Genomic DNA, 72,089 nt, shown 5'->3' on the forward strand with positions numbered 1-72,089 from the left:
GGGTTTTGATCACTTTGCCAGTTTGCTTTTCCACTAAAGCCCTAAAGACCTTAAATACGTTAAAGGTCTCGGATTTGTGTTTGAGCAAATAGACAAACCCATATCGTGAGTAATCATCAGTGAAGATAACGAAGTATTCGTATCCTCCACGTGTCTGTTGGCTGAGCGGACCACATACATCAGAATGTATTAGTTCCAGCAACTCAGTGGCTCTTCGACCTTTATCAGAGAAAGGTCGCTTAGTCATTTTTCCTTCTATGCAGGATTCACAAGTAGGTAGTGAACCTATTGCAGAGGCTTGGAGTGGACCATCCCTCACAAGTCTTTTAATCCTTTCTAGACTGATATGACCAAGTCTTAAGTGCCATAGGTGTGTTGATTTTGTTAGATCGGAGGATTCAGAAAGTTTGATCCTCTTTGGCTCCCTAATTAGATCATTATCTATTTCGGTGTCTAAAAGAGAAGGTTGAGTGGGATAGATGTAGAAAAGAGCATTCTTCATACATGCATCAGTGACAAAAGAATTATCAGGAAACGAAATACGAATTCCATTCTTAATGAACTTTAAACAATAATCTTGCTCACGAAGACGAGCAACGGATATTAAGTTCTTCCCAAAGGTAGGAACAAAATATACATTATTCAAGTTTAAAGTGCGGTCTTCAAAAGACAGCGTCACGGATCCCACAGCCTTTGCAGACACCAGGCTCCCATCACCCCATTTGAAACAGAACTCGCCTTCCTCTAAGCTTTTGGTTTTCTTGAAACCATTCAAGGAACAACAAATATGGTTAGTAGCAGCGGAGTCAAGAATCCACGTTGATACATTATCAGCTACTAAGCATGCTTCGGTAACTAGTACAATACTATGTTCCTTTGCTTTGAGATTGGCAGGACAGTTCTTTTTATCGGCCTTGTGAGGTCTCTTCTTAGTTCCAGAGGCGGAGGCTTTTTGCTCAGTAGCATGTGCCTCTCCTTGATTCCTCTTTCTCTTAGTGAGACCTACAGCAGTGTGAAGTTCCTTCATAAGCTTGGTAACAGTGTACTCTAGCTTGTTTATGGAGTAGTTCATCTTGGAGGTATCAAGAGATGCGGGGAGAGTTTCTAAGATCATATCTATGACATTCTTCTCATCAGTCTCAGATCCTAGGATTTCCACTTTATTTAGAAAACTAATGATCAGTATCATAAAGTCTCTAACAGGAGTCCTACCCTTCATATGACAGTTCATAAACTGTCGGACTGCTTGTTGCCTTGTTTGACGCCTTTGCCCTCCAAACATCTCAAGGAGATTGTAGAGCATGTCAGCGGCAGTCTCGAAGTCACGATGTTGCTCTTTCAGCATATTGTTCATAGATGCCAAGATATAGCACCTCACAATCTCATCGGATCAAAGCCAGGCCGCTAAGGCGTCATTGTCCTCTTGAGTTGAATCATCATTCGTCAGAGGAGGACACGGGGTGGTGAGTACCCATTTGTGCTTGTTAACGGTAGGTATTATGTCGAGGTTACGTTTCGAGTCTATGTAGTTTTCGTTTTTGAGTTTGTTCGAGGAAAGAATGAAAGAGAGAGAGTTGGGAGACATATTGCCTATAAAAGTTGAAACAAGTTTATGATTAGTCTTTGGTTTAGGATTTAAGTTTTATTAAGACTTTTGTAAAATCCAAAGGTGTTATAAACCAAACGATAATTTACTCCCTCAAGAGAAGGCCGCAAAAAATCTCCATTTATAAGTAAATGACACATCATTAATGCTAAGCCAAGATGTCAATACATCTATTTTGACTAGCCACCTTTTAAATTGGTTTGATCACTCACATCCTTTCGCAGAGCCTCAAGGGAGGATACTAGGGATTGAGCCTAAGTGTGCAACCAACCACTTAGTCCAAAAGATCAGCTTTGAAAAACAATCCCCCAAGGGGAGGCCTTGCCATCATTGCATCATTCTCGGACGTAGCTCATTGAGCAATGATCGAAGCAATAACGCCTTGGAGTACTCACATTTAAGTGAGGGTCGCAAGAGCGGCTCTTAGTCCCACGTTATTGCATCTTTCATTAGTGTTGGGGATCGTGGGTTACAAACAACGAATATAACCCTCCCACTTAGTTTTTGGAGTTGGTTCATCGACTCTTATAAGTTCGGAAACAAATTTCCTAGTTAGAGAGCGACAGAGCGGACAACTAGAAGAGAATCTTAGATCGACATGTTCAGAGCAGTATTAGTGCATAAAGGCACAAGGTACATACTCGATCTTTTCCTATTTTCTATTTCGGGAAAGTGCGTGAGGGAAGTGTGAACTTCAACTCACTCGAACACTTGAAAGTTTGAGATTACACATCTTTTTATTTTTCGGCTTGTCTACAAGGAGACCTCCCACTCAAATTTTCAAGAGCATATAGATTTTGAACATATGTGATATAGATATAGTTTTGAAAATATTTTGAAAATTTATTTGATTTGGATGACAAAATATTTTCAAGTTTGAAAGTGAAAACGGTTTTTCAAAATTCAAACTAGTTTTGTAAAAATTCAATTTCAATTAAACTTTCAAAAAACAAAACATTTTAATCTTACACATCATGTTTATAATCATATGAAAAACATTTTTGCTCAAGAAAATTTTCTCATTAGAGTTCTATAACTCATGGTAGTGGGGTTTGAAAATCCGGATTTCTAAAAAACTGGAGTTTCAGACAGCCGCGCACCTCGGAGTAAAATCGCCATATCTGGCGGCTCCGATGTCCTTTTCAGCCGAAACCGGTGGCATTGGACAGAGGACAGACAGAGCTTTAATTTGATTCAAGAATCATTAAATTTCGATTTCTGAGCAGAGAGTTATGCCACTTTTAATGCGGGTTTACTCCAGCTCGAAGAAAAAGAAATAAATTAAAGCTTGGTCCTACTTAGGTGCGAAAAAGAATCAAGTGTAACGGAACGTTTTAAGATGTTGTTTAAAGCTTTTATTTGTGTTTTATTAGCAGGGTAATAACATAGAATAAAAGAAATAACAACAAGCATAAAACGATTCAAGTAAAAATAAGAAACTAGTAAGATATCAAAACTAGTCACAAAATTTTACTCGAAATTTCTCAAACCTTTAAAACACGTTTTTCAATATAAAAAATTAAAAAAATTTAGAACTGATTCTAATGTGTTTTAAAAACATCCCAAACTCATAGAAAATCAACATGCTTTTTAATTTAAAGACAAGAACATTAAATTAAAAAAAAATCTAAGATTACAATTCTAACTTGTCACAAAATTAGTAAACTTTCGAAAACGATTTTCAAGCTCATAATTTTAAAAACATGTACATGCTAATATTTGACCATAGCTCTGATACCATTTGTTGGAATCGATCTAGGGTTTAAGAAAATAATTAACGCTTCGGGAAGCGGCGGAATTCTAAAAATTTTCTTTTACAAGTAAAACGGTTTTTACTAACCTAGACAAGTGCAAGTACATGTAATTAAAAACCAATATGAGCTAGAAGTTTACTAACCTTTCTTGAAGCTTGAACTTTGAAGAAGCTTTTGGAAAGTTTGCAACGCTCGTCTCCCCTCGCAGCATGTCTCTCTTCCTTTCCTCGGCACCTCGAGCAACCACGAAAGTTTCTATCACTAAATCACTCGAAAAGAAGGAATCAGTGAGTGGGCACTTTTAAACACTACGACTTAAGAACGAGTCTCGAAGTCGCAGAGCTAAACACTAGGTCGAGTGAGGACCTAGGTGCCAAAACAAGAAAAATCGATAATAAACTAGAAAGAGAGAGAGAGAGGAGTTCGGCCAACAATGTCTAGAGAGAGAGTCTCTCAATCTCTAACTTGTGTTGAATGAATAGAATGAGAGGAATGAGGGTCCTATTTATAGGAGAAGGGTTGGCCTTGGAAAGAAGTAGTTTCCTCTTATTTTCCAAGCCTTTATGAGCAATCTTTTATTACCCATTCCTATCAACATAGGCGCCCACCTCATGCACATCCACAAGGGATTAGTTTCCTCTTTTATTCCATGCCTTTGACTTTCTCTTGGCTTGTTTGGCCGAATTTCCTTATGGCAAGCATAGGAAATTTGTTTCCTCTTTTTCTTTTGGCAAGTATCTTGATACATTTATGCACAAAATATTTTCTCTTTCCTTGGGTATTATGGGCGCCTATTCTCATCTAGAAGGAGCTTCTAGAAGCTTCTTCATTTGTTCATGACAACATGAGAAAAGCCCATTAAGAATTTTCAATAAAATTCTTATGAAATGAAATTAATTCACAAGGCCCAATGATCAAGTCATGGCCGAGTGACATTAAGTCATCAAATGAACTTGTCAAAAAATTTATTGACATTCATTTCATCCTATGTCTCAAAAGACAAAAATACCCTTTTGACTATTTTCGTTCTTGTTTTGACTTAGCTTCCAGTTTAACTATTCCTATCGATGTGATTCGTGACAGTGACCTCATGGACCCAAATGAACAAAGCTTGAGCTAAACACTTGGACTCAAAAGTTCACAAACCTTTTCCAAGTTTAGCTTAATGCCAACTGACTCCACTAAAGAGCTGACACTGAAAATCTCTCGGTTCAAATGAATTTATTTTCTACTCAAGAATTCACCTAATTATAATGAGCGGATCCACTGAATATTATCTATGCTACCCTTCATGAATGTCATCAGCTAGTCGGGATTTACTAAATTACCATTTTACCCTTCTAGCTGTTATTTCCTCAACTCCTTTGTCGCTTGTGAATAAGTTAGAAACAATGTATTGACGAGGAGCTAACAAGTCACATTGTTTCATCCAAAAGAGTCAGGACTCAATTTGGACACTGGCCAGTTCATTTATTCACACTCCAAGGAACAAAGCATGAGGTGACATACATTGCATTTCAGCAATCTTGTACATGAATTCCATATCTATGAGAACTTCACAAAGTTACTCATGACAGACTCACAACTTAGTACTTCACCAATAGGCCTTGTTCGGAATCACATAGTGAGTCCGAACTTTGACTTTCTCAAATGAAAATACTAAGGTGTGAAATGGCATGTCTCATTTAAGGATTAAGGTAAGCATGATGCAATTCATACACAGTGACTTCGAGACATAAGAGGTTAAATGGTTTGTTCTTATATTGTCTCTAGAAGTGCACTGGTCAATTCAGTACCTTCGGAAGATACCTAGAAGAACTATAGAGTCCCCAACTCTCAATGCCTCATAACCAGACATCATAGATTCTTTTAACAATCATACTGAGGTCAATAGTCCTTTGACCCTAAGATTGCGAATATATCGTTTTAAGCAAACTACGAAGAGTTTGTTCATGCAAATCTACATTTGTCTCTTCGTAAGTTGTTAAGTTTGTTTATGGACTAAAAGACTAAGGTTTTATCATAAAGCTTCAAACAAAGAAAGAATGAATGAACGTTTCAACTTTATTAATGAATAAGCAATTACAAGCAAGAGTCTTCGTAAGACTATATGACATCAAACGTACATAAATAGACACTACTACTCTTCTTGTGGGCACCATTGACAACAGGTTGACCTTGTGAAGCTTGGCTTGGACCCTATTGCCTTGTTTGAGTTGCTGATCTTTTTTTTTGTCGCTACATAGTTAAAAAAAAAAATGGGTCTTATAACTTGTAATTGGCATAACCATGTACACAGAGTTAGGAAAAAAGATTATTACCACATTTTCTTATTGTCTTCGGAAGCATGTCTTTATGTTATGTCCATGCTATCCACAATTTGAGCACTTGATGACGACGTACTTTCTAGTCAGTTTTGTACCCCCGGGGGGGCACAACCTCATCGTGCTTCACTCTTCTAAGTTTTTTGGGCCTTCCTGGCTCAGCTCTCTGTGGAGGTATTCCTAGTAGTGTCTTACCGGTCTTTGGCCACTGTTCAATCGGATTGGTTGGATTAATTTGGTGAAAGTAGGGCTTCCTTTTTGTAACATTCAGCCACGTATTTCTCAGGGTCCTCAGATTTACTCCAAATGCAGCTGATCATATGTGAACATGGAATCCCTGCATAATAATACACCTAAAATCAATATTGGTCTCACAGAGATGGAAAACAGTTTACATACAAATACATACCTGATTTGTCTCATCGTCTACATGAACAAGTTCCATTTCTAAGATCCACTGCATACATACTCCCGTACATGTTCTAGACTTGAAACAAATTTCCACCACACCACTGGGCAATATTCTCGCCACTCAGTACCTTGTTTTTCTCCACAATCTTGGAAATTCGGGGACCTATGTCACTATGCCATTTCTCGACTGCTAACCTTTGCTTTGTGAATCTCTGCAGCAAATACATCCTGATTCTCTCTAGCATAGAGAGTATTGGCCTCTGTCTTGCCATTAGTATAGTCGATGTCCCATTAAAACTTTTGCATAGGTTGTTCAACGATATGTCACACTTAAGAGTTGCTCTAAAGCACGTCCGGGCCCAGTGCCGAGGTTCCTTGGCAATTTACCACTCGTAAGCATTAACATCTTCTGTTTTAATCAGCTCCATCTCAGCCGAATGCTTTTCTATCGAGTATGCCATTGCTGCAGCCATGATCTTCTCTTTCAAGTATTGTCCTTTGAAAACCTTGCACAATTCATAACAAAACAGAATAATTCAATGAATTCAATAATGCTATGCACAATTCAGAAGAATTCTATGTACATACCTTTGTGAAATTACTTCTCAAATGTCTAGCACAGTGTCTATGCTCAGCAGGTGTTTCTCCTTCCTCCCACATTCCATTTAAAGCTTCTTTCAAACCCTTTTGTTTATCTGTTATAAAAGTCCAATGTAGACCATTGTTGATCTTCACATCCTCTCTCAGAAATTGCAAAACCAACTCTAACTGTCTTTCCCTTCTGATTCCACAATTGCAAAAGCAATCGGAAACATGCCATTGTTAGCATCGATCCCGATTGCTGTGAGCAATTGACCTGTGTGATGTCCCTTGATGTGACAGCCATCTAGCCCTATGACAGGTCTATACCCCTCAAGGAACCCATCTTTACAACCTTTGTAGCAAATGTAAAGTCTTTTGAAGATAGGTTGTCCATTTGAGAAGTATGTGTCGAACTCGATTGTGGATCCGGGATTAGATCTTTTAATTTCTGCTTCGTAGTCCCACAACGACGCGTATTGTTCTTTGTATGTACCTTCAATCACAGTATTTGCCTTCATCCGAGCCCGGTAAGCCTTTTGCTTTGAATAATTAAGGATTAAGTCTCGTTGAACTTTGTTCATAAAGCCTGGACATGACCAATTCTCATTGTCTTGAGAATTACTCAAATAATGATTTGACAACCACTTTGGAGTTGCCCACCTATAATACATTCATCAAGCAACAGATTAACAACAATACATATTAATAAAGTACATGTCTATGGGATTTTATTTTACTCTTATGCAAGAATAATTATATTTTTATAATAAGAGTATACTACTAAGAGTTTATATACAAGCCAATGTACCTGTTTATATACCAGTCAATGTATCAGTTTATAATTACATTATATACCAGCCAATTTAAATAACATCTAGAATATTACATACTAAATAACAGTTTATATACAAGCCAATGTACCTGTTTATATACCAGCCAATTTAAATAACATCTAAAATATTACATACTAAATAACAGTTTATATACAAGTTAATATACCTGTTTTTGTTAGACCTTGGGCATACATGTTCTGGTTGGTATGTCTTGATCACAAATGATCCAGCATCTCCAAGCACCGATGCATAGCAAACCCACTTGCACTTAGGGTCCTTACACTGAGCCCTCACTCTGGTCGGGTCATTTTTTTTAAACAAATCTCTTTACCGGCACGAATTGAGTACTCTCTCACAGCAACTTTAAACACTTTTACATTTGGGAAAATTAATCCCAATTTGAATGTTGGATTAGACATGTTAGTTTCTGCTCTAAACTCTGGAAAAGTAGGCAACACCTTCTTCTTGTATCTCCTTGACAGTTTGGAACCATCACCACTCGTTGCTAATCCTTCATCCTCACTTGATGTGATGTCTTTCATGTTCATGTTTATTTCATCCTAATAATCACTCTCAGGACAAATTTCTCCCTCATTGTCACTTAAGATTTTCTTACCTTTAAATCTTAAACCTCCATCTACAGCATCTCCATTTACTTCTACCTCATCTTCACTAGCTTCATAGCCACTTTCTTGTTCAATGCCCTCACCACGAGCATCTTCATTTACATCAGTCTCTTCATTATGTTCAACACCAGCATCTTCATTTTCATCAGTCTCTTCATTATCTTCAACACCAGTATCTTCATTTTCATTAGTCTCTTCATTATGTTCAACACCTACCTGAGCAACAAAACAGTCTTCAGTCCTTTCATTTTGTGTACTATTAGGCTCCTCAATCTCTTCATTCTGGGCAAGTTCAGCCACTACATTTTGTCTACCACCAAGCTGAGTAAGACAAGGCTCATCAATCTCTTCATTCTTACCAACTTCGGTCCCTTCATTTTGAGTACCACCAAGCTGAGCAAGAAAAAGGTCATCGATCTCTTCATTCTGTGCAACTCCAGGCTCTTCATTCTTATGCAGCTTTGGGTGTCCACACCATACCTCCACTACACGACTACTCTTAAGTATTTCCCCAATTATACTCAATAAAGTCCTATCATCAGAAACAGACTCAACCACATCACTACGAACAGATTTCAGATAGTATACAGCCCCAACTGAATACTTGAAGTCCTGTTTTAAAATATCATCTAACTCCACTATTGACATTTTATCAACGTCACAATGGTCTATATATGACACGGTCTCATTCAATACCTCCAGCCATGATTACTGAACTCCAGTTCACCACAGTGGTGAATCTTACATGTAAAATTACCAGATTCTTCCATTGTAAAAACTAAGAAAATAAACCCAAATAAACACATATTCTTCCACTGTAAGAAATAAGAAAAAAATTCAGAAAAACTTAAACATTGAAACATGAAACAAAACTATGGCCCTACCATTTAAAATTAAATATTGTTCAACAACCAACAAACAAACATTGTGGTCCCTACCCATTGAGATTCAACCAGAAAACAAATAGATGTGAAGAATAAAAATGTGGTCCCGAACAAAAGAGATACAAGCTTTATGAAACGAAGATTATTTAAATATTCCTATAAATACTAAAGTTTGTGCTCACCATAGTTTGGCACTGAATGTCTGTTTTTTCATTGTCGCTACTTTTTTCCGCCGACTTCTTTGAAGACAACGCACGTTTCTTCGCTGGAGATTTCGTCGCAGTACTTTTCTTCAGGTGCTTTCTTCTTCATCGTGAACATGAAAATGAATGGTTTTTTTGGGGATTTAAGGCTGTTGTTGAACGATTTAGGGATTCATGAACATGTATAACGGAAAGGATTAATTTACGTCCATGCCCTCTTAATAATGTCCACGTCAACAGATCTGTGCAAAAAATAACTGAAGGATTACTTCTGATAAAAAACATAAGTTCAAGGAAAACAGTTGCCACAAATCAGAATACCAGGGGTAAATTGTTACCGACGTCATAGTTCAGGGGCAATAGTTAAATTTATTCTAATAATAATAATTACTGACAATTATATCAGTATCTTTTCCAAATGCCGCATAAAGTCTGATTTGATTCCTACAAAAAAAAAAAAAAAAAAAAAAAAAAAAAAAAAAAAAAAAAAGCACTCCTTCAAAGACTGCATGAAGTTGCATAAGCACGTAAAAGTGACGTTCAATTAATATGTTTGACCAAGGCGCTCCTAATTTTTCTCGTCATAAAATCACCCACGACCTCCGTTTCCAAGTCTCACCCAATGGCCCATACCATACGTTAAATCATTAATACATAGAGATTGATGTTTACCTATATTGACTTGGTTGACTCCGATATTATATAATCAGCTTGGAACATGATACAATACAATCCATCATCCATTCCACAATACACACAGAAAAACATAATGAGTGCTTTTCTCAAACTAACAGCCATCCTACTAATCCTCTCATTAGCACTGACTCTTTCAGAAGCTCAGCAACGAAGAAGCTCAAACATCACACGGGGCTCTTCCCTTACCCCTACTCGTGTCTCTTCGTGGCTGTCAAGCTCCGGTATGTACGCCTTCGGATTCTACCGCGAAGGAAACGGCTTCTCTGTCGGAATATTCCTCGCCGGAATCCCCGAAAACACCGTCGTCTGGACGTTCAACCGTGACAATCCTCCGGTCCCGGCGAACGCCACTTTCGAATTCACGTCCGACGGAGCACTTTCCCTAGAGTCAACCCGGGGTCAAGAACTCATCGGAGATCAGACCGAGGCCGCTTCATCGGCCTCGATGCTCGACTCGGGAAACTTCGTGATGTACAACTCCGAGGGAGATGTGGTATGGCAGAGCTTCGACCACCCGACCGACACCCTCTTGCTGGGCCAGAGCCTCCACAATGACCACGCGCTCGTCTCCCGTGCCTCGCTGGCCGATCACTCATCCGGATTCTTCAAGCTAAGTATGCAGACCGACGGGAATCTCGTCCAGGTTCCGGTGTACATGCCAGCCACCGTAGAGTCTACTTACTGGTCAACGGGCACAGATGGAACCGGGTCGAATGTGACCCTGGTATTCGATGACAAAGCAATGCTCTACCTGGTGAACAGTAGCGGAGTCAACTTCCTCAACATAACAGCTGTACCATATTCCGCAACTGTCTTGCTCACGAGGATAGACACGGACGGGATATTCCGTGTGTACTCATACAGGAACGAGAGCAGCTGGTCGGTCGAGTGGTGGTCTTCCGTGGATAAGTGCAGCGTCTTAGGGCTTTGCGGATTTAATGCGTATTGCGTTTTGAACGATCAGGTGCCGGATTGCAAGTGTCTTCCCGGCTTCGATTTCGTCCAACAAGGGAATTGGACCGCCGGTTGCGTCAGAAGCTTCGTAGGGGATAGTTTCATGAACAAGCGGGGGAAAGATGCGAGGATGGAAGAGGTAGCCTTCACGAAGTGGGAGGATAACAAGTACCTCGCATTTTCCGTTGATGACAAGGAAAGTTGTCGCCGTGCTTGTTTGGCGGATTGCGAATGCCAAGCCGTGTTTTACAAAGATAGGACTTGTGCTAAGCAAAGGCTTCCTTTAAGATACGGACGGAGATCGGATAATGAGTCGAATACGGCACTCATCAAGGTTTACGCTCCTCCATCGCCGCCATTAGCCATGGTCGTGTCTCCGCCCAAGAAGTTCCAAAAGTACTTGCTTATCATCAGTGTCTTCATCGTTTCCTTGGGCTTCGTCGTGATGGCTGTTTCGCTGACCGTGGTCTTGTGCAAAATCAAGATCTTAGGTTATAGGAGAATTGATCGTCGAGGCTGCGAGATAGAACTTCTCGGAGAGGAGGTCACTCTGAAGTCATTTACTTTCAAAGAGCTCGAGAGGATTACAGGTGAATTCAAAGAAGAGATCGGGAGAGGGTCGTTTGGGACGGTGTACAAAGGGGAGATTGGGAGCGGGGTCGGTGGGAGGGAAGTGGCGGTGAAGAGGCTCGAGAAAATGTTGGAGGAAGGGGAACAAGAGTTTCAAAACGAGATGAGGGCGATCGGGCGGACCCACCACAAGAACTTGGTGTGTCTCGTCGGTTACTGCCACGACGGCCCCAACAGGCTTCTCGTGTACGAGTACATGAGGAAGGGATCGCTGGCGGAGATTCTCTTTTCGAGGCCCGATAACCGACCAACTTGGGACGAGAGGGTCGGAATTGCGAGCGGGGTAGGTAAAGGGATCATGTACCTCCACGAGGAGTGCGAGACTCAAATAATCCACTGCGACATCAAGCCTCAGAACATCCTGATGGACGAGCACGGGTGCGCTAAGATTTCGGATTTTGGGCTGGCAAAGCTTCTAAAGGCAGACAAGGCGAAGACATTCACGGGGATCCGAGGGACGAGAGGTTACATGGCTCCTGAGTGGCACCGGAAGCAGCCTATCACTGTGAAAGCGGATGTTTACAGCTATGGGATCGTCCTTCTCGAGATTATATGTTGTAGGAGAAATGTAGACGGGGAGCTTCCGGAAGAGGAAGCGATGCTTGAGGAGTGGGCTTACGAGTGTTTTGAGATAGGAGAGGTGATGAAATTAGTTAAGGGTGAAGAAATGGTTGACAAGAGGCAATTGGAGAAGATGATCAAGGTTGCATTGTGGTGCATACAAGATGAGCCTTCTTTGAGGCCTTCCATGAAGAAGGTTCTCCTAATGCTTGAAGGCACTGTTGACATACCTATCCCACCAGCTCCTCAGTTTTTCTCTTAGATTTTTATATTTTGTTCATCAAATGTATTTGTTGAATGGCTAATGGACTGGACATTCAAAGAATTGTTAAATGTGAATTCTTGGATTTTTATTTTTATTTTTATTTTTATTCTTTATTCTTTATTCTTTGTGATGCTAATTATATAAGTGTCGGACGGTCACTATTACACGGATGGGACGTCGACGGTGTTCACATACATAAGTGTGATGATCTGCATTGAGAACTAAACTTTGGTGTATGATTCGGAGAGCTCGAGGATAATTTCGATTCCTATATAGTTTCATAAGATCTTGCTTATTTTTAGTTGTAATTTAGTTTTGTTACGCTAAGCTTAATTCTTTATGGTAAACGGTGGTTTTTCATCTCTTAAATCATTGATTAAAGAATAATTAGATAGACTAGCCAAATTTAAACGTTGAGATTGCATATTAGCCAACGTTTACATTTATTTTGATAAATAACCAATTTCGCTGACGTGGCGTTTCAGTCAATATTTTTGCTTCCAATTTTACCATTTTTTTAATATTTATTTTTTAAACAAAAAATATAATTAAAAAAAAAATCAAAATTGATTGTCAACGTATTATGATTTGATTATCAAGATATTCTGATTTGAGAACTATAGGAAACTGCATTGGAATAGATACATGCAGGACTTAAAAGTGATTTTTACTTGCCACAAATGTATTAAAAAAATTTATTTACTATGAGAAATATATTATAATTTTTCACTTAGTAACTTTGCAAAGATTTATATACGGGAACCTGCTTAACGATTGTACATGCACGGATAAACAGTACAAGCACACGGCGATGAGATTTACATAAACAATCTAAATATAGTGTAACAATATTAATTTCAAAATATTTGCTCTCTCTCTCTCTCTCTCTCTCTCTCTCTCTCTCTCTCTCTCTCTCTCTCTCTCTCTCTCTCTCTCTCTCTCTCTCTCTCCAAAATTGCAGATCTCCTCGAGGGCGATGAAGGCATGAGAGGAGTGCGGCTATGGAGGCATGGACGAGCTTCTCGCGGCAATCGGCTTGAGCAGCTCGAGGAAGCCATGTCCGGCGCCGCCAATGTGAGGCTCCACTTCTGCCCGTCCCTCGGCGTTGTTGCCGTCGTCCATGGCTTCCCCGGAGAATCCTTCTGACTGGTCCAACTCACCGTCGTCTTCCTCGCCAAGTCAAGCTTCGCCGTTTGTGCCATTGACCACCAGGGCCACGGCTTCTCTGACGGCCTTGTCACGCACATCCCCGACGTCAACCCCGTCGTTGACGACTGTAAATCTGTTGACTTGAATTGATTTCAATTGATTTAAAAATTAGTGTTGGTTTGTGTTAATTTGTGTTGATTTATGAGTTATGTTGAAAAGTCGTTGGAATATGTTAATTTGTGTTAATATGTGTTTATTCATACTAATTTCTATTTTTATTTGTAGGAAAATTGGCGACTCTGTGTCCCAGGCCGGAGAATTGGCGGTTCGAGACGGATCGACGGAAAATTGCGCAAGTTGACTTGGCATTGAAGACCGACGGTGAAGATCTCGTAATATCTTTAGAGATTTTTTAATCTGTTAATGAAACAATTATTTATTGTAATATTTTTCATTAATTCATTTATTTTTGTTAACTAATTTATATTTTGTAATCCTTTATTTTAAATGAAGGTATTATTGTCTCTTCAAGTTGTACAAAATAAACTTAACGTTGGCTATTTTGACAATTTTATGTTTCAAATTGGATATTTTTGGGAAATACCGAAAAATATTCTAGCACATAATAAAGTACCTATGTGGCTCTAGATTCTAGATAAATAATCGAAGGAAATAAAAAAAAAAAAATTGCAACGGAAAATTTTACTCAAGTTTAGACCAAACAATGTCCTACGCGCGTCGTGGTTGCAAAATGGTTCCAGTGAAAAAAACCAATCCGAAATTATAAAAGATATAAACCTCTGCTTTCCTCTAAAGTTGTTCCCAATAATTTTCGCACCACTCTTTCTCTCCCTCTCTTTTTTTAGGGAAGGCTTTATAAGTAGCCAATGATACAAGATAAGATATTTACAAATATGGGGGCTGGACAAATATAAGTTTCTATTTCTAGAACGACACATATACCACTACTACAAAATAAGGATTCTACAACGCTTGTCAAGCGTTGTAGAATCCTGCGTTGTAGAAGCTTCTACAACACTTAAATATCCGTTGTAGAATCCAAGAGGTTTCTACAACGCTTAAACATCCGTTGTAGAATCCAAGAGGTTTCTACAACGCTTAAATATCCATTGTAGAATCCAACTTTCTACAACGGATATCTAAGCATTGTGGAACCTCCTACAACGGTATACATCCATTGTGAAATTTTTAGATAATTAAAAAATCCCCTCCGCGGCGACGTATAATATTCGCCGCCGCGAGATTATTATACAACGGATATTATATCCGTTGTAGAATCAACTCGCCGCGGCGAATATTATACGTCGCCGCGGCGTACATTTCGCCGCGGCGACGTCATATCTTAGCCGCGGAGACATGATTCTACAACGGATAATTATGCGTTGTAGAAAGGCAATGAATTTTTAAAAAAAAAACTCGCCGCGGCGAGACTAAGATTTCTAATTTGCCTGCTCTCGGTATCTTTTCTCGCCGCGGCGAATAATATTTCTCGCCGCGGCTCGAATTGCTTGCCCCGGCGAGAAGTATAGTTCGCCGCGGCGATAATCATTTTTTTTCAATCCAAAATCTGTTTTTACACGGTACTGAAACCCGTTGTAAAAAACTGGCACCTGAAAATAATCTTCAATCCAAAAAATAATATCTTCATCTTCAAAACATTCAAAATCTAATATGTACATCTACAACCAATCCATAGTTCAATAAAAAAAAAAATTAGCTAATCATCACAGTTAATAAATGTTTGTATATAACTTACCCATTCTTCCCTAACTCTCTCTAAATCCTCTTTTGTATAGGATTTCTTATTTTCTAATTTTCCTACACCTCCTACGACTATATCACGCATATAAGAAATCACAAAATACCCGCATTCTGTGTTTCCAGTTTGTCTCGGAGCGTCCCAAGCCTTGATGTACGTTGATTGCCCGTTACTATGGGCGTTTTGATGCTCGAGCTTGAAATCAACAAGAACCCTATATAACACGGAGATTATAAGAGAAAAAACCACTAGAACGATTTATAATAAAAATTATTTAATAAATCAAAATATTACATTTTTATCAATCGAGTTAAATCGATTGGGATTTTATTTCTCAACGGGTCAAATAACATAGCGATATCTCTCCAAAGGTCGAGGACAACGAGCATCCAATGACTACCTTTGTTATACGGCATCAAAACTAGTTCACCAAATTTGCAATGTCATACCACGTTTCCAACGTCCTTGACTCGTTTTGACAAATAAGCCTCCTCGTCGTCATTTTCGATGTACGAACTTAAGCTCGGATTTATAAAACAATAGTTTCGAGTCTTCTTCGCCCTTTCTAGCCTCGAGCGTATATAGCTATGACAAACAAATATTTAGTTGATCAAAACACTAAATATTGAATATTGATATTAAAAAACGCATATAAAGAAAACTCTTACTCCATATAAACTGTTATGCTCCACGCGCCAATTTCCAAGTATTGCAAAAAATCAAAAACGTCTTCAAATGACACCGGAATCGGGATAGCCGCGAGACTTGGACTAACATTGACCATAATCACATCCCCTTCCGGTAACATTACTTTGTTGGCATGTTGAGCGAGCAATCGATACTTGGGATTAATCACCTTGTACGAAATCTTCTTAGCATCATCGATGCTAGCTTCACTCTCAAAACCGAGCTTTGAGAGTTGTTTGACAACCGGACCGCGACTCTCTATTCCCGTATCCATTTCTATGAGTCTCTTCGGCCATGAGACAAACCCGCCTATAGCATCTTCAATGGTTTGAGCTTCTTCGGTGGGAATTGGCAATTTTGCTTTTTTAATCAAAACCCCCAAAACGGCCACGCGTAAATTTTCTTCCTCCAAACGTGAGAAGTGAACTACGCCTCCATTCATGTACGCTCGCCTATTTGCAACATGAATTGTGCCTCCTTTCACAACATCATCAATGAAAAGAAGACACTCGACGCTTTCATCCGAACTCGGTGTCACCGGCGTGGTTGGATTCAATGAGCAACTAGCACGAACACTATTGGGTTTTTCCACAACGACATGATCGATCTTCGGACGATCATCAATGATGTTAGGATCGATCTTCGGACGATCGCCAACATCGTCGTGTTCTAAGCAAATCACGAATATATATATCAATATCTTAATACCAAAATATTTAGCTTTATAGATAAAAAAAATAATGAACATACCTAAAGAGACCGCGTCATTAACGTGTTCTTCAACGTTTGCCATCTCTTCATCATCAACAACCTTGTCCTTGAGATTCTCTTCCACACGGTCGACACTAGGCGACTCGATGTTAGCATCTCCGATATTAATGCTACAATTTCCACCGAAGGCTTTCATCACCAAAGATTTCAACTCGCTCATCTCCCGACGCATCCTAATTAATTCTTCTTTCGGCGTTGGAGGAACAAAGTACTTGAAACGCGAAGTGTGTTTGGATTGACCGCAAACTCGCGACGTTCCCAAAGCTTCTTGCAAAATGCTCTTTCCCGATTCCGGCTCCCATGTCCCTTGCGTTGTTTGTTGTGATAACGTTTTCTACACAAAATTATTTTCAAATAAAATTACAAGATTAATTGTTATAACAAATGTAAAGTACTTACGATTTTTTCTGCCATTAGTTTGTCTTTATCATCCTTGTAGTTATCTACGTCTTTCATTTCGGCCCGTTCGAGATTTGTACACACTTTTTCCGGTATTTGCTTTCCCATGTTCCGATGTTTGGTTGAACACTTCGGTTCGTCTATACTCAACAAATGCTATCCAATCTTCTTCGTTGACACTTGTGTAGAATTTCAAAACACAAGCCGGTCTCTTTAAGGCGATTGGATCTGAGATGATATCTTTGAGTAGATCGTTGTATAGTTCATGACGAAATAACTTTGCCGCTTCTCCGACTCTCATAAGGCAATCGTGCTTTTGTTCAATAGGAATCGTAAATCCTTCTAACATTTCTTTCCAAATCCGTTCTTTAATTTGATTATTCTCTTTAGATCTCCAATCGCGCATCGAAAGTGGAACGTATTCTCTAGCTAGCACGCCAAAGTAACTCGACAACTCATCACCCTCCTTACCAATTGGTTGTCCCTTATCATCAAATTGTACCGGAATTTTTTTACCTAGAGTTCTGGCCTTATTAACCCGACTCATAAGAGAGTTTCTTCTTTTTCTTTTTTCATCGGAATTTAGTGCTAGTTGTCTTCTAATTTTTCTTTTACCACTATCGCTAGAAGTAGTAGTAGTGGACGACATTGAATCTAATAAACAAAATTCAAAACATAATTTCAATTTTCAACTCAAATGTAATAAAAATCCAATATAAACTCAATTCCAATCACAATATAAACTCAAATCCAATCCGATTCTAAACAAAAACACAATTTCAATCTCAATTCAATCTAATATCAAATATATTTCTCAAATCAAATCAATATCAAACCTAAATTCAATAAACTCAAATCCAATACAATATCTTCCTAATTTCAAATCAATATCGAATTCACACTAAATAAGTCCATGTAAAAATGTTCAAAAACATTACCCGGAGTTTGACGAGCACAAGGGCGGCGAAGAGAAGGTGGTGAGATGAGGGCCGGAGAGGTAATGGCCGAAGGCGGCGAGGGGAAGGCGCGCGGCGAGGGTGGGCGCGAGCGAGGTGAGACCGGAGGGCGCGCGGCAATGTGAGGGCCGGAGGGCGGCGTGGGCGCGCGGCGAGGTGAGGGAGGGGGCGGGGGTGCCGAGAGAGATGAGTGAAAGGTGAGGGTCGGAGAAAGGGAAAGAGCGCGCGGGGCGGGGGCGCGGGGGCTCAGCGAGGTGAGGGACGGAGAGAGAGAGGGGGGCCGAGAGAGAGAGAGAGTGGTGGCGAGAGAGGGGCGGGGCGGCAAGAGAGTGGCGGAGAAAGAGAGAGGGATGAGAGAGATGAGTAGTGGAGAGAGAGATGAGAAGAAATGAAGTAGAATAAAGAATGAGAATGAGGGAAAATTGAAAAAAAAAACGCTAAGTATAGAATATGAAATGGACGGGTAGTTAAAAAAATTGAAATTTTCAGATTTTAAAACGTTCCTACAACGCTTATTCTAAGCGTTGTAGGAGCTCGCCGCGGCGATGTATGTTTCTCGCCGCGGCGAGATGCTTCTACAACGCGGCGACACCAAATTCTCGCTGCAGCAAGAATTACCCAGAAAATTATTGCCGCGGCAAAAAATATGCCATCGTCGCGGCGAGGATAACCCTAGATGTCCTCGCCGCGGCAATATACAATTTTTGCCGCGGCAACACCTTTCTACAACGCTTAAACAAGCGTTGTAGAATCCTCGCCGCGGCGAAAGTGAATTGTCGCCGCGGCGAGGAATACATTCGTCGCGGCGTTAAATGTATGATGCCGCGGCGAGACTATATGTCTGGAACATGGTGCTCTCGGTAAGATTTTCTCCGCGGCGACGACGTGTTCCCGCCGCGGCGCATGACTCCTGTCGCGGCGAGATTTGTACCTCGCCGCGGCAGAATAATCTCGCCGCGGCAGTATACAAATCCTGCCGTGGCGACAACCTTTCTACAATGCTTAAACAGCGTTGTAGAATCCTCGCCGCGGCGAAAGAGAATTCTCGCCGCGGCGAGGAATAGTTTCGCCGCGGTGAGACTACGTGTCTGAAACATGATGCTCTCGGTAAGATTCTCGCCGCGGCGAAATTGTACCTCGCCGCGGCGTGATTGTGTCCCGCGGCGAACGCATATTTTTGCCGCGGCAAGGACATTCTACAACGCTTATGGAAGCGTTGTAGAATGTTCCTGCCGCGGCGAAGTATAAATGTCGCCGCGGCGAGTGACCCGAGACTGGTGATATAAATTCTCATTTCTCGTCTTTTTCACTTTGAACTCTCTCATAACCTCACTCGAAAAAATATTTCAAGTACCTTTCAGACTCATTAAAGAGCGTCCTCGTTTACTAGTCTCATCTACACATTCAAATCTTGTAAGTTTCTTCTTTAACTTGTTCTAATTGTTGTTCTCTTGATAGTTTACTAATTAGAATTGACAATTTTTTTGTATAATTAGGGTTTTTCTATGAAGATGAGAAAGTGAATGTGGGAGAATAGATTGAATGAGATATATCGAAAAGGTGTAGATGAGTTTTGTGATTTTGCTAGAGAGAACATGGTAGATGTGAAATCTATTCGTTGTCCTTGTATTAAATGTGGAAATCATAGACATTTTTCGATTGATGTCGTTCGGACCCATTTGTTTGCATATGGAATAATGACCTCGTATCAAAGATAGTTCTACCATGGTGAGATTTTTCGTTCTACGGAAAATGAGGATGATGTTGAAGATGATATTGATGATATGTGCGGAATGATGAATGATTTGGAGGACGATTTTGTTGAGCGACCGGAATTGTTTGAGTCCATGATGAATGATGCGGAGACACCATCATATGAAGGGTGTACAAGCTATTCGAAGTTGTCATTTTTAGTTACATTATTTCATTTGAAGGCGTCGGGGGGTTGGACAAACACTAGTTTTACTCTATTGTTGGAAACACTGAACAAAGCATTTCCGAAAGACAATAAAGTACCTTTAAGTATGTATGAAGCAAAGAAGACTTTGGGTACATTAGGCATGAAGTACGAGAAATTCCATGCGTGCCCAAATGATTGTGTTTTATACAGACACGAGTATGAAGATCTAGATGAATGTCCGATGTGCAAAGAGTCACGGTGGAAGAAGGGTAAAATTTCATGTAACGGGGTTAAAGGAGTTCTAGTTAAGGTACGTACATTTTCAACACTTGATTAGAAAATACATGTAGCTCATATTCATTATTTATTATTGATTTTCGTTAAATATATTTCAGTCGTTATGGTACATTCCTCCAATGCCGCGCTTTCGTCGAATGTTTAATAGTGTCAAACACGCGAAGAACATGGTTTGGCACTCCGAAAAGCGTATCGATGATGGTATGTTGAGACATCCTGTTGATGCTGCACAGTGGAAATCATTCGATTTAGAGTATAAGGATTTCAGTGTTGATACTCGAAATTTGCGCCTTGGTCTAGCTTCTGATGGAATGAACCCGTTCAGCATGATGAGCAGTAAATACAGTGTTTGGCCGGTTATACTTGTGAACTACAATCTCCCTCCAAAGCTATGTATGAAGAGAAAGTTCTTGATGTTAACGAGAGAGAGAGAGAGAGAGAGAGAGAGAGAATAATAGAAATATTTAATTATTTAATAACAATTAATAAATCTGATAACAATATTTAAATCTTAAAAGTATTTAGAATAATAGAAAATACTATTATACCCTTTTAGATCTTGCCACTCATCAAAAGTGAAACTTAACGTCCAAATACCGACGGAAGTGGGGCCTTGTAACACGTGTTTGAGTTGTGAATTGAGTTTTGCAATATTTTCGAGTCCAGGGGCGAAATGTAACTGAGGTACGACTCCAGTGAGTAAAAATGGGATTTAAACCTATTTGAGATCGGACTATTATGTCCGGTCCGATATAGTACCGTTTTAAATCAGACTGTTTGATATCAAACCGTTTTGAACCTATTTTCATTATAAATTTTTTAAGTACTACCTGGTCCATTCTAGTTAAGACCGCGGTTTAAAATATTTAGACCGGACCTGATCACTTAGAATACAAAAAGCAGACCAGAACGGACCAATGAAATTTTAATTGTTTAAAATTGAACTTTTGGTTTAAAATTAGTGGCCTAGTCAAATTTACAGTTTCACTAATTTTTATGCGCCAACTTACACACATATAACATAATTTGTATGTGCCACCCTACACACACATAACATAATGCATTCCATATATTACAAATATTGGCTTACAGTGCTGGTTGCTCCAAAACCATTAATTAATGAGAACCACACACCTAATTTTGATGGAGTGAAGGTTATCGGAAGCGTAAGCAATGTTAAAGAAAAATGAGAATAGATGAGACGGTTTTGATGTTTTGATTTGAACTGCCGAAGAAAACACGGGTCAAAAACGGTTGCACCAAAATCGTCGCCTAAGTTTTGAATTTTATTTCTAGTTGTGATCGTCGGTGGTTATGATTTAATCATTTATAAACAAAATTCTCAATAAACACCGGATAATAAAAAAATAAAACTACGCAAAAACTCAATACGAAATTTAGACTTTCTTCTTCTTTTTCGCTTTTATATATCCTTCCATTGACTTTTTTTGGGAGAATATTTAGCCTTAGATCTTAAATAAATACCTTTTCATCTTTAGAAGGTTTTCATTTTAGAAAATAAAATAAAATTATAAATTATCACTCTTTTATTCTAATTGTATATGATATTTCTGAATTTTATATATATATATATATATATATATATATATCCCTTTTTAAGAAATAATTAATTAATGACTACCTATAATATTTCATTTTACTAATATTGATCATCTTATAACTTCTATTGTTCACCTTTTTATGTGGTTACATACATATAACAACTAAAAAGCAATATTTTTTTTTAACTAAAAAGGGATTATTTCTAAATTATAACATCCTCAATACTTTAGGACCAAAATCCAATAAGTCAAAATTAATCCAAAAGTATGACTTCCATATATGTGTTGGTACAAAAATACCCTTGATGAAATATCAATTTTTTTTTTGCATTTAATTTTGTTATTTACTTAAGAATGGTCACAAAATCAAAGTTAGAGATTATTTTTCGTTTGCTATGTGAAGTTACAAAAAACTTGGAAAAATTTGAAAATCAGAAAATATATATATATATATTTGGAAATTCGTTTGAAAATATATATAATTCGTTTGAACATTGATGTCAATAAAAAGACAAAATGTCAATAAATCTTCAAACGAATTTTTCACATTCCTAAAACCATTTTTTTCTTCAGATTTCTCAAACTATTAGGTATATACGAGAGTTTGGAGATTGAAATTGTGAAACACGTTGATATGGACATACATCTCTCTCTCTCTCTCTCTCTCTCTCTCTCTCTCTCTCTCTCTCTCTCTCTCTCTCCACGTCAATTCCTCTTCTTCTCCTTCATGATTTCTTCTTCTTTTTCTTCTTCTTCTTCTTCCTCTTCTTCTCCACCCAAAATGACAAAGAAACACAAAAACCCAAACCTTAAAGTTAATGTCATGGCAAATAAACATAAATCATCGCCGTAAATGGAGAGGGGCTCGAAACGAGATTGATTTCGGATGTGTAGATGTTGATTTTCTTTTGGTTTGCTTGAATATTTTTTTTCCGCATTTTCCAGGTTCCAAAAAAAAAATCGTAATGTCGACAATGTCAATAAATCAGGTAGATTATTGACGATCATGTAAATATACTAGACAAACGAAATATCAAAGAAAATTGATATTTCATTGGGTAGTTTTGTAACAACAAATATTGGAAGTCATACTTTTGGATTAATTTAGACATATTGAATTTTGGTCCAACGGTATTGAGATCATAGTTTAGGAATAATCTCAACTAAAAATCAGTTTTGTGGAAATGAGATGAGCAAGCTTGAATCTTGATTGTTGATTATTTCATTTTACTTCATTGCTCTTAGTATTTGAGGCTGTAAGAATCTTTTTAATGGATATATAATGTAATTAGAATCAGAGTCTGCGTGGAAAAAATTTGAAGTTGTTTATTTAGAGATTTAGAGTGTCATTTGTCAAGAAATATGAAGGCATTGTTTAAAGTGTCATTTGTAATTATAATGCTATCAACTCGAGCAGTTATTACTCACGCAAAGCAAAGAGAAAAACCGGAATAAGGTAATAACCGCACGTGATTTCATTTCTCATTTCAAAAGAAGAAAGAAAGAGGGAAAAAAAGAGAGGAATCGTCGACTGGGGAAGCGCATTTGAGAAGTCACAAAGATTTATAGTCACCAAAGGTTAGATTCGGAGACTGCATTCTTGGTTGTGCAAAGTTATTTCTCAGATGTTGCATTGTATTTGGTATCTTTAAAATATTAGATATTAGTTTTTTTTTAAACAATTTTTGTGAAAATTGGACCGAAAACTCAAGTTTCACCCTTTAATAATATTTGGTGAAGCCACCATTTTTTTCTTGTAAATAATCAGTCAAGCAACCATTTTTTTTTATCGAAATAATATGCAGTTGACGAATTTGATTATGTGCGTATTTAGAAGTTTTAGAAATTTGGGTTTTCTGTGTTATTGGGAATGCACGTGTAAATCGGACCGGAGAGTAGTTACAAAATGATTTTGAATTATGATCCTTGAGGTGGCCTATTTAAATGATAGATTTTGTGATATTATTTGTATCTTTTTGTCATTTGAAGTTTCATCGATTTTATCCATTACAAGGAATAGACTTTGATGTAAATTAACTTTATATTTACAAATATTTTCAGAATGGTTGTATTTTGTATGTTAATAGGGCTCAGTTAAAATGGCAAGAACCAAATATGCACCTGTTAAGAATAAAGAACTAACTATGAGCTCACCAACATAGAAGTAATGCACAAGCTGTAAAGTTAGCTCAACAACATATTTTGTTAGTTTCATATTTATTTACTGAAAATGTGGTGTTATGAGATTTTATTTATGAGAAAATTAGGAATATAGCAAACTTAAACGTTTGACATTGCTAAATAGCAAACGTTTAGTAAATCTTAGGTTAATAGCCGTAAATGATGACTTGGCCTAATATAATATATGAAAGTAGTTATTTACCTAGGATTTAGGTCTGTAAATATATGAAAGCGGCTATTTACCTAAGATTTACTAAACGTTAGCTATTTAACAATGTCAAACGTTTAAGTTGACTATTTTGCTAATGAATCCTTTATTTATAGTCATTTACATGAGCTAGCTAGAAGATATATGTACCTAGAAGACTGCCATATCGCCACATAAAAGAAGTAGAGAGAAAAAGGAAAAAGGAATCAGTGACTGAGATTACGCCTATAGTGAAACAAGTAAATTTTCAAATGAAATATGTGAAAGAATTGTAGATTGTTGAGTTAAGTGTACTATGTATTTACAAATATTTATAGTGTTTGTTATTGTAGTTTGGTGAGCCAGTTTTATCGAAGGACTATTAGGATTTCAAACAGAGAATCATTGTGCATTCACAATTTAATACAATGTACTTATTAAACAAGGTTCTGGTAACTAATGCACAAAAAGATGGTGGTAAAAATACTCAATGTTTAGACAAAACACTACTTATATACTCATTCTTTTTTTTTTCTTGGGCAAAAATACTCAAAGTTTCAAATTTAGTTACACGTAAATACTTTGCCGTTAAAATTTCTGTTAAACCTTAACGGTCCGAGTAGTAACGGACCCACTATAACGTAACATATGGTATTTTTGCCAAAGAAAAAAAAACTTTGAGTATATAAGTAATATTTTGATCAAGGATTAGCACTGGTTCAACATCGGTGGAAAAAAGAAAATTTGTAAATAAATGTAAATACCCCAATCGTAAGGCATAATAGTTGAAAACAACTATCTATTTTTCCAAGTTATAATATGTCTACAGAAAATACGATAATAGAATAATTAATAATGAAGAACAAAAGGAAACAAACTCGATTCCATAAGATAAACACCAGCCATGGTAAATCTGCAACAAACGAAAATGTCAGAATTGGAATAAAATAAAAAAATAAAAATAAAAAATAAAAATAAAAAATAGAAGAATGTACCTCAAGCAATAGCGCCCTAAAATTATGAATATTGCAACTGAATAAAAATCGATAGAATGATGCTAATAATATTGCGTATTTGAAACAAACAATCTCCAGGTAATCCCATAAATGGTTGCTAAAAGATGAATTCTGAGAAGATGAATGAAAAGCGGAATTCGGGGATTGAGTGAAAGTTGCTCTACTCGTCTATTTTCAATAGATCTTAAATGTGTACATTGCTTTGTTAAAATACATTGATACAATATTAACTAACGCTAACAGCCTCTCAAGCAGTCTAACCGTCTAACTGACTCGCCAACTGATCACGTGTCATCCTCGTACTCATTGGTTGACTACTTCGTTGACTGGACTGCTGACGTGGCTGTTGCCATTACTCTATTACCCCCCTCAGACTAAATGAGGACTCGTTGATGTTGATTGTGTGTTTTAGCTTCAGAAAGTGACTGGCGGAGAGGTTCTTTGTGAGCACATCATTCGTCTATTTAGCAATAGGAACATATTGGATCTCTAGCTCTCGACGGAGGACCATAACACATAAAAAAATGAAGGTCGATTTAGACGTGCTTCATGCGTGTGTGGAAGACTGGATTGGAATAGCCATTGCTGCTACGCCGAGATTATCACACCACACTATGAGAGGTTGAGTTATTGGAACTTGAGCGAGAATTCAATACTTTGCTTTCAAGTAGGCAACAACACCTTGCTTGTACAATGTTTCACAACAAGACTATACGTGTTAGAGAAATCAACTTTGGGCGTTTGAGCAAAACCCTTGGCCACAAGACACGCTTGGAAGCGTTGAATAGCGCATGTGGGAAGGTTTTTAACATTAAAAATCCATTTGTTGCCTATCACCTTTTGTTTAATTAGAGCATGGACTGGGGACCACCATTCTGAGCAAGGGCTCGCAATTCTGACTCCATGGCTTGTGTCCACTGTCTGTCCGCTAGAGCTTGGTTCACTGTATCCGGTTCACGTAGTACATGTGTGACAGCAATACGGTAACGAGACACTATGAAATTCTTTGGTTTGTAGATACTTGAATTTGACCTTTTATGCATTCCATGGCTTGTACTAGACTGAGTTGAGCATGAGTAGAGTTAGTTGTAGCTTATGATGCACTAAGAGTACCAATAATAGGTTGACTGGAGTGCATAGTGACCATTGGTGGTGATAAGCCTGAGCCATGGGGAGCAGCTGACATGTCACGCTGACAAATTGCTGATGTGTCTTGTTATGGAGTTGGGACCACTGGACGCAAGGTTGTAGCTTGTTGCAGGTTTGAGACCACTGAGTGTAGTTCTGTTGTAGCATCAACAACTATTGGACCACATGTTGGGATCACTGGACGCGAAGTTGTAGCTTGTTGCAGGTATAGGACCACCTAGTGTAGCTTTTTTGTGGCATCAATATCTATTGTTGTGGTATGTGATCGGTGAGAGAGTGGCATGGATGCGGGAGATGACTCATTGGCATTTAGTGGTTGATTGGCATTTTGTGACTCAGGTTTAGATGTGTAGTGAGAGAAAGTTAGAACTATAGATGTGTATTCATATGTAGGATGTGATTCATCAGGGAATAAAGTTGTGTATAGGAAATCAAATTTGTCAAACACATAATTTCTTGTGATATAGACCCTAGCATATGAATGAAGACATTTGTATCCTTTGTGTAAAGGACTGTCTCCTAGAAAAAGACATTTAGAAGATCTGAATTCTATTTGATGGTTGTTATAGGGTCTCAGATGGGGATAGACACTACATCCAAATACTCTTAGAAAACTGTAATTCGACCTATTGAACAATTTTTTGAATGGACTTAGACCGTCTAAAACTGGTGTAGGTAACACATTTATAATGAAAACTGCAGTAGTGAAAGAATTCCACCAGTAACACGTTGGAAGGTGAGCTTGAGCCAACATTAACAGTCCTAGTTCCACGATGTGCTTGTGCTTTTGCTTTGCACGTCCGTTTTGGGTGTGAAAATGATGGCACGGATGGCGTATAGCTACTCCTTGACTAGCAGGAAACAGAGCTAGTGGTCGATATTCCCATCCACAATCGCATTGTACTCCACAAATCTTGGCATTCAATGACTTCTCTACAAACTTCTTGAAGCTTTTGAAGACTCCAAATTCCTCTGACTTGGTTGTTAGTGGGTAAATCCAAGTGAACGTGGTGTAGTCATCAATAAAGTGTATATAGTACTGGTGACCTTGACTTGAGACTATGGGTGAGGGACCCCACTAGTCGGTGTGTATAAGATGTAGAACAGGTGAAGTACAAACAGTGAAAAAAGATTATAAATGATCATTGAGAAGAGAGGTGGACATTGACTGAGCCTCTGTGATGGACTAAGTCTGGTCTTAAGATCTTGAGGTTGGAAATGAGTTTTTGACATTGCGACTGCGTAGAATGGTCTTGAAACTTCTACCTGATGTTGAACTTCCAAGAAAATACAATCCATTCCTGGTTGTGCTTCGAAGAAGAACCCTCATTGTCTTCTTGTCCTTTACAATGCAATAATTGGCATGAAACTGTTGGTGATTCAAGTGGGTATCAGACACGAACAATCGCTCTGATACCACTTGTATTGGGGGATCGAGCGCACATCGGACACGAACGATCGCTCCGATGCGCCTCTTTTGAGATGATACCACCATATAACCATATTAATGCGGAAAAATAATTAATTACGCTGATCATAAGCTAATTAAAATATGGTTATAATTAACAAGATCTAGTTATGTTTAATTAATTTAATTCACGAGAGCATATAAGTCAAGCAACCGATATAAGAGTAAACGAGTACTTACATTGGTTTTCGGTTCACGAACTGAAAGCTTTCACAATCCGTCTTCGTCTTGAACGTACAAGCTTTCACACGATCAATAAGGAATTCCTCCTTCAAGGACTCGATGTGATGACACCTTAGTCTTCCGAGACGTAATCTCCGAGACGAATAAGAAAGATGAGTGGGCACAGTCTTTATCTCACTAGATCACGAAACTAGGTGTTTCGAGATCTCGCTCTTATTTTACTAAGAATGGAAACGAATTTCCGAGGGGGAGGAGAGGCAGAAGTGCACGGCCAAGAGAGGCTAGTGATGCACGAAATTTCTCTCAAATTTCTTAAAAATAATTGCTTAATTTTTGCCTTCTCATGAACCCCTATTTATAGTAGTAAAAATGAGATATTCATGGAATCTTCCAGAATATTTTATTTCCTTTTATTGTGTTCACACTGGTGGATTAAATCTAGGCCATTGGATCTCAACAAGTGAATCCTACTTTTTCTCTCATCCATCAGATCAATATCTATGGGATATTATTCTCTATTTAAAAAGAGAATATTTTATTTAGTGAGAGAATAAAGGGGAATATATTATTTCCCTTTAAATATATTCTCATATATTCTCCTAAATACTTTCCTATAAATAAGGAGAAAATATAAGGCAATATCTTATATTATTCTCTCTACTTTATTTAAGGAACTAAAGAGAAAATATTGGTAAATACCAATTAGAAAATTTCGAACTTGATGGCACACGGCCAAGGGGAATTTGCGCAAACCCTAGTGCCAAAATTCCCAATTTCGACTTTTCCATGTGTGCAAGGCCCAATTGGTTAAAACCCAATTAATTATTTATTTACTTGGTCCAACAATAAAAAAAAAATTAATAATTGTTTATTTACTTGATCAAACAATAAATAAACAATTCTACCATAAATATTTATTTAATTATGCGAATACCCGTTTTCCAGAATTAATGCTGTCAATCACAATTACAGCAAGTGAGATTAATAATGATAAACATTATTATACGAAAGTTCTTATCCGCCTTTATCAGAGCCGAATCGGGGACTATGGACCTAGTAATAGAAGCTTAACAAATCCGATGAAAAAGACGAAATAGTCCTTTCTCTTTTTCCATCGATTCGTTTAATCTTGGTCAAATACTCCACCTTGTAAGGCAAGACTGAACTCTCCTTTATACTAGAATTATATTTACTCATCGTGACGAGTGTCCACTGATATAGTCAGTTCGTGATCAAGATCCTCCAGGTTCAACCTGTGTAAAGAGAAGTCAATTTTTTCGTTATACTTCTTTTGATACATATCAGCCCTAAGCATTGTTGCTTCCCCAGCGAAAGATTCTTTCGAACGTTACTTACTTCGAAAGTGCTAGCAATCTATCGGTTCTGGAATCAACCCTTAGGTGAGTGAACATTATTCTTCTTTCAGGAAGGCTGGATTCCGTATCTGTAAATCACTTCCCACTCGAATTATGCTCTGAGAAAACTCCCAAGACATAAGCTGTGATTAGCATGAATAGCCTTTTAGCGAATGAGTCAAAAAGCTCAGTAACATAATCCAGTGTCCATGATCACTTTAGGATTTAGATCAAGTCTCACTGTGGCCATCATAGTGGCCTCGGTTAGTGTGTCGTAACGGTCCTTAAACGACACATCTACACCAAGACCTGTCCAGGTCGTACACTTATCACAAGTGTAGAATGCTCCCACATAGTGATAAACCTTCACCTATGTGTTCCACATATATGACTTTAGATATAGCTTTCCAGGCGTATATCAGTCATCGACCAAGTTTTAGCACACCGCCCGAACTCAGGTGCCCAGCACGTGACTCAGTTAGATACGGAGGCTATGGATGATAGTTGTTATTGATTCTAATTGTTTAGAACTCAACCCACTAATCATATAATGCTAATAAAGTAATCTTATTATCGAATTTAGTAATCATTTATTCATTATCTTCAAGTGGGCAATATTCCTAACAATCTCCCACTTTGACCAGAGAAGATAAGTTATGACATATGATTGCTGGTAGAGCTTGCGATCTCCAGATAGAGTAATTCTCTCGATCGGGTTTCATTGAAATCATATTGTTTAGTGTTGCGCCAAAATGCGGATTGATCGCCGGTCTTGGATCATGTGCGAAGATGACGGTGAAGAAAAACCTTCATTCGCCATTGTTGATGGCTCTGATACCAAGATGAATTATGAGGAGATGAATGAAAAGCGGAATTTGGGAACCAAGTGAGAATTGCTCTGCTCGCCTCTTTTCATTAGATCTGATATGTGTACATTACTTTGTTTAAATACATTGATACAATATTAACTAAGGCTAACAGCTTCTCAAACAGTCTAACCATCTAACTGACTCGCCAATTGATCACTTGATATCCTCGTGATCATTGGGTGACAACTTAGCTGACTGAACTGCTGACGTCGCTGCTGCTATTACTCTATTACTAAATTATATGACAACTTAGTTAACTAGACTGCTGACGTGGCTGTTGCTGTTACTCTATTACTAAATTATAGGGATTAATTTGAATTTCAAAACCAAATGAATTCTTATTAACTTTAAAATTCAAACGTAAACAAACAAAAAAAATCAAATCAAATGTGAATGACCTTCCTAAATTTAAATGAACTGTAAACCAGGAATGCATGCCCACAAAATGTCAAGTCATGTTTGTGATTATTTACATAATATTTACTAAAGATTGGTTAAACACCAAAGGTGACTTAGTTTGCTACTTTCTTTTATTATTAATGGAAGCTCAACATATTTTTCTCAAAAAAATAAATAGATAACCTTTAGATTATGTATATCAATACGAAACTAACCCAATATTTTTACTCCCAGGAAATTTTTTATGATTTTTAGAAGTGGATAGCCATTTTTACATTTTATTGCAAGAATGGCGTGTTTAAAGTGTTTATTGCAAAAGAAAGAAATTTAAGTTATAAATAATCATATTTTTCATAATGATTAAAATTAAGTTTTACAGTTTGAAAACTAATATTAAGAAAAAAAATTAAATAGAGTTACAAAAGGAAAGGTTACATTGAGCATTTCACGAGCGTTGTTTGTTAACCCCGCAAAACCCACAAAACCCAAACTATAAACCAACAAAAGCCACAGCCACAAACCCACAAAAGCCACAACCATAAACCCACAAAATCCATACCAAGCCTAGGCATCTTCGGCCACAACTCAGACTCTCTCTTTCTTCCACGCCTCCGTCCTCCTCGTCTATACTCCGGGTTAGTTTTTTTTGTTGAGAATTATGTATAATTTAGGTTGAAAATAAGTGTTATGTTTGGAATTGAGAGTATGGATTGATATAATTTAGGTTGAAACACTATATTTGTTTGATATTTAGTTGGAATTGAGTATGCATTTGATATTTAGTTGGGATTGAGATATAATTTTTGTTTGGTCTCGTGTTGGAATTGTGTTTCTTAGATTTCATGTCGTCCACTACTACTAACGGTAGCAGTAAAAAGAAAACTAAAAGACAATTACCTCAAAATATACATCACCACGACAAGAATCGGGGCAGAACCCTGATATTTCTCGCCGCGGCGGCGTATATTTTTCGCCGTAGTGAGATTGTTCTACAACAGATGTCTAATCCGTTGTAGAATACCACGCCGTGGCGATAAATATGCATCACTGCGGCGAGAATTCTGGAATTCTTGAAAATTGGACAATGGAACTCTATCGTTGTAGAATCTTCTACAACGGATGCGTAAGTGTTGTAGAACGGATATCTAAGCGTTGTAGAAGCTTCTACAACGCTAGATTCTACAACTTTTTTTAAGTGTTGTAGGATCTCAGTTTTGTAGTAGTGTTTGGGCTTTGTGTATGGGCTAGATATCTTTTTTGCTCTCGGGGTGTCATTTTTATGTTGTACAAATGATTGCAAATCAGGAATGCATAAATAGCCCACAAAATATACGGCAAATCAGGAATGCATAAGAATCCCACAAAATGTCAAGTCGTGTTTGTGGTTATTTACCTAATATTTACTAAAGATTGGTTAAACACCTAAGGTGGCTTAGTTTGCTATTATTTTTATTATTATTATTAATGGAAACTCAACATATTTTTCTCAAAAAATAAATAGATAACATTTACATTATGAATATCAATACGAAACGAACCCAATGTTTTTACTCTTGGGAATTTATTATGATTTTTAGAAGTGGATAGCCATTTTTACTTTTTTATGCAAGAATGGCGTGTTTAAAGTGTTTATTGCAAAAAAAAAAAAGAAAAGAAAAACTAAGTTATAAATAATCATATTTTTCTTAATGATTAAAGTTAAGTTTTACAGTTTGAAAACTAATATTAAAAAAAAAGATTTAAATTGAGTTACAAAAGAAAAGGCTACATTGAGCATTTCACAAGCATTGTTTTTGTAATTTCTCCCCTAAACACGAATACAAAGTACAAAGACACAACACAACACAAGACTTGGACTGTTTCTACTTTCTACCAAGGATTAAAATCTCGGATCTCGCGGTCGTACCGCACTTTTAATTTTGGGGATATCTCGTACCGTACCGTGGTATCTCGTGGTATTTGATGAACGTTCGAGGTATCTCGTACCGTGTGGTATACCGCATTCCGCGGGATATTCTGTCCAAAAAAGGTATTCCGCGAGGTATTTGAACAACTTTTTAATTAAGATTTTGTATAAATTTAGGATACACAAAAAATTAAATTTTAAAATAAAGTTTTCAACATTCCATACATAAAATTCTAAATAGAGTACAAATCAATACACATGTAATAGAGAGTTCTCAAACAAAGTCACACTAAATATTGAAAACAAATACAGATACACGTAATAGAGAGTTCTCACACAAAACAACAACATCAACATTAACAACATCTAATTAAATAAATTACTACCTAAATTCGGATAAAAAAAAAACTCATTTCAAAACAACATCAACATTAACAACAACATATAATCAAATAAATTACTTCCTAAATTCGGATGAAAAAAAACCCATTTCAAAATCAAAACAACATCAACATTAACAACATCAAATTATTCAAATTACTGCCCGAATTCGGAATAAAAAAAACCCATCCCAATCAACATTAACAACACCATCAAATTATTCAAATTTACTACCTAAATTCGGATTATAATAAATCCATATCAACAATCCATTAAAAAATACTCAACATTCAAAAAAAAATTCAAATTTTGAAGCTTACCCCGCGGAAGACGCGGTACACGGCGAGATTTGAGCAGCTTTACGCCTCCACCGGACGAGAAATGACCCTCCCGCGCGAGATCCGGCGAGATCTACACAGATTTGGTCTTCGGTCGCGCGAGAAACGAAGCTTCAGCTTCTCTTCTTCTCATGCGGAAAGAACGCGGAAATGAGGGAAAAACGAGCAAAATAACATTACACCCGAACGAGAAACGAGGGTATTTATAAGGCGAGAAGTTGCACGAGATCTCGCGAGCGAGATCTCGCGCGAGATACCCCCATCTCGCGCGAGATTTTAATCCTTGGTCTTGGTTGGGTGTATGTCTGTTTTAGCCGTATGCGTGTAAGGCTGTTTTGATGTTTTTTTTAGACTCGTTGATTGGGTTGTTAAGTTCTATTTTGTTGCGAGTGTGTTGTCGAGTGAGGCTCGCTTTTAGGTAGGATGAACAGGGCTCGGTTCATCGGCGCGGTTGGGACGAGCTGTTGGGCCGGGGACGGCAGCGACGCTGTGGCGGCTCTCGGGGGGCTGTTCACGGCCGTCGGGTTTCGTTCGGAGACTCGCGAAGTCTCGGTTTAGTGTTAGAAAGTCGAGAAATTTACCGAGTCTCGACTCTAGTCGCGAACCGTTATATAGTTTTATATGTCGTTGGATATGTCGTTAATTATTAGTACTATTATGTTGTTAGTGGCCACGTCTTTTAATTTCCAAATTGCTTTAATAAGCCGATAAGAATTATTGTTACTATGTTTTATAGTCAAGCTCGTTTGATATAAGTCGTTAAGAAAAAAAATTAATATGTTATCGTTATTAAACTCGTTGATTATTCAATTAATTATATCGTATCCTTATCTTAATTATGTATTAAAAATCGAGTTCGATTGTAAGCTCGACTCTTTTAATTTGGAAAAAGAATATCAATGAAAAATGCTTTATTTACGTACGGAAATAGAAATAAAAGAAAGGTTCGACTACGAACCGAGGGTTCGATTATTTCATAAATGTTTTTAAATTGAATCCAAGATTATTTATTTATGGTTAGACATTTAAAATACAAATAATTAGCTGTTTAGCCATCTAAAACACTAGCAATTTGGTTTTAGCCAACATTTCGTTAATTTCCCGTAAATAGCCATCTTGCTTACGTGGCAGCTTATTAATTGAATTTGTTTTACCTTTTCGTCCTTACGTTATTTTAATTAGGCATTTTTTTTAAAAAATTTTGAATTAAATATTGAAACCGAATAGGGAAGTTTTCAAATTTGAAATTTGAATTTTGAGCAGATTTTGAAAGATATCAGCCATTAATTGTCATAATTTCCAGAATTTTCGTGCTCAAAATATTTCCAAAATTTTTCAGTTTATTTACACGAATACACTGTAAATAGGCTTTGTATTTACACTGAATATACTGTAAATAAGCTTCGTATTTACACGAATATACTGTTAAAATGATTTATATTTACACGAACATACTGTAAATAGGCTACCTATTTACACGAATAAATAAGCAAGCACTTGCAAATCCTCAATCCCTTTTTAATCCCATATGTACAAGAAAAAGAAAAAAAAAAAGCAAAAAGCATTAAGCCATCATCAACCTCTTGACATCGCCGCCGACCTCGCGATCGGACGACCCAGCTCCCCCGGGCTTGGCGTGATTATAGACGGACTCGAAGGCGTTCATACACACGCTCGAGAACCCGACCATGCCCTCGAAGACGTGAGGCAAACCCATCTGAAGATTGTTGAGCGTCATCGTCCTCGTCACGCCCACGGACTTGTCGTGCCTAGTCCTCTCCTCCTCGGCCCTCGCCCTCAGCGCCTCGACCCGGGCCCGCTTCTCCGCCACCGGGCTCCTCTTCCGGGCGGGGCCCGCCGAGTACGGCCCGAACTTCCCCTCGAGCGTCCTCAGCTCCCCGGCTCTCCGCTCGAAGTCCCTCGACACCGACTCGGCTCTCTTCCTTTGCTTGAGCTCCTCGGACTGTTGGACCACGATCGCGTAGATCACGGTCAGGAACGAGTTGATGGCCTCCGAGGCGCCCCGGTCGGGGATGAAACCAGAGCTCGCTTTTTTTTCGTTTTTGAATTGTGTTTGAATGAGAGAGAAGATTGCGTGTATATTCGGTATTAATTACAGAGCCCTTGAAATACGCGGCAGTTATTATCCAAAGATTTGCTTTAATTGATTTTATTTTCGTTAGGGGAACGGGCGGGAACAATTGCGATGATATATTGGTATTTTTAACTACGTAAATAAATTCGTCTGGCTATTAACAAAAAAATTAATCAAATGTTAGCTAAATCCAAAACTGTATATTTTTAGGAGGCTATTTAGCTATATAACCCTTTAAAATATGCACTATTCTTTTGTTTTAAATTTTGTTAAGAATATTCATTTGTTAATAATGAAAGTGAAATATATGGCCACATTTTGAGTATCAAAACTCTAATATTGATGTTGAAATCTCTCGCGGTGTACCAAAACTCTAATTATGAGGTATCTCATTATCCTTGTATAACTAATTGGAGGTGCGATAATACTGTAGTTTCTACAGTGTGCCGTGTAAAAGTAATATGCCAATCGTGGCACGTCTAAGTTTTCTTCAATGTTGTGCAATTGTAACGTGGACCCCACAACCATTATTGTTATTTGTAAAATTATTGGGCTCAAGTCCCACTAGACGTCTTTTTCTCTTTATGAAAAATTAGTCTCACCCTCTCACTCACGTGTATTTATTATAGGGAAATTTGTGTCAATGTCACGAATTCGTCGGGTTTTTACATTTTTGTCACAAAGTTATCAAAATTGTATTTGTATCACAACGTATTTATATTCGTGTCACATGTGCAAATTTCAAATTACTCCCTCTCATCATTTAATCTTTTTATTAGTTACTCCATGTCTTCTAAATTTTTACAATACCTCATTAAAAATCACTTTATCTTCCTCTAAAACTTTCTAAAAATTGTGCGTGTGACGTATTTGCCATTGGATTGCCAATATTTGTGACATAAGATGAAAATACCACTTTATTATACCATATACCCATAAAAGCAGGCACATGCTCACACCAAGCTACGACCAGCGAACTCCGGATCTTGACCCAAAGCGAGCAGCGTCTGAGTGGAGAGATTAACCTCAAAGTCGACGCTTCCATGTCCGTCGGAGCCGGGCATGGGCGTCAGGAGCCCGTCCGTGTCGGGTTCGCGGTGCCGCACCGCCACGGGCGGGCCCCACCCGAAGTCGTTCCCGAAGACGTCGAACCGCGCCGACCCTCCCGTAATCAGCACGTTCGCCCTCTCCTTGCTCCCCGCCAGACCCGGCTTCTCAATCCACTTGGCCACGAACCTCCTCACCTCCGCCGGGGTCTGGGCCGAAATGGCTTCGTTGATCCGCCTGGCCGCGACCCCAAACCCTCCGCCGGAGAGAAGCTCTCCGGACGTGGACCTCGCCGCCACCATCTTCGCCGCGTTGCCGAAGTAGGCGTCCGACAGCGGAGGCCGGAGCCTCGGCCTCAGCCCCACCGCCACCAGGTAAGTCACCTCCTCCCCCGGGTCCAGCTGGCGGCTCCGGGTCACCGAAACCCAGAGATGAGCCATGAGCGCCTGGAACGACGAGATGGTCGGGCCTCCGGCAGAGGAGTTCGCCTTTGCCTTCAGCTCTGCCAGCGTGGCCTTCGAGAACCCGAAGATTCTAGACCCAACTGTAGCAGGCGAGTGCTTCTTCGCCCCGACGAGGCTCGGCAGCTTATCGTACGGAAAGGGTACTCGGATCGGGAGGTCGAAGAGCCCGCGGCGGTCGAAGACCGGCGGTGGCCGGTATGGACCGCCGTGGCCTCGGGCGATGTGGGACCAGGCGTTGAGGAAGTGCCAGAACGACGTGGCGTCGATCGCCACGTGGTTGGCGGCAACGCCGAGCGCGATCCCGTCGGAGATCTCAGTTACTTGGACCGCAAGCAACGGCTCGGAGACTCCTTTGTAGTTCAAGACTCCGTTCATGGGGTAGAACGAGCGAAGGAGTTCCCTCGGGACCTCGACCCGGCCGAGGAGGTCGGCCACGGCGACGCTGTTCGTGGCCGCGTGGACGAACATCGCTCCGTCGGCGGTCCCGGCTCGGCAGTCGATGGAGTACGTGGCGGTGCCGGCGAGGGAGTCCTCGGAGACGGTGAGACGGCCGGCGAGTGGGTAGAACATGCGGAGAGCCTGAGAGAGAGTGGCTTTCAGGTGATCAGCCACGCTGTCAATGGATGATTGAGGTTTCTGGAAGATCAGACACGTCTGTAAGGGAATAAAGACGAGGTGCATGAGATCCCATGGAGTCAGCTCCAGCCGTTCATCATGATCACCATCGATGAAGATTGGAAGAACATTGGAAGACGAGATTACTCGGATCATGGTTGGAGGGTAAAGGTTAACGGTGTTTGGTAAAATTCCAAGATGACAAGAGTTGTATGAAAGTATGTGTTTTCTTTGTATTATCAAGGGATATAGGTGTTTGATTGTATTTTTTTTTTCCCCATAAAAAAAGAAAAACGGGTGGATGATGTATTTTTCATATTTCGCAAACTTTGCTTGGACAGAAGTTAAAGAAGGAGCTACAGATGGGTGATTTCAGTAAGTGAGTTATAAATTATAATGCGTCCAACGCCAAGCATCCGTGTAAAGTAATAATTAATTGTGGACATATTGGTAAGATGGCGACAAATTTATATATATATATATATATATATATATAAAAATTTGTCGCCATCTTACCAATATGTTCACAATCTTTAAAATTGATATATAAACTACGGATCCTAATATAAACATCCACTGGCTTGAAGATACAAATCTTAAATCACATGCTGATTACTAATTTTTCAAACTTTATTGTACACTAGATCTAAAATATTATAATATCAAATCAATAAAACACTTTATATAAATGGAACTACACTTTAAATGTGGCAAATAACGTAACAAATTGATTAGACATTCATTCAAACAAAAAACAACTTAGATCATCTCTCATGAATAATCTAAAATTTCATTACTAGAATTGAAGTTATTTAATTTTTATAATTTTACAATAAATAAATAAACTATATTTTTTAATTTAGTAACACTAATCATTTAGCTTAAAAATTAGATCATGCAGAAAAATCGTTTGTATTCTATTCCATGAATATATAGTCTTCATTATAATTAATGTTGTATTTTTTCTTCAACTATATATTCATATTCGTATGTATCTATTCAATGCTCGTGTATCTATTCAATGCATAAGTAAGTTTGTATCAGATCTCAAAAGCACAAACACCATAAACTCCATCCAAAATTTATTGCCCTCACTTCAACCTCATCAACCACCTCCTCTTAGTGCAACCTCATTCAGCTCTCCCACCATGGCACGAGTCACAAATTTATTGGCTATAACTAATCCATACTCATGTTCATTTATAGGTGAAGTAAAGATGAAAAATCTCATAAGTGTGATGTAGAGTAGATCCATAAGAGTGAAGATCTATGATGATGGCAAATTTGTGTTTCAAAGAAAAATCACACATGACTAAGCTTATGTGCCGTTAGGTAGTAGAAGTGCATAAAGCACGAATATCGATCGTACGAGGGACTTGGACAAATTTCGATGTAAATTCACTATCTTTTCTTTTTAAGTTGTGAAAATGTAAAAGTTGGGGTTTTTGATGTTTTAAAGAGTGAAACTATTTTGAATGCAAGACTAAGTAAAGGCGATTAACAACGATATAACAACAATAAGGAAAACAAGGATTCTAAGCTCGGGTTAGAGCATGAAAACTTAGTCTAAATCCCCCTAAAATATACATTAATCTCTCTCAAGTCTTTAGGGATCTAGTTATTTGGTGAACTTACACCTTTCGGCTTAGGTTTTTTTAGAAGAAACCATATTTAACTCGGGATTTAAAACAACTACATCTACCCCCTAGTATCGCACTAAAGTATTCCGCATGATAAACGTTTCGGGTATTTTATACCGCGTGATATACCGTAAAAAAAAATTGAGATTTTGTAAGATATTTGAATAACAAATAAAAAAAATACATTTTATATATACTAAAATTTATAAATATTTTAAAACTTATTACAAATTAATATATGACATAGTTTTATATTTGATAAGTAATTGGTATTGTTAGTTATTTAGGTGATAAATTTAAAAGCTTATAATAATTAAATTTATCATATATTATTAGTTTGTTGGTGTTGAATACTAATAATATTAAATAAAATAAATAAAAAGAAGTTAAAGATAAAGATAAAAAAAAACATGTTTGGAAAAGTCTAAAATTTGTTACTTATTATCAATAAACAATTGATAATATGTATCAATTGTTATTTGAATTTGTAACTTATTAGGTCATTCCAAACGTCACGTTTGGAATATAGCCAACGTTTGAAAATTTATTTAAAAAATAGTCAAGCAGATGATGTGGCACTTGAATAAGTCATTTTACATATTTTTTTCTCATTAAAACTTCAAAAATCTTTATCTTCCTCATATGAACTCGAAATTGAGTGATTCCAAATCTACGGATTCGTGGCGATGAGAGTTTTAAAAATAGACCCATTGTGTTAGATGAAAAATCATGTCTAATATTGTAGAATTCCGCCGGAGTTCACAACTGGTATATTAATTTCATTAATTGCCGATTTTTTAAATTATTTACATTTTTTTTGTTAATTATAACATGTTTAATATGAGGATATTTAAGTCAAATATAATTATCCTTAGCTATTTCTCCACGTCAATTCCTCTTCTTCTCCTTCATGATTTCTTCTTCTTCTTCTTCTTCTTCTTCTTCTTCTTCTTCTTCTTCTTCTTCTTCTCCACCCAAAATGACAAAGAAACACCAAAACACAAACCTTAAAGTTAATGTCATGACAAATAAACATAAATTATCACCGGTAAATGGAGAGAGGCTTGAAACGAGATTGATTTCAGATGTGTAGATGTTGATTTTCGTTTGGTTCGCTTGATATTTTTTTTTTCCACATTTTCCAGGTTCCAAAAAAAATCGGCAATGATAGGAAAGAGTAGATACAATGCTCTTAACGATCTGAAAGCCCCTTTAGTAAACAATGTCAATAAATCAGGTACATGATTGACAATCATGTAAATAAACTAGACAGACGAAATATCAAAGAAAATTGATATTTCATTGGGTAGTTTTGTAACAACAAATATTGGAAGTCATACTTTTGGATTAATTTAGACATTGAATTTTGGTCCAAAAATATTGAGAATGTCATAGTTTAGGAATAATCCCGACTAAAAATCAATTTTATGGAAATGAGATGAGCAAGCTTGAATCTTGATTGTTGATTATTTCATTTTACTTCATTGCTCTTTGTATTTTGAGGCTGTAAGAATCTTTTTAATGGATATATAATGTAATTAGAATCAGAATCTGCCTGGAAAAAATTTGAAGTTGTTTATTTAGAGATTTAGAGTCATTTGTCAAGAAATATGAAGGCATTGTTTAAAGGGTCCATTAGATATATAATCGTATTTACACTTTTAGATTGCTATTTAGCCTGTTTTTCGTAAATGTTTGGTAAATAGTTATGTCCATTTATTTACACCCTTAAATGTTAAGATATCACATTTTATTTCCCGCCCAATGTACTATATTTTTTAATTATAATGCTATCAACTCGAGTAGTTATTACTCACGAAAAGCAAAGAGAAAAACCGGAATAAGGTAATAACCGCAAGCGATTTCATTTCTCATTTCAAAAGAAGAAAGAAAGAGGGAAACAAGAGGGGAATCGGCGACTGGGGATTGGGGAAGCGCATTTGAGAAGTCACAAAGATTTATAGTCACCAAAGGTTAGATTCGGAGACTGCATTCTTGGTTGTGCAAAGTTATTTCTCAGATGTTGCATTGTATTTGGTATCTTTAAAATATTAGATATTAGTTTTTTTTTTAAACAATTTTTGTGAAAATTGGACCGAAAACTCAAGTTTCACCCTTTTATAATATTTGGTGAAGCCACCATTTTTTTCTTGTAAATAATCAGTCAAGCAACCATTTTTTTTTATCGAAATAATATGCAGTTGACGAATTTGATTATGTGCGTATTTAGAAGTTTTAGAAATTTGGGTTTTCTGTGTTATTGGGAATGCACGTGTAAATCGGACCGGAGAGTAGTTACAAAGTGATTTTGAATTATGATCCTTGAGGTGGCCTATTTAAATGATAGATTTTATGATATTATTTGTATCTTTTTGTCAGTTGAAGTTTCTGAATTTGAAGTTTCATTGATTTTATACATGTTACAAGGAATAGACTTTGATGTAAATTAACTTTATATTTACAAATATTTTCAGAATGCTTGTATTTTGTATGTTAATAGGTCTCAGTTAAAATGGCAAGAACCAAATATGCGTCTGTCAAGAATAAAGCACTAACTATGAGCTCACCAACATAGAAAGAGGTAATGCACGAGCTGTAAAGTTAGCTCAACAGCACAACGGTTCTGTACCGTTGTAGAATCCTCCGCGGTGGAATGTTTTCACAACGATACTCGTCCCGTTGTGGAAAAGTAATGATTCCACAACGGGACGAGTTCCGTTGTGGAAAGGTCCGTGATTTCACAACGGGACAGTCCCGTTGTGAAAAAATTTAACAGATTTAAACACATTGTCCCGACAACGTGTATAATTCGTCGCGGTGAATCTTTCCACAACGGTAAAATTGTACCGTTGTGTAAAGTTTCGCCGCGGCGAAATTGTACCTGAGAGTTATTTTTACAGTTTTCTAATTAAAAAAATTTAAATGAAATTATGTATCCAAAACCAAATATCCATAACATCCAAAATCAAACTAATAATATTCAAATTCTATAAAAGTTTGTACGTAAAATACTCACTCTTCTCGAACGTTTTCTAAGTTATCTGGTGTATATGACTTCTTCAATTGTACGTAAAGTTTGATTGACGTTACTCTGGGCTCCTTGGTTGTCAAGCTTGAAATCCGAAAAAATCCTTATACGCACAATAAAAAAAACATTAGAAAAAAAATATTCGTGTAAATGAAATACTTCAAATAACATGTAATTAATTTATCTTTTTATCAACTTCTTTAAATCGGACGGGATTTTATTTTTCGACGGGTCGAAGAACATCGCTTGATCTTTCCAAAGAGCGAAGACAACAAGCATCCAATGATCATTTAAATTGTACGGCATCAAATCTAAATCCTTTCATTTCAATGATCTTTTAGTTGTTTAAAAAAATCATTTAATTTTTTTTAATTCCACAAAGGGTCAATAGTCCCGTTGTGGAATCATCAAGATTCCACAATGGGATAATTGTCCCGTTGTGGAAACATCAAGATTCCACAACGGGACAACGTTCCGTTGTGGAATATCCGTTGTAGAATATAACATTTGTAGTAGTGTGTACTTATTAAACAAGGTTCTGGTAACTAATGCACAAAAAGAATTGTTCAATCTGGGTCCATTTGGAAAGTTTCAATACTTACAAGGATCAACATACCCAGAGAAGTTTATACATCTCCTAGTTATGTCTCAAACTGAATCTAATGACAAGGATGAGCTCTGGTTCAACATTGGTGGAAAAAAGAAAATTTGTAAATAAATGTAAATACCCCAATTGTAAGGCATAATAGTTGAAAACAAATATCTATTTTTCCAAGTTATAATATGTCTACAGAAAATACGATAATAGAATAATTAATAATGAAGAACAAAAGGAAACAAACTCGATTCCATGAGATAAACACCAGCCATGGTAAATCTGCAACAAACGAAAATGTCAAAATTATAATAAAAAAAATAGAAGAATGTACCTCAAGCAATAGCGCCCTAAAATTTTGAATATTGAAACTGAATAAAAAATCGATGGAATGATGCTAATAATATCGCGTATTTGAAACAAACAACTCCACGTAATCCTATAAATGGTTGCTAAAAGATGAAATCTGAGAAGATGAATGAAAAGTTGAATTTGGGGATTGAGTGAAAATTGCTCTACTCATCTATTTTCAATAGATCTGAAATGTGTACATTGCTTTGTTAAAATACATTGATACAATATTCAGTAACGCTAACAGCTTCTCAAGCAGTCTAACCATCTAACTGACTTGCCAACTGATCATGTGTCATCCTCGTGCTCATTGGCTGACGACTTCGTTGACTGGACTGCTGACATGGCTGTTGCTATTACTCTATTACCCCCCTCAAACTAAACGAGCACTCGTTGATGTTGAATTTATGTTTTAGCTTCAGAAAGCGACTGACGGAGAGGTTCTTTGTGAGCACATCAGTTGTCTATTTAGCAATAGGAACATATCGGATTTCTAGCTCTCGACGGAGGACCATAACACGTAAAAAATGAAGGTCGATTTCGACGTGCTTCGTGCGTGTGTGGAAGACCGGATTGGAAGCCATTGCTGCTACGCCGAGATTATCACACCACACTATGAGAGGTTGAGTTATCGGAACTTACGCGAGAATTCGATACTCTGCTTTCAAGTAGGCAACAACACCTTGCTTGTACAAGGTTTCACAACAAGATTATACGTTTCAGAGAAATCAACTTCGGGTGTTTGAGCAAAACCCTTGGCCACAAGACGCGCTTGGAAGCGTTGAATAGCACCTGTGGGAAGGTTTTTAACATTAAAAATCCATTTGTTGCCTATCACCTTTTGTTTAATTAGAGCATGGACTGGGGACCACCATTCTGAGCAAGGGCTCGCAATTCTGACTATGTGGCTTGTGTCCACTGTCTGTCCGCTAGAGCTTGGTTCACTATATCCGGTTCGCGTAGTCCATGTGTGGCAGCAATAGGGTGACGAGACACTATGAAATTCTTTGGTTTGTAGATACCTGAATTTGACCTTTTATGCATTTCATGGCTTGTACTAGACTGAGTTGAGCATGAGTAGAGTTAGTTGTAGCTTATGATGCACTAAGAGTACCAATAATAGGTTAATTGGACTGCATAGTGACCGTTGGTGGTGATAAGGCTGAGCCATGGGGAGCAGCTGACGTGTCACGCTGACAAATTGCTTATGTGTCTTGTTATTGAGTTGACCACTGGATGCAAGGTTGTAGCTTGTTGCAGGTTTGAGACCACTGAGTGTAGTTCTGTTGTAGCATCAACAACTATTGGACCACATGTTAGGACCACTGGACGCGAAGTTGTAGCTTGTTGCAGGTATGGGACCACCTAGTGTAGCTTTGTTGTGGCATCAATATCTATTGGTTCACATGTAGAGGTATGTGATCGGTGAGAGAGTGGCATGGATACGGGAGATGACTCATTGGCATTTAGTGGTTGATTGGCATTTTGTGACTCAGGTTTAGATGTGTAGTGAGAGAAAGTTAGAACTATAGATGTGTATTCATATGTAGGATGTGATTCATCAGGGAATAAAGTTGTGTATAGGAAATCAAATTCGTCAAACACATAATTTCTTGTGATATAGACCCTAGATATGAATGAAGACATTTGTATTCTTTGTGTAAGGGACTGTATCCTAGAAAAAAGACATTTAGAAGATTTGAATTCTATTTGATGGTTGTTATAGGGTCTCAGATGGGGATAGACACTACATCCAAACACTCTTAGAAAACTGTAATTCGGTACTCTATTGAACAATTTTTTGAATGGACTGAGACCGTCTAAAACTGGTGTAGGTAACACATTTATAATGAAAACTGCAGTAGTGAAAGAATTCCACCAATAACACGTTGGAAGGTAAGCTTGAGCCAACATTAACAACCTTAGTTCCACGATGTGTTTGTGCTTTCACTTTGCACGTCCGTTTTAGGTGTAAACATGATGGCACGGATGACGTATAGCTACTCCTTGACTAGTAAGAAACAGAGCTAGTAGTCGATATTCCCCTCCCCAGTCGCATTGTACTCCATAAATCTTGGTATTCAATGACTTCTCTACAAACTTCTTGAAGCTTTTGAAGACTCCAAATTCCTCTGACTTGGTTGTGAGTGGGTAAATCCAAGTGAACCTGGTGAAGTCATCAATAAAGTGTATACATATATATAGTACCGGTGACCTTGACTTGAGACTATGGGTGAGGGACCCCACTAGTCGGTGTGTATAAGATGTAGAACACATGTAGTACAAACAGTGAAGCAAGATTGTAAATGATCATTGAATAGAGAGGTGGACATTGACTGAGTCTCTGTGATGGACTAAGTCTGGTCTTAAGATCTTGAGGTTGGAAATGAGTTTTTGACATTGAGACTGCGTGGAATGGTCTTGAAACTTCTACCTGGTGTTGAACTTCCAAGAAAATACAATCCATTCCTGGTTGTGCTTCGAAGAAGAACCCTCACTGTCTTCTTGTCCTTTACAATGCAATAATTGGCATGAAACTCCATATACACATCATTGTCTGATGTTAATTGAGAAATGTTAACCAAGCACTTTTTTATTTCATGTACTCTAAGAATGTTTTGTAACATGATTTCTTTATCCATATTATTTCCACATTTCTTTACAATTTTTGAATGACCAAGATGTGTAATAGGAAGACAATTACCATTTCCACTTACAAGTTCTCCATCTCTGAAGTGACATGATTGGTAGCTCCAGAGCCGGCGTACCATGTTGGATCGTAGGCTATTTCCGGTCCGAAAAAGAATGCAGATATCGCCTTGGAAGAGTCTATCTGCTGTGTTGGTGCAGAGGTACGTGGTGGTGAGGGCTAGTAGGACTCATCGAGTCGATACCAACATGTGATTGTTTGTGTGACCTTGCTTGTTGCAAATCTGGCAAGTAGGTCTCGAATTATTGTTTGAGCCACTCGCGCCATTGTGACGTCCTCATTCGCGATTGTTTCATGCACGAGGTTTAATGTAGTTCAGTATTGTTGTGTGAGCTTGTTCGTCGAAACTGCTCGCCAGGTGTTCGATTCTTGTCTCCTGAGTGAGAGTCATGGCAATAACCTCTTGAATATATATTTATGTACCATTTAGCTCGTGACCTTGCAGTTTGTTGTTGACGATTCCCAACAATATGTCGTACTCCGATAGTAGTCCTATTAGTATCACCAAGATTAGGTCATCGTCTGTGATTTCACAACCAGCAAGGAACAGAGAATCTGTGATATTCTCCATTTTGGACAAATAATCGGAGATTGAGAGAGAACCTTTCTTTGTAGACTGTAGTTGATTCTTCAATGGCATGATTCGAGCTTTGGATTTAACCGCGAACATCATCTCTAACGCCGTCCATAGACCTTGAGAAGTTATGATCCTCGTTACCGATATCAGAATCGTCGTGGAAAGCGAGCACAAAAGCCAACTCAAGAGGAGCTGATCTTCACAATTCCAGATCTCCTAATCAAGATTCTAAATTCTGATTGTGACTCCATTCTCGTCGGCTGATTCATTGAACTGTGGCGGCGGATATCTAGTTCCTTGAATTAAACAATTTGTAAGTTATGACCTATGATTGCTGGTAGAGCTTCCAATCTCCAGACAGAGTAATTCTCTCGATCGAGTTTCATTGAAATCATATTGTTTAGTGTTGCGCCAAAATGCGGATTGATTGCCAGTCTTGGATCATGTGCGAAGATGACAGTGAAGAAAAACCTTCATTCGCTATTGTTGATGGCTCCGATACCAAGATGAATTATGAGGAGATGAATGAAAAGCGAAATTTGGGGACCGAGTGAGAATTGCTCTGCTCGTCTCTTTTCATTAGATCTTAAATGTGTACATTGCTTTGTTTAAACAATATTAACTAACGCTAACAGCTTCTGAAACAGTCTAACCATCTAACTGACTCGCCTATTGATCACTTGATATCCTCGTGATCATTGGGTGACGACTTAGCTTACTGAAATGCTGACGTCGCTGCTGCTATTACTCTATTACTAAATTATATGACAACTTAGTTAACTGGACTGCTGACGTGGCTGTTGCAGTTACTCTATTACTAAATTATAGGAACAAATTTGAAATTCAAAACCAAATGAATTCTTGTTAACTTTAAAATTCAAACATAAAAAAAATTCAAATTTGAAATGACTTTCCGAAATTTAAATGAGCTGCAAACCAGGAATGCATAAAAAGCTCACAAAAATTCAAGTCATGTTTGTGGTTATTTACATAATATTTACAAAAGATTGGTTAAACACTTGGCTTAGTTTGCTATTTTTTTTTATTATTAATGGAAGCTCAACAAATTTTTCTCTAAAAATAAATAGATAACCATTAGATTATGAAAATCAATACGAAACTAACCCAATGTCTTTACTCCCTTGAATTTTTTTCATGATTTTTAAAAGTGGATAGCCATTTTTACTTCTTATTGCAAGAATGGCGTGTTTAAAGTGTTTATTGCAAAAGAAAGAAAAATTAAGTTATAAATAATCATATTTTTCTTAATGATTAAAATTAGAGTTTTCTAAGTAACTAGGCCACCTAAAACGTTTGGTTTTGGATCTAGCCTATGTTTGGAGATTTTTAGGAAAATAGCCAAACGTATTAGGTGGCAATAAAATTAGAGTTTTCTCTCTCTCTCACACACACGTAGTTATTGCTGAAATCTCTCTCTCTCTCTCTCTCACACACACACGATTTGAAATCTCTTTCTCTCACACACACACACACACGATTTGAAATCTCTCTCTCTCTCTCACACACACACACACGATTTGAAATCTCTCCCTCTCGCAAGCGGCGGGCGTCGAGGTCCCTCTGGGAGGAGACGGACTTGGCGACGCGGAGGACGCGGGAGACGCGGGCGCGGCGGCGGTCGGCGTCGAGGAGGGCGAGGCGCTTCTTGTCGGCGGCGGCGCGCTTCTGGTGGATGGCGGCACGCACGCGCTCCTTGTACTTGGTCTCGCGGGTGGCCTTGCGCAGGAGCGTCTGGGACGACCACTCCCCGAGGGAGGCGCGCCGCTGCCGGTGGGCCCGCAGCAGCGCCGTGCGGTTCTCCTCTCTGCCTGCCAGATGCGCGACTCCACCCGTTGCATCTCTCTTTCTCTCTCCTCGAAACCAAATCTGGGTTTTTTTAACCGAGATCTCAGATCTGGTTTTAAAAAAAAATAGTATAGACTGTGTTGTTTACAGATGATTTATTTACAGTTATTTCCATTTATTTCCATTCAAATTACTTAAATGTGGAGAATGAGTCGAAACCAGATCTGGGTTTTTTTTAACCCAGATCTCAGATCTGGTTTTAAAAAAAATAGTACAGAATGTGTTGTTTACAGATGATTTATTTACAGTTATTTCCATTTATTTCCATTCAAATTACTTAAATGTGGAGAATGAGATAATTTCCAGTAATTTCTGTTTATTATTTGTGTTGACAGGTTCCCAACAGTAACGTCAATCTTGGTGAGCCGTTCTAGATTAGCGCGCCACGTATAACAATTTTGAAATTGTCTGTTATTTTATATTATTATTACATATTATTTAATATAATTATATTCATTATTTCCATTTGATTAAGTAAAAGGGTAAATTAGTCTATTAATTATTGACACCTAAGCACGTTGACTATTTCCCTAAAAGTTATGAAACATAGGCTAAAAACAAAATATATAGTTTCAAATTGGCTATTTTGCTACAATAATTAAATTTTTAAGTTTGAAAAGTAATATTAAAAAAAAGATTTAAATAGAGTTACAAAAGGAAAGGTTACATTGAGCATTTCACGAGCATTATTTTTGTAATTTCTCCCCTAATCACGAATACAAAGTACAAAGTACACAAACACAACACAAGACTTAGACTGTTTCTACACGCGCATGGGAACTAAAATAGGAATCCCAATAGGATTGGGCTTTTCTCATTATAAAGGCCCTATTATATATAATTACAGAAAAACACGAACATGCAGAACGTGACGCCGCCGGACACCGACTTGTCCTTCTGAACTTTTTGCTCCGAGTCCAAAAAGGTATTTGCTCTTTTTCTGCTACGAATTCACTAAATAGCATGTTTCAAAATCAAATAGATCTGATAGAATGTTTCGACAATTATATTCTTAAAAATCTCAGGAATGGATATGAACGTCCTTTGCGAAGACATTGTCGCGGAGATACTAGTTCGGCTCGCAGATTGCAAGACGGCAATCCGAGTCAGCACGGTGTGCAAGAGATGGTGGAGCGTGATCAACAGCCCCGATTTCAAGCAGAGATTCAACGAACACAAGGAGAGGAATAAGGAGTGCATGCAATTCACAGAGCTGTTCAGACTATTTTACTGCGAGAAGCCCGTGTACGGAGAGAAGTGCCTGGATTTTTTACCGTGGAAAGACGTGATCGTACGAGCTTCCGGCGGCGGTTTGTTGGCGGTGATCGTCGACTCAGAAATTTACATCTGCAATCCAATGACAAAGCCGTGGAGTCTCCTTCCTCCGTATTGCGAATCCTATCCTATTCCGACAACACTCACTTCAAGTTGGACCAAATTGCGGGCTTTCCCAACGAGCGACTTCGCACGAGGGTGTTCTGTTCGGAGTCGGGAGCGTGGACCGACTGCTTTGTCCCTTTCCCCGGCGTTAAGGAGGCCATGATTAGCTTTTACGGCATTCAGAGCGGCACCGTTCTCTACTGGATGGTTAAAGACGATGCGACGAGACGATTGCTGGCCCATGACCCGTTCGAACAATGGGCGCGATTCATAAACCTTCCTCGCCGCAGCGTCCTGATCAGATTTCGGATGGGAAACGTGCTGGGACGCCTCCGAATCTCGCAGATCTTGTGGAAGAAGAAGGAAAGCGGAGGAGCGTATTCACTCAAGGTTTGGGAGCTCGGAGAAGACGATGATGAACGTTGTTGTTGGAGTCTCATCCACAGAGTGAAACCGAAGAGCTTTCCCCCTCGGAAAGCGTTCGTGATGGGCTTCCATCCCAACGACGGAGACAAGCTGTTTGTGACCACCGACCGCTCCGACGTCTGTCTTTACGACATCAAAAGAGACGCCTTTCGAAAACTTGGTCGAATCCCGCCGAGCACCGACCGTGTTGAATTCAAGTATAACTTGGAGGCACATACTCTCTTGCACCCTTCATCCATGCCTTGCCCTCTTCCGCAATTTGTGAATCCTAGCAAAAGAAAAGCCCCTCTTCCACAAATCAAGTCCAAGAAAATAAAGAAAACCAAAAAAACCTAGCTTTACTTGTATATTTATATCAATCTTGATCATTCCTGAAACAACCTTTGCTTAATACTTTTGTAGAGTTTGGACCTTGTTTAATTATAGAGGTAGTATATTGACTATTGTCTATCTAAAGTTTATTCTCAGAAATCCATCTGTTCTTTATTCTTGATCATTGCAAGCTTGAATAATGCAAGGCTATATACAAAGCCATTACAAAATCCTTTCATTATTATTTTTTGCATTTCGCGTGACTTTCATTGACCTAACTCGTCTTCCGCTGCAAAAGTAACTTCAATGGTAGGCTTATATGTTCTTTTCACGTTTACCTCATATTCACGTTCTCCTCACAGTAATGTCCCACATTTACCTGGCATCGGTGCGTGGCGTGCGTGTGATTGAGAGAGAATTGGGATGTGATAATACGAAGTAATAATAACTCTCTCTCAAGTTTATATTCTTCCTTGCAACTTTTTTTTTTCCTAAGCCGAAAGCCAAGGTCCAAAATTGTAAATGCTAGACAACTTGCAATCATCATATAGCTGAAGCATGTACAGCAGCAAGAGAGAAACAGCTCTGTTGTCGCCAAAGAGTTAGGTCAATCCCTAACTAAAATTGACAAGGAAAATGTTTAAAATCTGAACAAGATGCAACTGAGACTCCGAGACTCTGTGTTGATGTGTTATAAACCCTAACCCAAAACTTCTAACCGTAACCAAGACCCTTGTGCGCTCTATGAGTTATACATTGTGAAAACTGTACACCTTGGAATATTTTCCCTGTCATTCTGCGAGAATCAGGTATCTACACTGGATCTTGATTCACTACCACACCGTTTGGTCTGTTTGAACTGCACTGATATTGCATCCAACAGAATCTTAACAAGCTTTACTCTCTCGACGTCTTTCTCCCTCTTGATCTCGAGATGGCGGACCTGTACATGAACTCATGATTCACTATCTCGATTGTTGGCAAACGCTATAATGACAGAAATTTAATAGTCTGATGCCCAAAATATTACCTTAACCGAACCGTTGTAATTCATGCCAGTGTCTCTTATGATGACAAGACATTTGATATCATGCTCGCTCGTGTATTCTTACTGTTCGGTGAGGCTCGGATCGGGGTTAGGAACAAACTCAGCCTGCCAAACACGGGTCGCTGACGAGCATATTTATTGCAAAAGTAACATTCGACTCACAATTACAACTATAACGTTGAGTTCGAAAACTTAATGTTCTCCTCCCAGAGCTCGCCTACTAGTTGCATCCGCTCTTCCGATAGACCGCCACCTCCTCTTGAGCAAACAAGAATTCCGATACCGTCTTCTTTTCTGCAACGGTACAAACACAATGAGAACACACAACAAGTGTTAAGTGGTGAAGAAAAACAGGCCTGTCATGTTGAGTTTACCTAATCGGTTTCGGGTTTACTAGGGAATGTCGTATTATGGTCTCCAAGGCAATGCTGGTAATACTAGGGAATGTCTTCTTGGGTTAGTTTTGAGAAAGAAAAGAGACATGTCAAAGGTAAATACTAAGTGTTAGTATCATTACATCTTTCTCAATGTTGGTCTAAAAAGCATGCATACATTTTTTCCTAAATCTTGGTTTGAAAACTGATTTCATGTCACTATGAAAGAGCAAAGACTAAGACCTTGTTCCAGGTCAAATTGATGTTTAACTTTGTTCCAGAACACTCTTAAGGAATGTTAGCCGAGTTGTTGAATAAAATTTTGAGTGCCGAAAATATTCCCTAAATGGAATGACATTATTTGCTGATAGGGTATAGGGTATAAATCGCATCCACGTATATAGTAAAGAGCGAAGGCAAAAATAAAAAATAAAAATAATAATAATAAAAATATTACAAACTAGGAAACTGAAAGAATATATCTTTGTGATAACTCTCAGTTGGTGGCATCAATGGATCTATATAAAAGCATGTTCCTCGACACCCCAAGTAGCCAGTGAGTTCAGATAGCTCATCAAGTGCCTTTCATGTAGCTTTATCTACGGCGGTTGACAAGTATAATTAGTCATTCCTCAAATCGATCAAAGGTTAATAATGAGTATTAAGTAATCATGTGCATACAAGATGGCAAAACTCCGATTGACCTAACTAGTGCCTGATCTGCGGTGCCACAAAACCTTAAATCAAAAGTCTGCAATCTATTTACAGCAGCTTCTGGTCATTTCAGCACAGTCAAGAGTTACGAAAATACTATACAGAATATACCCTGGTTATGCAATTGATTGCTATTTACAGCATCAAGTTTATATCCTTCTGAGTCCGAAATTACCTAACCCGTGCCTTCTTTTGTACGCAACCGATTATTAGTAAACTCTTTGTCAACTAAAATAAAAGCACGTGGAAAGTAGGAAACATAAAACGAAAAATATCAAAACAGATAAACAGTGTCGGTGTAAATTGCCGAGATCTGTACATTACTTTAGAATAGTACTATTTAACCCGGGCGCTGCTGCGGGTAAGTGAAAAAAAGAAAAAGTTATCCTATTTCAAAATGTTTATGAACTTATGCATACATTGCTACAGAACAATTGAAAGAAATCGTTTTATAAACGAAACTAAATATTAAAGAGCACGCTTTTCAGGCGCCGTTGAATTGCATGACGTTAAAACTATTTGACGGCGCCTAAAAAGAGCGCAGTCTATAATGGTGCCACGTAGGATTCTGGGGCGGAAAGTTTAAATGGCATTTATATATAAGCGCCGTCAATTCTTTTAGACGGCGTTTATATGCGAGCCTCGTCTATTCTTGTGCCACGCGTCATGCTCTCGGTTGTTCACTTTTAAAAGCATTTATTTATAAGTGCCGTGTTAATTTTTTTTTTTTTAATATATAAATTCAAATATTACCAAAATTTCATGCACAAATTCATGTATACCAAAATCCGAACTTAATTAGCCATACCAATACATATTCCTTTTTAATAACCCAATCAAATTCTACAAAATCAAATCAAGGACAAGGAATTCTATATATATTTTTGCAAACCGCTCGACAATGACACAAGAAAGATAGCACATCATCAACGTACTGTTTTGTACCTCTATGTAAAGTCATCCATGACTTGTCCATTTGATAAGACTATAAAAGTATGATATCAAACCCAACAACTTAATAAAATATATACTAAACTACAAATAACACACTATAGTTGACACTCAAATAAAAAACGCCATCCCACCAACTGAAAAGACGAGATGGCTTAGTTAATTCGGCTCGTCAACGGAAGGAATCAAGGGGACGGGAAGGACAACTCGATGACAAGGGAGAACGAATCTGTAGCTCATGAAGAACAACTAAAATCAAATTCGGACTGTAAAACCGATGTAATTAATGCGCTTTTTAATTAATTAAGATTTAATGCGCATTTGGCAACGTTTGAATGTCATTAAATGAGTTCAAACGTTAATATTCTTGGTATAAATATGTAATAAAAAATTCAAAACCAATTATTCAAGGAGAGAGTCAATACAACATTCTTGACAATTTTCTTTTTCCAAAAACTCTCTATTTCTTCAATTTATTCAAGCATAAAATTTATATTATTGTTTAGAAAGATTTAGCCCACTTCAAAGCAATATATATCAAATATTGTTCTTGATAGTATTCGTGATTGTTGACCTCGCCGATTCCCACATCAAACAATGTATACTCTAAAAAGTTTTTATTTATTAAAATATAACATTTTTCATAATTTGTAGTTTATTTTATCATTAAACAAAGTCTGAAATATCCATATTACCGTTAATCGTATCTACCGCTACCTGATCTGTGACATGGGCCAGCGCACCACCTCGCTCCTTGCCCACGGCCACTCCTTTAGCAAGAACCTCTCCTCAGATTATTCAATTGCTAAGTTAGTCCTTTCTCTATCTCTCTTGATTCCCAACCATTCATTTCTTTTTCAATTTCGATTGCTTGGTTTTGAAATCGGACATGTGACCTGTAAGATTTTCTTTTACATTTCCATTCAATTCACAAGTGAAATTTTGGTCATTCTCAAATGGAATTTCATAATGTAAATCTTTATGTATATGTATATAATATTAATTTTTTATCAAATTTAATAACTAAGTTACATGTACGTAATATTTCTTTCCACTTTATAAGTAAGTCTCACGTTAAAGTAATCATAAGTTATATGCACATTGTTATTTTAACATTTTTTTAATAAATAAAATAAAATCCCGCCGCTAAGAGCAACGCCAGCACTGTTGTTTTCAGCTGAAGTCGAGTACTTTTTTGAGCATTTGTAATTGCTATAAAATTAATTTTATCTACCATTTAACTACCAATTTTACCATATTTTCAATTTTTTACGCAGTCTCCGGTTTTAGAAAATTGTTTTTATTAATTTATATGTAACAACTACATTTATTTTTACCATGTTCTCAACAATTTTACCATATTTCCAATTTTTTTACACATTCTAATTTTAGAAAATTGTTATTATTAATTTACATTTAACAACTACTTTTACATATGTCCATGTTCTCAACAATTTTTTCATATTCCCAATTTTAGAGGAATTCAATTTTTTTTCCTCTATAAATAAGCATCTTGCTATTCATAGCCTCCAAACCAAAATCAAAGTTTTCTCAAGTATTTACATTCCCCACTTAAGAAAATGGATTCACATAATTCTCCTAATCCAAATTCTCTTAATTCTCCATCTACAACTTTTCAAACTACAACTACTTTTACATATGTCCATGTTCTCAACAATTTTTCATATTCTCAATTCTCATAAAATTCACCAAATTCTTTTCTATGTCCTATTTCTGTTACTTAAATGTTGGGCCCCCACGATAACTTACACCACCATATGTCTATAAAACACCTTCACCATCCACGACTTTGTCAAAAAGTCAAGCTACACTTGTCGAAGAAGGTGAATCTCGACATAAAGAAAAACACAATGTGAAATGGGGCCAAGAAACAAACATACTTTTGATAAGTGGATGGCTTAATACATCTAATTAAAGATGCCATCATTGGGAATGATCAAACTTCAACAAGTTTTTGGATCGGAACGCCGACTACTTCAACGTTAATTGTCAAAGAAAAGAGCAAAAAAGATCGGGAAAACAATGCAAAGACCATTAGTCAAAGATGAATTAAAAGGTAGCATGTTTTAATGGGTGTTATAAACGAGTACAACAAGCACACAATAGTAGTTGGTCAGATGAGCAGATTATTGAGAATGCCCATCAGATGTGCAAGTCAGAAAATAATAACTCCAATTTTATGCTCGACTATTGTTGGAGATCCTTGAAGGATGGGCCTAAATGAAATACAATTTACCAAAGGGACGGTGCAAAGAGGACAAAAGTGTCAGAAGTAGGGGCTTATACTACGTCATCCAATCCATAGAAGAGCGACGATGAAGTACGCGACATTCATCCGATTGGCTAGAAGGTGGCCAAGATAAATGGAAAAGAAAAGGAAAAACATGATACTCAATACTACATTCCTAGAAACTCAAGCAAGAAAAGCAGCAACATTGAAAAAATTCGTGGCGATTATAGAAAAAGAAGAAGAAAGTAATAGGACGAAGCACTATATGGATTATCTCATTATTGACACATCATACATGACTCCTAGACAAAAAAATTATGATGAGAACATGTGTACTTATATTAAGAAAAAAAAATTTAAGGGTCCATTAGAAAAATAGCCAACTTAAACGTTTGACATTGCTATATAACCAACGTTTCATAAATCTTAGGTAAATAGCCAAAAAGATGAAATGGCTCTATCAGAAAATTTTATGCTTTCCAGGTTTGTCCCTTCTTTTTATTTCCGAATTTTCATTTAAATTTTTATTATTAATTCAGCAGTTTATGTAAGGCAATTATTTTAAAATTTGAATTTTAAATTATCTCTTATATTTCCAAAAAAATAGCAAGTAATTATTTCGTGATTTATGATAACATATCAATGCCCAAAATATACGCAACAATTATTTTTCTGATTTTGTGTTCTTTAAAATTGTAGTTCACATTTATATGTATTTACATATATTTACAAACATTTACAGTTATTGACACATATTAACATATATTAACACATTTATTCTACATTTTTATTTGAATATTTTTGGCAGTTATTCATTTAAATTTGAACTGTGTTATGTATTTAAATTTAGAAATTAATTATTTAGATGACTTAATCATGTTAAAAGTCATTATTTCCAAAAATATAGCAAATAATTATTTCTTGCATAATTACGTGAATTGCTTAATCATATTAGTGCCCAAAAATAAACGCAGCAGTTACTTTTATTATTTTGTGCTCATATACTCGTAGTTTAAATTTACATATATTTACAAAACATTTACAATTATTTACACATATTAACAATTATTTTCAAATAATAAATTTACAAAATTCAAATAAAGATCTTGATGGCGGTGTTTTTAAGAGCGTTACTGAGGCGCTCCGACAATGGCGTTGGAGAAGAACGTAAGACCGTGGCGGACGAGGAGGAGCATGAACGCCGCCGTGAAGACTAGTTGCGACGCAATAATCGTTACCGCTGTGAACGGTATGAGGCGCGCCAGGCCATGCCAAAGGTAATTGACGAGGCCGGTGATGTTTCCGACGGCTGCGGCGGTGGAAAGAGATGGGGATGGAGCTGGACGAGCGAGGCGGGGGAGTCGCAGCGTCGGCATAGGACGGCGTAGACGGCGAGCAAGTAGCCGGTAGTCTGGATGAGCGGGGCGACGACGATTGTTTGAATGAGCTTTTTAAGAATATTACTTAGGCTCCGGCAATGGCGTTTGAGAAGAATGTGAAGCGGCCGCGGACGAGGAAGAGCGCGAATGCCGCTGTGAAGTGCAGTTGCGACACGATGATCGTCACCGTCGTGGATGGCGTGAGGCGCGAATCATCACCGCGCCGGAGGTAGTTGACGAGGCTGGTGATGATTCCGACGGCTGCAGCGGCGACAGAGAGGCGGGGATGGAGCTGGAGGAGCGGGGTGGAAGGGTCGCGGTGGCGGTGGAGGAAGGTGTAGGCGGCAAGCGGGGGGGTCTGCTGGATGAGCGGGGCGAGGACAATTGTCTGTCTTTTTTTTTTAAATGTAATGAAGTCGATTGAGGTTTTGTGTGTGGTAATTGATTTGGTCAGTTAATATCTTTGATTTGCGAAATCTTTACCGATTTAATTTATTATTTTTTAATTTAAAATTAAAACAAAAACGGTTTTGGGCGGGAATGATATATATGATTATTTTTGTAAAATTGAGCTTGTAAATAAAAGACATTGACAATTTACTTGAGATTTACTAAACGTTGGCTATTTAACAATGTCAAACGTTTAAATTGGCTATTTTTCTAATTATTTGTTTTTTTTAAGTTTTGAATGTTATGAATTTTATTTTAATAAAAAATTATTATTATATGAATCTTTTTTTTATGTGCAATTTTTTATTTTAATTATTTTATATTTATTTTTAAATTTATCATACGAAACTTGATTATAAAAGAAATTGTAGACTAAAAAAAATTATGGTGGGAAATTTTTAATGCAATTTGTATTAGAGTGATTTTATTAAAAGTTGTCAATTTAATGATGTGAAAAAGATATACAATTAAATATTGGGGTATTTTGTATACTAGCTCAATCAGCTCATTAATATTAAGAGAATAGATAAACTTCTCTTAAATTAAGGGAATAGCTCAACTAACCTAAACTACATAAATCACCCTCATGTACTTCCTCGCTCTCGTCTTCATCTTCACGCTTGCCATCGTCACCGAGTGGCTCTCCCACTCGCGCCTCCTCAACACGCGCTCCTCTGCCGTCGGCGCCGCCTTCGCCCAGACACTCCTCCACGAGCTGCGCGTCGGCCTTGCCTACCTCGTTATGTTCACCGTCATGTCCTTTAACGGCGGCGTCTTCCTCGTCGTCGTCGCCGGTCACGCCGTTGGGTTTGTGGTTTTTGGTAGCCGTTTTTTTCGGGGCGGCGATACCGAGAAAGTTGCCTCTGATCTCCCGTCCATGGGTTGTTGAGTCCGTTACGGCTCTATCTACCCTCGATCGATCGGTTTGTTGAATTATTGAGCTATTTTGTTGATTCAGTGCTAATTCGCGAATCAGTTGATTAATTAACTAGCTGAATTGAGTTAGGTTAATTAATTAACTGATTGGTTGAATTAAGAATTAACTTAGGTTTTGTGAGTAAAGTTAATTTACTAACTAACTGAATTAGAAATTATGTTAATTAATTGAATGCTTTAAATAAGAATTGACTTAAGTTCTGATTTTTGTAAATTTTTTGTGAATTTTCAATCCAAACATTCAATTAATTAACCTAACTCAATTCAGTCTGTTAATTGATTAACTGATTCGCGAATGATATAATTGTCTACTAAGAAAAAATGACATATTTTTTTAATTAAATAAAACTTTAGTTATTCTTCTAATAAGAAGTGTAAAATAGATTAGTGACAACAAATTTCACATTAAATATTATTATTTTGACAATGTGTTAAGCATTGGAGTTACTGATATTGAATTCGTTATAAAAAAAAATTAAAAAAAAAAAAAAAAAAAAAAAAGATAAAACATTGCACCGGTTAAGTAGGCTATGAGAGTAGGTGTGATTTATTGCGAATTAAATTCGATGGCCTGTAAAGAGGGACAAGGATCTAAACAAGTACTGACAATATACAGAGCTGACCATGTGACGACTTTGACCTTTGCTCTTTTTGTTACGAACTTACAATTATATATATATAAATTAATAATTACTATTTTTGCAAAATGCTAGTATTATTATTATTATTATAAATTACGAAAATAATCCCTGAACTCAGGAACTGATAACAAATTGTTCCCTGAAATCGAAATTTTCACAAAAATTACTCTAAACTCCTTCCATCTATTTTTCTTAGTTAACATCCAACTTAGACTCACATTTTTATCACATGACACCTTATCGAAGGTAAATTATCAAAATACCCTTTATGCCTTTATCAAGCACATTAAATACAGTTTCCTCTTCATATTTTCAAAAACATCTCGATAAATATAAAAAATCCCTAAAACCCAAAATTCATTCACTGAAACCCAAAACCTCTAACCATAAAATCCAAAATTCGGTCTGATGTGATCTTCACAAACAAAAATCAAACACTAAATATCACTTTGTTACTCATTATCGATGGCGTCTTCTTTGAAGAGTGGATTTATGGTTGTCGATGAAGCAGAGTCTGTCGAGAAACGTCGGATTCCTCAGTGATATTGCCGTGTGTTGTGCGTCGAGGCACGTCATGGATGTGTGACAGCCCAGGAAGGAGGTTTTATAGATGTTCAAGATATGAGGTACGTTGTTTGTATTTATGGTTCGATGTAGTCCTTACCCCTCATCTTTATTTCTCCGGGTTATTAATTGACGCTGATATTGATGGTTATTTGCAGAAGAATAGGGACAAGAGTTGTGGTATGTTAGAGTGGATGGATCCAAAAATGTGTAAAAAGTCTTTACAAATCATACCTAGATTATTGAAAAAAATTAACAAACTCGAAGAACGGGAAACTGAAGATTTGTCAGAGAAGTACATGAATAATGAAGTCAACATTGAGCTGAAGAAGTTGAGGGGAAAAATAGGAGATGAATCGCGCAAACTGAAGATCGATATGATTGTAATCTGTTTTGGTGTTGGTATTATTTTGATGTACAAATATATCCTATTTGTATGTTACCTTCCTTTTGTATGCCCAAGTATTGCAATGACAACTATTTTGAATGTTATTTGTTAGTGTTGGTGTTGGTTTTTTTGTTGTACATTAGTGAATGTTATTTAGTTCAACCGATAGTTAAGATGGACAAAATTGATTGCATTCGGAACTAAAAATGGACTCTATTTCTTGGTTTCGGAACATGAAAATGGTTATAGGATAAACTGCATTTGAAATACCAAAATAGTCACAACTAGACCATTGATTTGAAACACCAAAATGGTCACAACTAGACCATTGACTTGAAACACCAAAATGGTCAAAGTCAGATAGACATACACGTTCTTTAATTTGGGCACCTGACAAACACTTTCATACACTGTTTTAGTGGTTAAGATCTCAGCTTGAGACCATTTACAAAAGGATTACAACCAGACTTTTATACCACAAAAGGATTACACGTTTTTGCAACGATATCTTATAATATCACCCAAACGAGTACCCAATTACATACCATCATAACTAAAGTCATTGATACACAAACACCTAAGCTAAAATAAATTTCTCGGCTGTAATACATTTTTTTCTTATTGGAAGCCTGTTGAATCTCGGACTGTGCTGTAATTTCAAAATTTACAACTGATCAGATAAATAGATGATGGTTCATACCTAGTGAAAAATCTCAGTAACTAACCCTAAGTTGTGGTTGTGGTTGTGGATTGACTTGGCTCGGTCCATGTTGAGTTGGAGCACGTTGAGTCGGAGCACCTCTAGTAGCGTGATGTGCATCTCTAGCCGTTCGATGTTCATTTCTCTGCATGAGAAATTTAAATTAGATAGCCAGATATGATAAGATATGTATCAGCACATCAAGCTTACCAATGTATATTGCGTCCTTCTAAAGCATGTCTTCTTCAAGTTGCGACCCTGTTTTTCACATCCATGATATCGGACCGTGACGTATTTCCGAGTCATTCTGGTTCCACGTGATGGAACAACCTCATCATGTTCCACTTTCCTCGGTGTTAGACCTATTTTTGGCCATTGCTCGATAGGTTTCATCAGATTGATCATGTACTTGTATGCATTCATGTACGCGACCTTTTTGTAGCAATCATCCACATACATTTTCGGTTGCTGATGTTTTTTCCAAATACACGCAATGGCAAGAGCACAAGAAATCCCTATGGAAGATTGTGAGTATTAGTACAAATTAGACATGTCAGAGTAAATTATTCAGCTACTAAGTAAATAGTGTACCTGACAAGTCCCAACGATTGCATGAACATGTTCTTCTTGCTAATTTTGGGTATTAAACATATTGGTATTGGTCACGAACAATCGCTCCAACACCAAATTATTTGTGAAATACCATTATTGAGAATACATATCCCTATAACCGTGCCAAATATAAATAATTACGCTATCTAGCTAGTTAATCTTACGATTATATGATCTAGATTTGTTTAAATGAGTAGTAAACACTAGAGAGTAATTCAAGCAACTAACTTATAAGTCGGCTCTCTCGTTATCTCACAATGACTACTGATTTAGGAGTTTGGGTCGTGTCGTATTTTTGGGATTGGAATCACGAATTTCAAGGGAGAGGGAGAGAGAGAGAAAGAGAGAGAGAGAGAGAGAGAGAGAGAGAGAGAGAGAGAGAGAGAGAGAGATCAGCCACCAAAGAGAGAGAGAGTGGTCGAATTTTTTCTCTTATTTATCGTGTATCACACATGTGTCGTTTTGTGTTCTCCATGACTCCTATTTATAGTGGTAGGATTGAGATATTTTAGGAAGCCATTAGGGTTTCCTTATTCTCATATATTCTTTCATATTTTGTAGTTAAGCATGAACCATTGGATCTTGACTACAAATCATACTTTTTATCTCATCCATCAGATCAGAATCTATGATATTATATTTCCATATTTTTCTCCTATATTAAGCAATCGAGATATTTGAGAATAATAAAGGACACTATCTTATTTTCTTATTTGATGGAGAGAATATATCAACAATTATTATTCTCTTAAATATTAGAAAATTATCCACGAGAGATAATAAATGACAATATATTATTTTCTTATTTAATGGAGAGAGAATATCTCAACCATTATTCTCTCATAGATATTAAGAAATTAATTATGAGAGAGAATAAATGACAATATCTTATTTCCGTATTTAATGGAGAGAGAATATATCAATCATTATTATTCTCTCACTTATTTATTTAGTTACTTGATTTCTTTTCTATAAATCTATCAACTAATTAAAGAGAGAATATTGGTTATTTAAACTCTAAAGTATGCGCCCAACTAGTGGTACTGGGCCTATGAATTTTTGAATTTTACAATGTCCATGAACCCCAACTTAAAATTATATTAATTAAACATTTTTTCTAACAATAAATAATTAATTCCACAATAAATATTTAATTCGAAAAATAGACAAATTTCCGAATGAATGCTGCTAAGACAATTTACAGCTGTGAGATTGTAAACAATAAATCTTATTATTACTTGAGAGTTCTTATTCATTTTTATCAGAGCCGACTGGGGGACTATGGACCTAGTAACATAAAGCTCCTACAAATCAGATTAAAAATAGACGAAATTTTTTTTTCCTCTTATTTAATCGATTCGTCAATTTTGGTGATACTCCACAAAATGAGCCAAGACTAGACTCTTCTTATTACTATAATTATATTTTAATCATCGTAAGAGTGTCCATTGATATAGTCAAATCATGAACTTAATCCTCCAGGTTCAACTCGTACCGAGAAAAGTTCAATTATTATGCTATACATTTCTTGATACATATGAGCCCTAAGCATCGTTGCTTCCCTAGCGAAATATTCTTTCGTACGTACTTACTACGAAAGTGTGCACAATCAATCGGTTTTTGAATCAACCCTTAGGTGAGTGAACATTAACCTTCTTTCAGGAAGGCTGGATTTCGTATATGTGAATCACTTTCTGCTCAGATCATATCCCGAATTCTCAAGACATAAGTGTTCTAACACCTTCAAGTAGCCATTAACGAACGAGTCAAAGAACCCGGTAATACAACCCAGAAGTCCATGACCACTTCAGGATTTAGACTAACTGTCACTGTGACCATCATAGTGACCCTGGTTAGTGTGTCGTAACAGTACTTAAACGACACATCAACAACCAATTAAGTCTATCCAGGTCGTATACTTACCGAAAATATATAATGCTTCCACCAAGTGATGATCAACCTTCACTTGCGTTCCACATATATGATTTTAGATACAGCTATCCAGGCATGTATCAATGATCGACCAAGTTTTAGTTCACCGCCCGAACTTAGATGCCCAGCATGTAATTCAGTTTAATACGGAGACTAGTGATGATAGTTGTTATTGATTCTAATTAGAAAATAACTCACTAATCAATAATGCTAATAAAGTAAACTTCTTATTAAATTCAATAATCATTCATGTTTTTTTATTATCTTCAGTGGGCAATATTCCTAACACTAAATCAACTGAGTAAATATTCTCATACATGTTCTGAACTTGGAATAGCAAATCTCCAGACCAATGAGCAATGTTCTCTCCAGACAGGTCCTTAGATTCGGTCTTCTTCTTCGGAGACCTCGATTTCTTTTTTTTCTTGGCCGAAGATTTAGTTCAAAAACCTGGAGTGCTTTCACTGGCGCTTTGAGGAGGTTTCCGTAAAGCTTTCACCATTTTGGAAAAAACTCGTCGACAATTTTGGGCGGTCTTATATATTTAGGATTTAACTTGATTTATTCAAATATTTTCAAAAAATAATTCATTTCATAAAATATTAATTCAATAATTCAGAACACTAAAAATACCAATTATAACCTTCGATAAGGTGTCACGTGACAAAAACGTGAGGGAAGGAGTAATTTTGTGGAAATTTTGAATTCAATAGGCACTTTGTTATCAGCCCCTGCAGGGAGGTATTCTTGTAATTTATCTTTATTATTATTAAACATAAATAATCCACAACTCATAATGCGACGTGAACTACTTTCTAACGTAAACATGGCATAATAATAAATACCAAAACTATGAGGCAATTTTTTTCATCATTTATTGGACGCGGTGCACCATGGGATCCACCACCATGTGATCTCTCGTCGGTGCTCTGTAAATCTTCAAACACAAGTTGTTGAAGGAACATGCAAAATATTGTTGAAGATTTAGGATTATTTGCGCTCCTTGGTTTAAAATTTGAGGATAATTATTCTTTAGAGTCTTTATTTTATTATAAAATATTATACTCAAGTTAAAATGGTAAAATAGTAACCGGTTTCATGAATTCAAATATTATACTCAAGTTAAAAGTGTAAAATAGTAACCGGTTTCATGAATTCAAATATTATACTCAAGTTAAAAGAGTAAAATAGTAACCGGTTTCGTGAATTCAAATAACGTAGTTAATTTCTATGATGTGATAATTAATATAGAAATATCATTGTCATTTTGTTTTTGAAAAGGTGTGCGAAGACTTCCATTCAAGGCATATCAGGCTGGATAAGCTCCATAATAATGGGTGGAAAATAGTCCTTCCACACCACGACAACATCATTGCGTAAAGACAACTTCACTAGCTGATGAGCAACCACGTTACAACCTCGAGAAACAAAAGAAATATCAAAAGAGGAGAACTGGGCGTGAGAGCCAGAATTCCCCAGATGAAGATACCGACGTCGATATGGGGAGCGCGTCCAGAGCGGATGAGTGAGACTGCCGTCTTGCAGTCCGATTGAATATGAATAGAAGAGAAACCATGTTCAGCCGCCAGTTCCATATTGAAGTGGATTAGTCCCACATTTGTTGTGAGTGTGAATGGACATGTGTTTATATATCAGTTAAACTCCTCCACTTGACACCAATTGATTTTAAAATGGAATTCAACATGATATCAGAGTCTTGTCCATTCAAACAACTTGAATTTGATCCCCCTCTCACGCGAAGCGTGAGGGGGATTGTTACTCGGCCTGATCACACTACGCGTGATGAAGAGTATTTAAGTGGGATAGTCTCACATTGGTTGTGTTTGTGAATGGACATTTGTTTATATATCGGTTGAACCCCTCCACTTGACACCAATTGATTTTAAGATGGAATTCAACATTCCGTACCTCGGAATATGGCCCATGCTTCGGCCGCGAGAAGATTCAAAGGTCGAGCAAGCGGAGACAAAAAGTGGAGAGTGCAATTCCCGCCGAGGATCTGAAGATGCCACCCGCATCGCAGCTGTGCAAGTCGTGGGAGAGAGCTACATTCACCGAAAGGACGAGGCAAGCAGTGTCGGGGGGTTTCCAACGCATCGGATGAGTGAGAACAAGCCCTTGGGGAGTGATGGAGTTCGTACAGCAGCTATGATGTTCTTCGAGCAGGTGAAGCGCGGAGTTCACCATCTCAGCTGGAGAGCAAATCCAACCACCGTGAACAGCCTCGTTGCGCCGATTCCATGTATGCCAAGCCAACATGGTGAAAGCTTCAAACTCCGGAAGAGGCAGAGTGTTCTTGGCCAGCGAGAACAAGCCTAATATATCTCCATTGAAGGAAGCTTTAACCATGGGCCACCATCTCGAGACTTTCCGTAGCGCACGCTTTCCCGGCAAGACCAAATCGCATGGAATACCGACTCGCATTCCCCGTGGCAGCAGTGGCACGAAGGGTCAATAGCCATGCCGCGCGAGGCTAGAATACTCGATGTGGAAAGCCATTCTTTGCACTGCTTCTATATCAAAACTCGAATTTTCGGACGGACATTGAGTTTCCATATGGAGGTCCACCATTCGGAGGTGAGGTTGGGATTGGAGGTCCCATCCAGTAAATGGGTCTAGCAAGCCGCACGGTAGGCACTTTTAACCGAGAGTTCACCATCCTTAGAGAAATGCCAACAAATCTCGTCCTTGGCATTGAGTGAGTTCCATGGAAATCTTCAAGATCTCACCCATATCGGCTTCGGAAAGCATTCTACGAAGGAGGGGTTCATTCCAATCGCCATTGGGAAGCTTGAAGAAGGCAACCGAGGTTCCAATGGGGACACTAGAACCATTCCGGTTAATGAACTCGTGAGGTCGAGGGATCCAACGATCACTGCGAACTACAATACTTTCCCCGGAACCGATGCACCAACGAGAGCCCTTGATGACCACTTCTCGACCCCATAAAAAACCACGCCAAAGGCTAAAAGCGTAACCCGAAGGAGCGGCTGAAAGAATACAAGGGTCGGGGAACTATCTTTCTTTGAAAACCCGAGAATCAAGCGAGGAGGGAAAGCAAAGGACTCTCCACACGGTCTTCACTCTCCACACGATCTTGGCAAGGCTTTCCTTGTTGAAGAGCTCCAAATTCCAGAATCCCAACTCTTTCCGGGCACAAATCCTCTCCCACTTCCCCCAATGGGTTTTCTGATTACCTTCTTCACTACCCCACCGAAAATTAGCCGCCAACTTATGGATCTCCAAGATCAAGAACTTAGGAAGGTAGAAGCAACTCATGACGTAACTTGGGAAGTTTGAAGCAACTCATGACGTAACTTAAAAATTCTATGACTAATATATAAAATAGGCCTCTAAAATAATTTGTTTTGTTATATATCAGTATAATTGAGCGCCAAATCTCCGGTGAGATCGTGCCGGTCATGTATCCGCTCCATCTAGATTTCGCCAGAATCGCATCCTCGGACTCTCCCCGGAGGTTTATGTCGACGAAACGGCCGGTTTCTGGGTCGCAGCTCACGCCGTACCACTTGATGCAATCGCTTCCGGCCCAAGATTCGAATATTATCACTTGAAACGTTGGAATTGTAAATCTTAGGTAAATAGTCAATTTCAGACGTAAATCTTACATAAATAGCCAACGTTTGGTATATGAAAGTGGCTATTTACCTAAGATTTATGTCTGAAAGTGGTTATTTACCTAAGATTTACCAAACGTTGGCTATTTAGCAATGTCAAACATTTAAGTTGGCTATTTTTGTAATGTACTTTTTTATTTTGAACAAAAATCGGTTATAGTTAATTTTGGTAAATTTAAGATAAGTTGTATAAGATATCGGTTTATTTCTATTAATTCCGTGAGAGAAAAACAGAGGTGACATGTAGCCAACATTTGGGGATAGCGAAATAGTCAGGCTTTAATACACGTTATACTCATTTATTGCATAATATTTTCTTTCCTAATGTGTAGTCCAATTAGTTGTGAAACGTGGATTTCATTTTCATTTACGTGGATCTGATTTTCATTTACTTTCTATTTTAATATTTAATTCACATGTTGCTATGGTGTCTCTGGTCAAATTCCCTTAATTAGAGAGTAGTTTTTTTATTTTGTACGTAGTAAAATCGATTATAGTTAATTTTGGTAAATTTAAGATAACTTGTAGCGCATATCGGTTTATTTATGTTAATTTGGTGAGAGAGAAACATAGAATTTCATATTTTTAAAATTGGTATTAAAAATATTTCCCACTTTTACACGCGTGTCAGATTTTTTTACTGATTCTATTCAATATTTAATTTACTTCCTATATTATATTTGATAATGAATTACCTTTTAAATTTTTTAAATTTAAATATCAAGCATGAACTTTGAGATTTTTAACTGACTTAATTGACTTTAATTTTTAGCTGACTGAAACATTGGCTGGTGGCTGGTTTCTATGATTTACGCTAAAAAATGGTATTTTCGATATTTTCTATCCGTTTATCTATGTAGATGACTAGATTATAAAACTTATCAAATGTTGATTAGATTCTTAAAATCACGTTTGAGATTGGCTACATTGCTAGATCGTCCTTATTATATTTTGTCATGTATTAATTAATATTAACCTTCAAATTTAGGGTAGAGATTTAGATAGGGTTTTTTTTTTAATATAGCTAATTTGATATGTTTCTCTATAGGAGTAGTTCTTCTCGATTCATGTAAGATTTTGAAGTTTCGGTGGCTGATTTGTTTTCTTTTTTTTTTTCCTTTTTAATTTTAATTTGTAATTAATAAGGGTGATTATGTCAAATATATCTCGCTTATTTGTATTAATGATTTACAACACCACATGTAGGCTATTTTACAAAACTTAGTTTTCAATATTTAGCTAGTCGTTTAGACTACTCTTATTTTATCTATTTCGGATTATGACAGCATCAATTTTCAATACTGACACGAATGTTCATTTAACTCCACTAAATAAAAATAAATAAGGTTTAGTTTAAAGATATTTAGCTACTGGATAAATTTATCATATCAAATAATATTCTGTCAAATTCTTACCTGATTTAAAATTTTAGCCAAGTCAATTTTTTTGTTTATTTTTTAGTTATTGACGTATAAAAATATCATTATCATGTGACTTCCCCTCAGTATATTTTAGCTTTCTAATTAATCCACAAAGCTTCAGTTAACATTTACATTAAATAATTTTAATTTTCATTAACTTCTGAAATTAATATTGATTATATTCTGCATATAATATTATTTAACTTTGATTTCGGAGATTAACAACTTCGACTAGTTTATATAATTATTATTTATAATTCATCGAGTTAATATTAATTAATTTTGATTGTAAAGGTTGAGACTTTCAATTAACTTATACAGTACTCGTTTGTTATTAAAAAATAAAAAATAAATATAAAAATAAAAAAATAAAAAAAACACTTATCTCATTTGTTACTTCTCTAGTTTTTAATTATGGCATATAATGTAAATAGAAAATTAATTGTTACATTTATGAACTTCTGTATTTAATATTTGCTTACTTCCAGTTTCTTCTTCATCGTTCGAATACTTTATAACACAACTTAAGATTATGAAAGTAGAAAGTAGACCAGATATATGTAAGATTTTTTTACCAATCTCTGCGACGATGAAGAAGATCTTAACAGAACGTCGTCGTTATTATTTAAAAATGACATTTTCATGTCGTGATCACTTGCCTAAAGACACTGTGTTTCTCTCGTCATATCTATGCATGTATATAAATATAGAATCGATCGCACTGAAAGTCATGTACTCTCCCAGAAAGAATACCACTAGCTTAGATCTACTTAACTCCCCATATCTTTACATAAATAATTAAAAAAAAAAAAAGTACCAAGAATACTTTTCACACGTGCAAACCGGTGCACCTCTAGTATATATGATATACAAAAAAGTATAGACAAAATACGGTTTATTTTTTTAGAAAACGAAATATGGTTCAATCTCACGTACATATTTATTGAACAATTATTTTTTAATCAAACCAACTTTTTTTTTATTGAAGGAGCAAATATATAAAGGAAAAGCAGCTCCAAACTTTCTTGCACTGCATATAGCAAAATAAAATACACATTTGATTACAAGTAGATGAGATCGAGGAGAGAAAAAGATATACCTTGATATACATATATATTATAATAATGGATGGATTTGTATTTGCTGTGATTGGTCACGTGCATGCACAAACACAACCCTTGCTACGATACAAATCACCAATATGATCACATGACATGACACAACCCAATTTATGACTTTTACATTATATGCAATAATGCATCAAAATAATTAATACTGATAGCCTGAATGATAGCATAATCATAATCATAATCATAATCATAATCATAATAACAGATTTGGAAGTAGTAGTAGTATTAAACGACAATATTAATAACAATAGTAATAATAATATGAATCGTACGTCCCTAACAAGTGGTGGCGAGTGGGTTTCCACAGAGACAGTCATTGCTAGCGAACGACGAAGCTTCCAAGTGATCAAACGGAGACCCAACCGGAATAGCTCCACAGAGATGGTTGTGACTCAAGTCCAAATGTCCGATATACCTCGCCGCCGAGAGCGAGCTCGGGATCGGACCTTTCAAGCTGTTATACGACAAGTCCAAGGCCATGATGTACGTGCTGGGCTTGAACACGTCCGGTACGTTTCCTTCGAGGGCGTTTCGGCTCAGGTTCAGGATTCCGATCCCGGAGCTGAGAAGGCTCGCCGGAATCGCGCCGGAGAGCGCGTTGCTGTCTAGGTTTAGGGTCGAGAGGACTCGCATTTGGCCCATGCTGCTTGGGATCGAGCCGGAGATCCGGTTCGCGGAGAGGTCTAGATCGGCTAGCCGGTTCATTCCGGAGATCGAGTTTGGGATCGGACCGGTGAGTTGGTTCCGAGCCAGCAAAGCCCGGCTCAGCATCTTAAGGGATCCGAAGTCCGATGGGATCTGACCTGTAAAAATTTATTATATTTCTGATTAGGTATAATTATTTTCAACTTTTTTATATGAAAAAAAAAAAGTAATACTTTTTGCAGCTAGGAAGATATGGAGTTTTATTCTCTGTGTGGTATTTTTTTCTCGAAAAGTGTGACGATAATGTATGGGCAAGCAATTAAGATGTTTGATATTTTTTTGTTTTGTTTTTTATTTTCTAATAATACTTTACTGTGTTTACATTAAAAATAAAAACATTACAGAACAAAATATGAGTTTTGGTATATTTAATTTAAATATTATGTGACTAAGTTTTTTAAAAAAAAATTAACCTCTCATTATTTTTTATATCAATAATGGTTTGAACTTTAAACTCATTTTGGTGGTTTGAAATTTTTGTTTTTTATTTTCTAATACATTAATGTGTTTTACATAAACAAAATATTTGGAAAAATTATAAATAAAAAAAATAGTTTTGGTATATTTAAAAATTCCGTGACTAATTTCTAAAATAGACCTCTAAATAATTTATTTTGTTTTGTTATATATCAATATAAATGAGCGGGCCTTGGTGGCTAACCTGTAAGGCCATTGTTGCTGAGGTCAAGATGTTTGAGCCCTCCGATCCTAACGAGACTGCTCGGGATTTCGCCGGAGATCACATTGTCAGCGAGGTTGAGCACCGTGAGTCTCTGCAGAGACCCAATGTTCCCAGGGATCTTACCGGAGATTCGGTTTCCGACGAGATCCAAGACCCGGAGTGACGAGAGAGTCGTGAGGCAGTCAGGGATCTCGCCGGAGATTCCCTTCCAGTCGGCGAGGATGAGGTTCGTGAGACGGTCGAGCCGGCAAATCTCCGGCGAGATCGTGCCGGTCATGTAACCGCTCCGACCGGATTTCGCCAGAATCGCGTCCTCGGACTCTCCCCGGAGGTTTATGTCGACGACACGGCCGGTTTCCGGGTCGCAGCTCACGCCGTACCACTTGTTGCAGTCGCTTCCGGCCCAAGATTCGAATATTCCGATGTACGGCTCCGTCAGACCCGCCTGAAACGCCGCCAGAGCCGCCCTGTCGGCGGGCTGGCAAGATCTAACGCCGGAGATAACGGCCGTTAGGACCACCGTGAAGACGAAGACCGTACTAGCAGTGGCTCTTTGCATCTTGATGGACTATTTGATATTTATTATGATCTAAACTCTAGAGAGAGAGAGACAGAGTAGCTATATTTGAGATTGAGAGTAGTTGAGATTTGAGAGAAGTGAGTGTTTGTTTGTATATAAGGAATAAGGTCACTACTACAAGTGGGAGAGAAAGAGAGTAACTGTGACATTTATGATTGGGAGGGAATTGAATGTAAAAGTAATTAAGGAAACGTATTTATTTCTTAAATGGTAATAGGGTTAACAATAATTCTTTTTAGTGTGTGAGCGTACATTTGTCGTCTTCTTAATACAACAATCACATGCACATGCATGTGCATGTGTCTTTTTTTTGTGCTTTCCTTTATACAGAACCGGTCTACGTGGTTGTCCAACGAATACAATTCATTGTTGTAGTTTTGTATTTATAATCAGGTCTTATACTAATAGACTAATAGACTAATAGTAATAACTATTAGATTTGGCCAGGTGTAGGCTCCATGTAGATTGGAGGTATCTTATCCTAAACTATACCCGAATTTAAAATGTTAGCCAAAAATCTTCGGGAATTAATGATGATGTAATTATAACTCAACCGAAACCTCACATTTCTTTTTATTCCCAACGCCCTCTCCTTTAGAATAAT

At 37.4% G+C, this 72,089-nt stretch overlaps 4 protein-coding genes across 4 annotated transcripts; 2 read left to right on the plus strand and 2 right to left on the minus strand.

The window, feature by feature from the left end:
* The first annotated feature begins 9,556 nt into the window (after positions 1 to 9,556).
* On the plus strand, positions 9,557 to 12,370 carry LOC149394212 (G-type lectin S-receptor-like serine/threonine-protein kinase LECRK1). Its single transcript, XM_089617330.1, has one exon. The coding sequence runs from the start codon at positions 9,942 to 9,944 to the stop codon at positions 12,324 to 12,326; it is 2,385 nt and encodes a 794-aa protein (XP_089473456.1). The 5' UTR covers positions 9,557 to 9,941; the 3' UTR covers positions 12,327 to 12,370.
* A 23,882-nt stretch (positions 12,371 to 36,252) lies between these two features.
* On the minus strand, positions 36,253 to 37,864 carry LOC149394213 (uncharacterized). Its single transcript, XM_089618354.1, has one exon. It carries the CDS (start codon positions 37,637 to 37,639, stop codon positions 36,311 to 36,313), a length of 1,329 nt encoding a protein of 442 aa, XP_089474480.1. The 5' UTR covers positions 37,640 to 37,864; the 3' UTR covers positions 36,253 to 36,310.
* Positions 37,865 to 47,584: 9,720 nt separating this feature from the next.
* LOC149394214 (uncharacterized) lies at positions 47,585 to 50,461 on the plus strand. Its single transcript, XM_089618287.1, has 5 exons — positions 47,585 to 47,600; positions 47,946 to 48,199; positions 48,586 to 48,610; positions 49,098 to 49,175; positions 49,276 to 50,461. The coding sequence occupies exons 1-5, from the start codon at positions 47,585 to 47,587 to the stop codon at positions 49,791 to 49,793; spliced, it is 891 nt and encodes a 296-aa protein (XP_089474413.1). The 3' UTR covers positions 49,794 to 50,461.
* Positions 50,462 to 69,385: 18,924 nt separating this feature from the next.
* LOC149394215 (uncharacterized) lies at positions 69,386 to 71,624 on the minus strand. The gene is made up of 2 exons (XM_089617140.1): positions 70,885 to 71,624; positions 69,386 to 70,321 (listed from the first exon to the last, which is right to left on the minus strand). The coding sequence occupies exons 1-2, from the start codon at positions 71,462 to 71,464 to the stop codon at positions 69,795 to 69,797; spliced, it is 1,107 nt and encodes a 368-aa protein (XP_089473266.1). The 5' UTR covers positions 71,465 to 71,624; the 3' UTR covers positions 69,386 to 69,794.
* Positions 71,625 to 72,089: the final 465 nt, after the last annotated feature.

This window comes from Urtica dioica, chromosome 6 (genome assembly GCF_054948205.1).
Source record: "Urtica dioica subsp. dioica isolate 48M chromosome 6, U.dioica_male_clone48M_v1_H2, whole genome shotgun sequence".
NCBI lineage: Eukaryota > Viridiplantae > Streptophyta > Magnoliopsida > Rosales > Urticaceae > Urtica > Urtica dioica.

Coding starts and splice junctions, on each gene's coding strand:
- LOC149394212 (XM_089617330.1), top strand. CDS start 9,942: ATGATACAATACAATCCATCATCCATTCCACAATACACACAGAAAAAC.
- LOC149394213 (XM_089618354.1), bottom strand. CDS start 37,639: ATGATCCGAGTAATCTCGTCTTCCAATGTTCTTCCAATCTTCATCGAT.
- LOC149394214 (XM_089618287.1), top strand. Junction 48,611..49,097: donor CAACAGTAACGTCAATCTTG/GTGAGCCGTTCT, acceptor ATATAATTACAG/AAAAACACGAACATGCAGAA. Junction 49,176..49,275: donor TTTGCTCCGAGTCCAAAAAG/GTATTTGCTCTT, acceptor TAAAAATCTCAG/GAATGGATATGAACGTCCTT.
- LOC149394215 (XM_089617140.1), bottom strand. CDS start 71,464: ATGCAAAGAGCCACTGCTAGTACGGTCTTCGTCTTCACGGTGGTCCTA. Junction 70,322..70,884: donor CAGCAACAATGGCCTTACAG/GTTAGCCACCAA, acceptor AAATTTTTACAG/GTCAGATCCCATCGGACTTC.